The sequence below is a fragment of the Saccoglossus kowalevskii genome, chromosome 7 (genome assembly GCF_978046115.1).
Source record: "Saccoglossus kowalevskii chromosome 7, keSacKowa6.1, whole genome shotgun sequence".
In the NCBI taxonomy this organism is placed as follows: Eukaryota; Metazoa; Hemichordata; class Enteropneusta; family Harrimaniidae; genus Saccoglossus; species Saccoglossus kowalevskii.
Genome location: NC_140647.1, coordinates 13,282,950 through 13,341,361, shown reverse-complemented (window position 1 = coordinate 13,341,361; position 58,412 = coordinate 13,282,950). Strand labels below are relative to the sequence as shown.

Sequence of the window (58,412 nt, the reverse complement as noted above, 5' to 3'; positions counted from 1 at the left end):
GAGAGCACCAACACTGAAGACTTCGCAATTTTATCATCACAAATATCACGATTTATGGGCGCCGCCATTTTATTTAAAATGAAACGCCAAAGAGGGATTTGTAACACGCAAACTCAATAGACAATGATTAGCCGCAACTGACTACTGGGGGCGTTGTTAGAATATGCATATTTCATGGTCGTTCAACTCCGGCTTCTAGCCCTGAGTACAGTCCTGTAGTTTGGCCTTCTTCCGCTGATCATTCGGCCCCACAGTCCTGAGAAGTCACATAGACCGAGGATTTGACACCCGCCTACAAATTTATGGCGGGGAACCGTTCTGCAGTTTTCATAATTGTAACCAGCTAAAACATCTATCAACCAATCTAACGATCACAAATACTAGTTTTACGCAACGAAACAATGTTTTGTTAATAAATACGTCAAGAACAAGATGGCGGCGTATATTTTCGGTTGACGTTGGAAAATGTCGATTTGATCGACCCTAGTGAGAACTTTTATGTAATTTCGCTTCCAGTTAGGGTATTTAGAATAGTTGGACGTATCGACGTGCTTAATTTTTAACTGCAAAGCTGAATGCCTCTTAAATTGCCCGATGCATTCCTTCACAATAGTGTCGAATCCTCGGTCTATGCGACTTCTCAGGACTGTAGGCGCCGAATTATCAGCGGAAGGAAGCCAACCTACATGACTGTACTCAGGGTTACTCCGGCTCCTGATCAATCACTGCGAACAAACAGAAACGAAATCTCTAGTTCTACTACGACTGCTACATCTTTTCGTTGTTTTGAAGATTATCATGACACAAAAAGAAGAACCCAAGAAAAAACTCAAAACGCAGTTCAGAGGAAGCGAAACTTTACCTATAACAGAAACGCATTGCCGACAGTACAATGGGGTTCACACTCCAAGTTTGAGTATTCAAACCAAGAGGGTAAAATTTCGTCAGCAAAACATGATCAATTTCCATCTTCCAAAAAGTCGGGCAGACAATTTAATATCAACCAAAAATCTGTATTGGTCGGACGAGCAGTTGGGAGAGGTCGGCGAGGTTTGAAAAAACTAGTTTCTTATGTGGGATTGCCGCCGGGCCACCCATCGACAAAGATCCGTACAAGAACATCGTTTCCGAAGTTGTGGTGGAAGCCGAGTGTCAGCTAGAACAAGACATAACGTCAGATGTTGTTGAGTTAATTAGCACTTGGGGTTGGCGTTTAGACATGTTACTAGGTTACTAGGCAAACGTTTGTTTTACAGACTACGCTTCGCATGTAAACATGATTTGAATATATAATGAGATGACGCCATTTATCTCTCTAACTGTTCACAGTTATGCGGGGCCGCTGCATACCGAAACAACTTCGCTTCTTTTTGGAGGACAAATACGGGCCCAAAACTTTATAGTTTTCGATTTTAATACTGCAAGGCTATTAGGTGACTCCATGTAATGTGCTTTGTTGTAAAAATCAGTCAATCTGATGCTTCAAATGTCCAAAATTAGCGCAACGTGACAAATGTTTTGTTTTTTGGTGTTTTCAGGCAGAAGAAATCTGACGCCATAGAGGTCATTCAAGTGAGTTGTGGGTCGTCAGAAATTAACCTACTTTCATGAAATTCACACACATTGATAACGTATTGGCACAGAATAAAACCCTTGAACATTTTTTGATAACTCCTTGCAATGAAAAATAAAAGGCTTTTAAATTCCTTGTCTATGGGTGAAATAACAAAAAAAATGTAAATATGCGATCCATTTTCTAACACTCTTGAGGCATTGACGGTGCTGATGCTGCCTTGATTTTTCAGCTTTCTTTTTTTACAAAACCCCTACGGTTTTTATAAAAAACTCATTTTTATTCAAAATAACACCTCTATGTTTACTTAGTAATCACGTGACTAATTCGTGGTACATGTCTCTGATCATTTTTTTCAAAAAGCCAGGAACAAGGGTTTCAAAAAAATATATAATTTGCTATGCTTCAAATTACTTTTCCTTATAAATACAGTTTTTACTTTTTAGAGCATGATAACTCTACCGCATCCTTAAATCAGTCATGTGGTCCTTAATCACAGTTCACATTGGCAATCACAATCACGTAAAACTGTGAAGCAAAATAAAAAAATAACAATCTTAAGTACACAAATACAATAACATATTATTCTGAATGAGATAGTGCGGTAACACGCCATCAACGGCTAATACAAGTGCGAACGAATTGGGGTCATAGGTCAGACCAACACAACACGACCATTTTATATCACTCGGGTTCACGATCAGAAAACTCTCGATTTCTCTTGCAAAAGACTTCAAAATTACACAAAATCATATCGACTGAAATCGTTGTATGTTCAAAAAACTATAAAATCATACCTCGTTTCCGGGTCACAGCTAATAGTCATAAAAAACTAGAGTAAGTGGACGCGCATTACAACTGCGTCATAACTATTTAATCTTCGCTGAAGACCTTTAACCCCAGAGGGCGCTATACACCAGAAAGTAAAACGAATAGACATCACTCCGCAGGAGTTACATACATATTTACTCATGTCCGAATAGATAACGACGTGACATGCCTGATCGATGGTAGCCTCGTGGGAGGTTTCAGCGTTTTAAATGTTAGGTACGGTGGTTCAAGAGAGCAAATGCAGAACAGCGTGAAGTATTTGTGAATTCTGCTTTGGACCCGTTCAATGAGACAATCAGTCCTACAAAAACAAAATCATGACGATCAATATCAAATGCAGTGTGGTTGTGGACTATACCGCATGACGATTAATTTTAGTAGATTGTTTGATTAGGAAAAGATGACTTACAACAAAAGCTGCAGTAAAACTATTATTATTAGTATTGTTTTTTGATTAAGGCAGAAGCTTACTCAGACATTTCGAGAACATGTGTCATAAATTACATAGCAATGTGTACAATATGTACAATCATGTAACTATAGTTCCATGGTAATATGAAAGAGCATTTACTTGTGCTAAAGTACTGTATTTTAGGATTTTTTCTCTCGACAATTGACATTTTTAGAACAAGATAGAGCAAATTGTTTTCACTTTTTATGTATTTGGAATAATTGAGAAATAACACATTCAATTTCTATAATATAATGTAGCTTAGAATGATAATTCATGTCATGTATCTTTATTACATAGTACATTCATCGTGTAATGACGTGCCCTCTTCACGTATTATTACACTTTCATTATATGTTCTTATGACTTCACGTAATGTTGCACAACCACGAAAGCATATACCTTTTTACTCAATGATGTTCTTTATAACGCATTGATTTAGTATTGTTATACCTTCATCACCAATCTGATTAAAATCTGATGTATTGTATGGCGTATATTTTATTTTATATATTTATTTTACTTTTACTATATTTAATTATTTTTTCATGTTTTTGTTATGTACTTGTGATTCGGTGTATCTTTAACTATCGCCACATGCACCTGGACCAATTTATATATATGTAATGAGATTTCAACGAGACCTCCTCTGACTGGTTTGTGTTATATTGACAAACATTGCGTCAATCGTAGCAGGCCCCCACTTCTCACAGACAATCCTGCTGGACAGGGCTTCGGCAATCAACCGCACATTTAGCTCGCCGGAGCAATGGCGATCTGAATGGTACATTTCTGGCTATGATTGTGAAACTTACAAGAAAATATGGTGAAGAACGTTACATTTGTAACACGTCAGTAAAATGAAAAATTAAATAAATTGTCCGTGGCACTAGGCTACAGAACATTAAATGTTAGCCTTCAAAGCCAATTGAAAGATGAAACCAAATTTTGCGGGCATTTTCCCTGGCCAACCTTTGATTGAAATTATTGTTTTCAAAATGAAACCCACACCAATATGTTATATTGTAATTGTTTGTTAATTATCTTCTCGAATAAGTACCCCATCAGCCAATATAAAAGGCTAGCTGTGATTGGCTGTAGCTTATACAAGGTTTGAACGGGATTTATATAGGCATTTGGTCGCTTTCGCGATTATCAAAACTCTTTAAAAATGCCAGCAAATAAATAATAAAATAAAATAAAATAATGTATAATAAAAATAAATAATTAAACAAGAATTAAAAACAATTTAAAAAGAAAAAAAAACAAGCATCTTATTTTAATCAGATTGCCTTCATCGCGCAATGACTGATTGCCTTTAGCAAATAATACATGATATCAATAACTGGATTATGAAAGATCTACAAAAAAAAGAATCCATGGCTTTTCAAACGTGCATTTTGCTACATCGGAAGAATACAAATATTACTTGTCACTAGATATGCTTTTGTAGTGAATATACTTTCACTATTCGTATGCATGGCATAGTATATTCAAGAATTTGCTGATAGCCGGGATTTTTTTTTTAAATAAATAAATAAATGTATGCATTTCAAGTTAACTAATTGATTAATCAATTTTCTTGCACCAACTGTTGGAAAAGTTGCTTTAAAATGTTGAACTGCTGTGTTTCAAAACAAACATAACCTAACTAATTAGAATTGTTAAGGTAAATAGTGAATTTTCTAATTTGTGTGCTGTGTAATACCTACTCCTTAATATGGTATGCATAGATACAGTATCTATCAACACCACTATATATCATGTTATTTACACAGCCACTACGAAGCCGTACTGATTAGTATGGTGCGATATCGTAGAAGTACACAATACTATTAGATAACATTGTATGTATTGAGCTGTAGGGGTCAGTTTAAAGAATTGATACGGTTAGCAACCTGTATATTTTGACGTTGTCTCAAACTTATATAAGTTATTTCAAGATGAGTAGCATAAATGTCCGTTCAGCTCGAGAGCAAGATGATCAAACTCTCGACAATAACCATAATGATAAATCTCGTGAAATACATGGAATATGGGGAGTTGGTGGACCATACCGTATGGAAGGAATGGTTACACTGCATGGCAACCAGTTGAACCGTAAAACTCTGGGCAAATTGTTTGGTTTGGAGCCAAAGTCTGTGTACATCAAGTGTTATGCTGACAACACTATGGTTGGGCCAATCGGTGGTGGTATTTTCCCACTCAGTCGACTTGATCCGAGTAAGAAATGGTATTGTGAGGGAGAACCTCATCAATCGGTATTTATTTATTTATTTATTTATTTATTTATTTATTTATTTATTTATTTATTTATTTATTTATTTATTTATTTATTTATTTATTTATTTATTTATTTATTTATTTAAAGCAATCTGCTGTGAAAACCTATCCATTAGTGAAGACTAGTGCAATTCTTCTCCTTGCATTGTCATTGTTACTAATTCATACGGTGTTACTGATCAGCGCAAGTTCCTTGTATGCTGGAATTGAAGATAGTGTCGGTACTGAGGGTACTACAACTGCACCATACAATAATTTTACATGTAATGATACTGCTGGTGATGAATTTAACGATGCTCCTGTAATAATCACAATATCACTCTTCTCTGTCAGCATCGTTATCGACACCGTATTCATTTACCTTCTCTCTGTCGTGTTCTACATGGATATGACACACGGTTCTGAGGATCTTGACGGACTCGTTGGGATATGTCCATGTTGCTGCAGTAAGCGTTGCACCAAGAATGCACAGTGGTATAATTATGCCATGGCGTCAATGACATTAATGATGTTTGTTGTGTTACTCCCTTCTATTGTGTGTTATTACACAATAGTGAGTAATTGTCCTTTTGAAACACCACCGACCACAGCGCCATGTACACCAGCAACAACGCAAACGCCAGTAACAACAGTTAGTATGCCGTTCACCTTTGTAAATTCAACTATTGAAATAATTCGATCTACCTAACAATTGTTATGTACTAGAATTAGTGAGTTATGTGGTTTTGCCGTTCATGCTGTGATGATGTATATATAAGTTTGTTAAACTTTAACTTTAAATTACCAACCCGAGAGCCCACATTCTTAAAACAATGTGGATGATTGATTTGAATTTGTTTACATAATCATTTGTTGTCCTAGCTTCTTTTATTCATCTTTTGAAACCTTATTTTAAAATAATATCACCAGCAGATAAAATAATAGTATAGTTCTGAGGATCTTAATTGATGGCGCTATGTGGCAATCTGAGTGGATTTAAATATACGATATGGAAATCCTATACAGTTTGGAGAATTTAGGAAATACCGATAACAAACAAATCCCGAAACCTCTACTGATGAAAAAGTCACAACCAGTGCACCTGGTAAATGTATTCTAGCTCGTGTGATTACTCATATTTGTTTAATTTTAATTTTAACTTAAATGTTCATTTGTTTGCGTAGCTTCGGGTTATTATTATTGTTTCAACTCTGAGGTATGCAAATATGTATTGTATGCTGTTATTTCTACTGTGTTTAAATTAATAAACTGCATCCCTGTTTAAAGAGATTGAATTGAATTGTAATTGAATTGAATTAAATTATCCCCAAATTACATTACCACCCAATATAAGGCAGTGTTTTAATTTAGTGTAGATCACTTCTAATAAATTTCAGAAAATAATGTTATGTAAGTAAATTTAAGTGTATTTCCCTGTTTATATGTTTGTATGTGCACATGTCACTGACCAGAGCTTCTGAAAATTATTTTATTTCTCCATCAAAATCAAAACATGTCACCTGCTCTGGTAACTGCTGCCTTCTCCTGTTGGCCCGCAAATACATCGCGGTGATCACCATAATAGGTTTGTAATGCGATAATCTCTTTACAAGACTGATTCATAATCAATGAATTAGGTAAGAATATATCTATGAAGACTAAGTACAAGCTATGACTGTTTCGTAAAATAATTCTATGACTGGAAGCAACGCAACCATGGGAACGTCAACTGAAACACAGCAACTTTTTTGACCCAAATGATAAATCTAATATGCCAAATGTCCCTACTACTGGTACGGTAGTCAAGAAAACTATACAGATTGTCTCTATTTATGAACAATTAACGGTTGGCCCGAACGCACGGCACAGTTGGAGGCTTGGCCTTTTGAGCATTTGTCAACAACCAATCACAAGACTAGTTACTAACCACATCGAGGTTACGACTCGGTTAGCCTTGCTCAACTGGTTCGTACCAGTCTTGTGATTGGTTCTTCGCCTCCAACTTTGCCGTGCGTTCGGGCCAACGGTTAATTATTCATACATGGGGTCAATTTGTGTAGTTTTCTTGATTTATTCTGCAGATATAGGTAAAATATAGGGAAGACTTTGGCGAAATTTGAAAGAGCAACTAATATTCTTCAACCTGGTATTTTTATAGATTGTATTTTTCATTTTGTTCGTCTGTTTGCGCCCGCTTTAGGCAACAACCACTCCCATACACCACCCTAGGCCACGAATTAGCGAACCCATAAAACAACGAATGACACCAACAGAAGTTGCATACACAGCAACCATATGTAACTTGTTTGAGTTGATCACACCCCACTTGAGAGCAAAAAACGGCAGAGAATGCTCGCAATAGGGGGTAGGATGTTCTCAATATATGGCTGCAATACGGGGTGTGTTTTTTCTTCAATATGTCTGCTCTAGGGGGTTACTAAATTTACATTGCGTCCGCAATATGGGGTATGGTTTGCTAACTTGCTGCCAGCTCTAGGGGCCTATTATTTTTTAGCAATAATGCACATGATGTAAGGTTTCAACATAGGGTGTCCCCCTCCCCGAGTACGATTGATGTATGACTTAAATCCCACCGCTTCAAATCATTGACTGAAACATTTTAGTCAAATTGTTGTACCTAAAACGCTATTTATTGAGTCCTACGAATGTGGTAAATGAAGTAAAGGGGGCCATGGAAATCAGTCTCGAACATCGAAAATGTTTCCGAAGATCCGAAAAGTAGTTTACGTGGATTGTAAAATCTTCTCAACATTTATTTATTTATTTATTTAACGACTGTAGCATGGTAAACCACGGGAGGTCTGGGTTTACAACTGTTATATGGCGTAGATAATTGTATTTTTAAAGGTAAACAATACATGTCCTAACTTATATGCTGTGAAATGACAACCCATTACTGTATGTGTTATGCATAGTTACAATTAACGTAGTCTTTATCAACATAATACGTAAGCCATTATTTACACAGACAATTCTAGCGATCAGTACGATGCGATATCATAGGTTTCCATAACACATTGTAGATAACATTGTTTTACACAGTCGTGGTCAGTGTAAAGAATTTGATATAGTTACTGACCCGTATATTTTACGCTGGTCGATGAATGCTGTTTTGCACGTTCGTGACATTTATTTTAAACTTTTTCAAGATGAGTAGTGTAGCTGTTTGTCCTGCTCGGGAGCAAAATGACTACATTGACAATACCCTAAATGACAAATCCCGTGAAATACACGGAATATGGGGAGTTGGTGGACCATACCGCATGGAAGGAATGGTCAGACTGCATGGAAACCAGCTGAATCGTAAAACCCTGGGCAAATTGTTTGGGTTGGAGCCAAAGACTGTGTACATCAAATGTTATGATGACAATACTATGGTTGGACCAATCGGTGGTGGTATTTTCCCACTCAGTCGACTTGATCCGAGTAAGAGATGGTCTTGTGAAGGAGAACCTCATAAATCGGTATGTTTTTATTTATTTATTTATTTATTTATTTATTTATTTATTTATTTATTTATTTATTTATTTATTTATTTATTTATTTATTTATTTATTTATTTATTTATTTATTTATTTATTTATTTATTTATTTATTTAATTATTTATTTATTTATTTAAAGCAATCTGCTGTGAAAACCTATCCATTAGTGAAGACTTGTGCAATCCTTCTCCTTGCATTGTCATTGTTACTGGTTCATACGATGTTACTGATTAGCGCTAGTTCTTTGTATGCTGCAAATCCAGAAGGTATTGTGATAGCCTCAATATCACTTTTCGTCGTCAGCATCGTTGTGGACATTGGATTCATTTATCTTATAGCTGTTGTGTTTTACATGGACTTGTCACCCGGCTCCGAGGATCATGATGAACGTGTGGGGATATGTCCGTGTTGCTGCAGTAAGCGTTGCACCAAGAATGCACAGTGGTATAATTATGCCATGGCATTTGTTGCTGTAATCATGTTTGGTTTGTTATTCCCGTCTATTATATGTTATTATACTGCAGTAGGTGGCTGCATCGATGATCTGTGATATAATTCATTCTGTATATTTAATACATATGATTCAAAGTCTACTTTCATTGAGATGATTGATTAATGGCACAGTGGCATAAGTAAGACGTGGCATCAACCCACTAGCTTTGGAAACTGATCACTATAATGATGTTTTACCATTGTATCACGCTTGTATATGCTTGTTTGTGAGTATACATAAAAATTAGTTCTTATACTTGATAATACAGCAGAAGCATGCTTGCTAGTTGATGTAGATAGATGTATTTGAGAAATGTAAATATCAGGTAAATGCAATTTTAATATTAATGAGCTGACTAGTGTTCTGTTGATGTCCTAATAACACAAGACTTCAGATTACTGGGTGATAGCCATCAAATGTATCGCCATATTTCGAGATGAAAAAATGGTTGGGGTGGGATTGGCGATAAGTATGTGGCCACCAATTGGATTGACTATGACAGTTGTCTGGCTTCGAGCCTTATACTTTTTTACTATGTCTAAGTGCTCAGAATATAGCACAGTAATTGTGAAATCACATTTAGCTAGAGAGGCCATTAGGGGTTGCCCCTATTGGTAGTAGGATTAGGACTCGTTTACTGGTCTGGGCGGCTGCAAAGTAGTTGTATGTTTTTTCATCGATTCGAATGGCTTCTCATGTCGTTTGCATAGCACACTTAAAAATTTTAATCGTGTATTTACCTACCTGTTACTGAACTATTGGAAGGAAACGTTCCACAATAAAGGTATAATGTTGTACTATTATTGCGGTCTCCTAGCGTGTTAATTTCGCCATGTCGTCAGCTGTACGCAATCTGACTGAGAGCTTGTACACATAATAGGACAATTTATTCCGTTGATCGGAGGGTGACACTGGTAAACCAATGGCAGAGTACCAATTGAAAGTCTGTATATTTTGGAGACCCAAAATAATACTGCAAAATTTGTGTAGAAAGAAGCTTGAATGGGACGAGGAGATTCCTGATACAGACGAAAATTGACGTTGGCAAGAATGGCTGTACAACTTTCCCAGGTTAGGAGAATAGTTTGAAGTCAATTGATGTATTGCGCCAAATGACAGTGGAAACGCAATTACATATTTTTTTCCAATGCGAGCAATATAGGCTGCAGTGCGGTTTCGTATATAAGAATGATAAATAAAGAACACCAAATACATTGTTATTTCATCATAGGTAAAAGCAGAGTGACACCCCTTAAGCACGTCTCTAAAAGATGTTTGGAGTTGTTGGCCGCCACAGTTGCTGTTCGCATGGGCAAGCTGATCGAGAAGAAATTGGACGAAAAGCATGGCTGTGTTGTGTTGCCAGCATCCAAGCCATACCAATGGGGCTATGTCAACACTAGTCATAATCCAGCAGATGATGGTTCTAAGAGGCAGTCAATTCAGATGTTTTTTCAAGAGTAATATATGGATTACCAGGCCTGAATTCCTTTGGCAAACACAAAGCCAGTTTCCCCTTAGATCCTGTGATAGCCAACTGAGAGATGGTGAGCCATAGGTCAAACAACATGTGATCGTGAATGCAGTGTCTACTCAGTAGCAGTATTTGTTGTTGTTGTTGAAACGTTGCACGAATGATCAAGTGTGTTAAACAAGAAGCATCTCGTGAAGGAATTCACAGTATAAGAAGTGTGAAGAAAATGGTATAGCAAAATAGCCACATATACAAGCTAGATTTAGTGTTTGGAGATGATGGTTTGTTGCTCAAAGACTCAAAATATCAACTAATTCCGCAAAAGGGAGTACAATTGTCAATGCTTATACTTCGGAAGTGGTTATATTTTGTCCAAGGAGAAATATTGGAGCCCAACTGCCAATTCAGCAACAGGGAAGTTGATTTATGGAAGTATAGAGCCAGAATTGGAGAACAAAAATGGCTGGCTTGCCATCAAATACACTGAAGGCGGATGAACAACCATTCACCCAAGTAGGTTTGGACTATTTTGGTTCTATTGAAGTGAAACAAAAACGTAGTAAGAGCTGTCTTTACTTGTTTGACAGTGAGGGCAGTACATATAGAGAAAGCAGAATTGTTAGCACTGACTCATTCATCAATGCATTGTAAACATTTATTGCAAGAAGAGGTGCTGTGAAACTCATTAGATCTGATAATGGTAGCAACTTTGTGGGGGCACAACAAAAATGCAAAATTTGAACCCGTCAAAGTTTAATACAGAACCGAATAAACTGGAGATCCAATTCTCACTTCTTACTTAATTGGAGTTTGGGAGAGGCAGATTCGCAGGATCAGACAAATCCTGCAAGCCATTATCAAACATCAACAATTGGGTGACGATGGTCTGCGGACATTCTTCTGTGAAGTTGAGCAAATAAGAAACAGTAGGCCGGCATGGAAAGCATGGAAGGCTGAAAACCCATCAAAACTTCAAGATTTGGGATGTGGTGCTGATATGGCCAGAATTGTTGAAGTAATGTCTGAGATAAGGTGTGTGAGTTGTGTGGCGAGTGAAATAAGCCATAATATCATTGAACAGCCATACAACAAACTCTGCATGTTAGTAGCTATAGAAGGCTACAATCAATACGATTGTGAAATTATAGGTATTAATTAATTTTTCGGATTATTGTTGGTATGTACTTTATCAAATTGCCCTTGTTGATATTTACTTTATCAAATTGCGTTGTTGGTATGTACTTTATCGAATTGCGTTGTTGGTATGTACTTTAATCAATTGTCTTTGTTGATGTGTACGTTATCAAATTTTAGGAACTTGGAAGTGTATCCTTGAGATCTTGGGGTGATTAATTGGCGTTTTAATGATAAGTATGTAAAAATTGTGATATGCATCATGCATATTACCAATTTATGAGTTGGTGTGTAGCCACCATTTTGCTTGAATATGAAAGTTGTCGATCTTTGTTTGTTTTTTACTATGTCTAATTGTTCTGAATGTAGCTCAGGTAACGTGAAATCTCATTCAGCTAGGCAGGCCATTAGGGTTGCCCCTATTGGTATTAGACTTAGGACTCTCTGGCCTTGTTTATAGGACTGGACGGCTGCACGGTAGTTTTATAGAGTTTTTCCTCGATTTGAATGGCTTCTCATGTCGTTTGAACAGCACACTTAAATAGTTGAATATTTTATTTACCTACCTGTAAATGAAGTGCTAAATAAATCATTACACAATAAAGTATAAAGATGTTCTGTCATCGCAGTCTTCTTGTGTGTTAATTTTGACACGTCGTCAGTCACTGTGGTACACAATCTGACGAGAGCTTGTACGTATAACAGGACGATTTATTCCAGTAGGTTTAATTTTAGCAACGATTTGGAACTTATGAGACTCATGTGGAATTACGTATAGGAAGTTAGAGTTTCGTCTATCATGGTTAGCATTCACAAAGTATTTGGGTAAGAGTTCTTAGGCCCCCTTCACTCATAACTCTAATCCTAGCCATGCCCTTTCAGTGCATCTCCCTCCTTCAATTGTATATATCTCCCTTCAGGTCACAAAACACACTTTCTGTTTAGACTAATGCCATACAAAATAACTCACCACAAGCTGTATAAACAGAAAAGAGAGTTATTTTAATTCACAAAACCTATACAAATTACACCCAGTAGTGAACACACTTTAAATCGTATATATATAGATGTTTGTATCAGTTTTGCTGTGTTATCTCCCCTCTGTTAAATTTCGTTGAATTAAACTTCAATTACAGTATAGAGTTGCATTTCTATATTTAGTTTAATTAAACTAATGTAATGATTTACTTTCCATTGGAGATATGAGTGTAGGTCTGTGTGCGAGCATGGTGTATGTGTGTTTCTCCAAGACACTACTTATCTGAAAATAAAAAAAATGTGGTTATAAGTGCTTGATTTGATAATGTGTTAATGCTTTGCCAAACAATATATCACATCACAAGCTTTCATCAATCAACGAAAATGTAATCACGCGTGTTCAAACAGGTATGCAAACATATGCTTTGAATACACCTGCAAAAGTCCATGAGGATTTCAGTCCTGGCGATTCCATGTCAAACGAGAATAAATCAAGAATACCGTTGTTTGAAATTTAAAAAAATTGGCAACCGTGATTTAAAATATGAATAAACTGTAATTAAAAATAACTTTATAACTGAAAGCAATGCAACTATGGTAACGTCCACTGAAACAGACTTGTGAAACAAATAAAATGTTTGTGACACTATGCCAAGTGCAGTTTCAACTGGTAGACGATGAAATGGTACAAACTTCTCCCTTAATGTTCTTCTGGTTTTCTTGCTCGTTCTCCTATTCTGGTGAATCGAACTGCGATATGTGTGCACATCAATATAAATCTGGCGGGCATCAATAAAACAGCTAGTCAGGTGAAGGCACTGACCAAGCCCACCTTTTCTTTGTCATCGAGCATGTTGTGTTCCGTCAACTGTCAACTCATTTTCTAGGAGACCAAATAATGTGTCTGTCGGTATTTTTAATCAGAATAACTAAGTTATCACTATCTAATAAAGGAATTAAAAACGAATTGTTGAAAATGCGACTGACATGCACCCTACCCTGTTAATATGATCATTTACACTTTTAAACAAAATTGCAGACATGCACAGCTTACAAGAACAAAATACAGATTAAGCAAATGACATTCAAGCTAGTAAAATACAACTTGAAAGGAAATAAGTTACAATGAACAGATGTATAAGAATCCACGCGGCTAGGGGGGGCAGATGGGATATGTTAGTCCGTAATATATGTATTATGTGAAAACCTTGTTTAAATTTATTTAAGCAGTTATATTTATGTTACTTTTAATCTCACTAATTTATATATTCAATATGTTCTATTTCGTACCAAAGTCTCTCTCGTTTGTTAGGTAAACAGCAAAATTGGTTTGATAGAGCCAACTGTCGCATACAGCCCAAATCAAAAAAAATAGTACTATTTTTGAATAGTTCTACCTTGTGATATTGTAATGGTATTTGATTATATCTTTCGTCGTTAGAGTTCCGAGCGCAATAGACACTTGGCAAAGAATGGGAGGCAAGACCTAACAGTTAAGGTATAGGTTTAGGCAATGATGAAAGTACTTTCGTAAATGATCCTATTTTACATTAGGAAATGTACAAACATCCATGTGGTCCAATGTTACTGGCATTCAAGGTGTGTTGCCAGTTTGCTTTACTGCTCATGTACAGTCCTTCTCCGCACTTTAGGGTTAAAGTACACTGCCAAAGTTTCAACATATCACCTAATACCAGTAGTCATTGGGTACCAGTGCATCAAGCTACACAAAACACACATTCATGCATCCGGTACATTCCAGTTCCAGCTTTTAAATGAAAGATGATGTCATCAGCTACGCTTTAAACGAGGTCACTGCAAATATAGTTGTGGAACCAACCACCTATTGATAAAATCGGTATCCAATAACGTTGGACCTAACAAGACTCCGTTTCAAAATGGGCAATACCGGTACATAGTGGTATATTGATACCACTATTTTTATAGTGACTCCTGTCAACTGTGAATTCAGATACCGTACATGAATATTCAATTAGCAGTTTTTCATTTATTACAATTTAAACGATTCTAACCTATTCTAGCTAGAGGTTAAAATTTGTTTTTAATTTTAGAACGCAGAAAAAACTCTTATCAGTTTTACTTGACGCTTAAATCGGCGTTTGTTCGTTTTATTGCAATTGTCAGGACAAGAAAGAGAAGAATAATATGATCTTACAACGCATTTGGCAACTGTCATCGTTCAGCTCAGTAATCAGATGCAGGATGAGGTATTATACGAAAGACACTTAAATAACATTTTATTTTATTTTTTTATTGAATACAATCTGAAACATAATGGTACAGATCTATGAAACATAATATATGACCCCTACTCATCACCTTCAACGCTGCCGGACCTCCCCATGAATCTTTTACATCTGATTGGAGCGCCCTCGCACGGTGAAACAAATATTGGGTCAAAGGTAATGTATGTATGTACAGTACAAAATGGCCGACGGTGGAGGACACGGAGCAGTTCCCTGGCCGAATAAGAGGGAAGATTATGAATTACTAGAAGTTATCGGTACGTACATATGTATTTATGAACAAGGATATCTTCCATGCTGTTATTATATATATTGTAAAACACATTCTGTTCGAAAGAGTCGCGCAGGGTCAGAAATGTCACTCGCTACTAATCGCACCGGCATGCAATGAATGGCTTTCTAATTTCTGCTGGAGATTTAATATCATGCTGTGTTTACTGCCGTGTCACTGTATTCACGTCTTGTTACGTATGTTTTGCTCTAATATAGACATGAATGTGATCTGAACAGGCGTCACTAGAATTGTAATAATATATTTGTAGATAAGTATTTTAGGTGATATATGGAACCGTGATCAGTAACCATGATGGAACTGTCAATATAATGCAATTATTAATATTAATTAAATATGACTGTAAACGAAAATAACTATGAACATTACGCCCTATATCATATAGGGTATATTTTATATTAATATCTACTCGATCATATTCGTCAGTTCAAGTTCACGTGGATATAACAGTGTTCTCCCCAGACTTCATGTCAAGCATCACGACCAATTTGCATAACAATGCATCTAATTTGTATACTTTTTATTTGCATAATAATCAGTTTTTCCCAACAAATATTGTCAATCTACAATTAATTAAAGACAAGATATTTTTATATCTGATAAATTTTATATCATTTTACTGCATTGTATTTTATGTTTTTGTATCAAGTCAAATAAAGTTTGAAATGGAACATCATAAAAAGGAAAAAAAAATTGAAAAACTTGTGTTATAGCCAGTCAGTGAATATAATGTTATCCATGGATGTAACTGGTTCATCATTGTGTACAAGTTTTAGTGCCCATGTCACTGTCGGTTCATATAAACGTCGGGGAAACATTTTTTGGTTAAATTTATAAAGTCAGCGAGATATCGAAATATGTTGAAATTAATAAATCAATAATTAGAAAAAAATTCTACAATGGCAGTTCGGCGATTTTTCATTGCAATATACCTTGTGAGTACAACGCTACAGTCACCATAACATTGTCAGCTGACGGCATTGTGTTGGACGGGTATTCACTGCTGCTATTGCGATCATTAATGTCACCGGCGATTGAGTGATAACAAATCAGAGTGCAGCAAATTGGGGTTGATCTTCCCGACGTACGTCGTGACTTGTTTTGTCACATTGTTGACGTTGCGTGCAATGGACAAATTATTGCTACTCTAGTTAATTTTTTTTTTGATTTGGAGGCCTTGCACCTTTGAAAGATTACCTACATCGATCAATACATGTTATTGTTTTAAATACGTGCAAGACGAGATTGACACTTGTAAACAAAAACATAAGCATCACGGGTGAGTGACCAAGCGTCACGGACAAAGGGCAAGCTTCACGACCGAGTGTCCAAGTGTCACGGTACCGTGTCGCTTCAGAGGCCTGGGGAGAACACTGATATAATATTCAAATGTGTTTATAAAACCGTAAATTAATTTGGTCGATCACAGGTTTATTAAAACATAGGAAGGGAGGTGTTGTTTAAACTACAGGGTATATCCATGATACAGATTTTCAATTTTAAAAGACCTTTTTGATGATTTTTGCTGCTAAGTGTGATATAAAAATCTGTCTTTCTGACATTTCATTGCTTGGAAATCAGCTGTTATGTCATACTTCATCTTAAAGTTTCATCACCACAATACCTGTATGTACTGTAAAATACTTTATTTTAGCTGGAATTAATTTTTGCAGAAAAGACTTTTGGGGTGTTTTGTATGGAACTTATTTTCACTTATTTTTGATGAGTTGAATGTAAAATATAGGAAAAAAAATAGTATATTCACTGGATTTTATTTTCACTAAATTATTCCTTCAGCGAAAATGAATTCCAAGCGAAAATAAAGTATTTTACAGTATAATATATTACTATAGGTCAGTATAATAAGAAAGGCAATCATAGTTTTTTCTCGAATATAAAATCTTGCTAATTAGAAACAAAATATTTTCTCACATCATACATGTATAGGTTTGAAATTCCATGTGAAAATATGTTGTTTATTTCTATAATAATTTGTGAAGTTAGCTAAAACTGGCTCTGCAGACACAATAAAAAACATATCCATGAGTCTCCTGTATTCCATATTATTTTTAAACTGTATGTGTAATTTATAAAAAGCTCTTATGAATATATTTTCATTTTGTGCTTCCACTTTATTAATGTACATGTTATGATGGACATGTATTTCTGGACAAATGCACACAGAGAAAAAAACACACACACAAATAGGTACAGTGTATACAGTGAAGGGCATAAAGCTGGGGTTGTTATAAATGTACATTTTTATGGATCAAATGGATGTCAGAATTCAAATTAACCAATCCAGAAATGAAATTGTGACGTTATCATTAGTTCTAATACCGTACTCGACCGCATTAGCGCCCAGGGTCCTCAACTCAGAAAATCAGGATTTTTTAGGGGTGGGCGCTAACCCGAGCACCCCCCTCGAAAAATAGTGCAACTGACAATTTGAATTCATCGTGTGACAGATTAGAGGATATTACGTCTTTAAAAATTTGTGGGAAAATAAAATTACGAAATTAGGTGGAAGATGAAGAAACAGAAATGGTCAAATATGCTCATTTTAATACAATATTAATTACCTACGATGCGAATTTACGAGATTAAAAATATTTGAGTCTGTTGGAAAACGGTCAAAGTCAAAATCTTCATCAATATCGCCACTGACGAATGTGGCGGATCGTACGCAAACTCTCGATAAAAAGCACTTTTCGCCATGATGTATTTGCATTTGACCTGTCTGTATCAACGTCCTTTGACCTAATGGGTCAAGTCTGTTATTATCCAATCAAAATGCTGTGTGGTACCGACGCAATTCTTCGGAAATTCCCGAAGACTCTCTGGTAACGCAATGCTGATGTGAGTTGTTGATGTCGAAGTACGATCTGCTGGAATTGATTTCAGCGAATAAACAACATGTTTTTTTGTTAAAAATGGTAACTAGCAATTTTTATCGGTAAACTGAATACGGCATGAAATATTTACTGAAATTTTTACTTTTATTAACAGGTCATTGTCGAAGCGGTTAGCATATTCACGGCATATTACATATTACATATTTACACACGGTTAGCATATTCACGGCGATCGATATCCACGCTGTATCATGATACAAAAACGATTACCAGTATTCGTTAAGCAATGATCAAAGACCAAGTTTTAAATTAGTGTCATTTTGAAGGGGTGGGCGCTTTGCCGAATAAAAAAATTGCGCAAAAGTGAGGGGTGGGCGCTTGACCGGGCATGGGCCCTAACGCGGTCGAGTACGGTAATATTAATGAGCTAGTTCAACATTATCCAATCAGCAAGAGCCGACTGCCGCCTTTTAAGGTACAGCTTTATACCCTTTACTGTAATGCTATTATTACATTTTTTTTTTTTTTTATTACATGTTTTAAACTTGCATGTGAATGAAAATTTGTGATTACAAATAAGGTATTTATTTTTGTCAATGTTTGAGTCATAATGCAGATGTGAGAAATAAATTTAAGCATCATGCTTTGATGTAGAACTTATTATATAGAAAATGATCCAAATGAAGGTTATAAAATGACATGCCCTCCGTATACATGGTTTTTCTCAAAAGTGTACATTGTTCAATTAATTCCATCACCATTGCAGTCACTATTGAGGATGAGGTATCCCTTAACATACAGTATGTATAGTCATATGAATGGATGCTTTCTAGCTGAAATAATAATAAAAAAACACATCTAGTCCAGGAAGGATTTTAAGCTTTTAATCATTAAATGTACAAACATGCAAGAGGAAAATAAATTAGTGCAAGGTAGCAGTAATGATCTAATAGGTCATCCTTATCTTTTTATGTACCAAGCAAATATGATCAGAGCATAATCAATTGGAGTAAATAAACTGTGCATGATTATACATGTAGTACATGTATGAAACCACTGTTCGCTAGTGTGGGTTACATTTTATATGTGCTGTCCAGCCCATGTGTTTGATGCTGGCTATGATGACTAACAATTACATAACATGTAGTGTTTTATTTAGCAGCACAGTTGAAATGCCTTCCTATGGCTCAACAGTTGTCGAATGTTACATAGAGGATATCTAATGAGTGACTCGTGCTATCAAAATTAATGAGTGTAATATTTTCATATTATCTGAGCCTTTGGAAAAGAACATATGAAAATTACAACACAAGATAATGAGTATCAGATATCATGTATCACATATTTAGATATTACAACATGTATGTTCATCACATGTATTTAGTTCGCAACTACTGTATTTTCTCAATAGAAAGAAAAATTACTTTTGTTATTTGTGTGAATGCGACCAAATCTTATTAGCACTTCTGATCTCATTCGCATACTGGAACAGTGCTCGTTGAACACAGTTTTTCTGTCATGACATTGACAGCAATTAAAAAATAATTTGTTAATGAAGTCGTCAATTTATTTCTGGATATAACAATAGCAATTCACTCAATTTTATAGTAGTGCGAAATATCAAATATATCTATGACATTTTGGACTTTGTTACTTGAAAAATTGCCTGGTTATCCAAATTTTTTTTTTAATTCTGGTATCCTCATGACACAAACCGTAATAATGAAAAAATAAACTATATTTTCTCTATTACAGTATTGTTATTATTGTAGTAGCACATGTGCCTAAAGGCCGACATTTACGTCCATCCCGATGGACGGAGTTTAGTATTCTAATTTGACTGATTATTCAACGACAGCAACTGTCAATCGTTCATTAAATGCAGATAGTCAATGTCTGCACTAATCTTTTGTATATGTGTATAGTAACTGATCTGAGCTGTGTAAAGTAAAACAATTAATTTCTGGTGACGAGACAGCTTGTTGGAATCCAAATTCAAATCTGGTATATGCACAGTCTATTATACACTGACATAGTCTATGCTGCAATATTCTATAAATATATTCACAGACATTAAGTACAGTGCCGGCAAATTCGAAACTCAACTGTTTTGAAACCCGTTTTCCTCACAAAAGTAAATGGTCTAGCTGTCAAATTCATGGCATCATTCATGTTTGAAAAATAGGAAATATAATGCAATGAATCACTGTTTCTTGTGTTTTTGTGGAGCTTTTAGTCATCGTTGTTGCTGTGGGTGAGGGCGACTTCAGTTGAATAATAGACTCCGCCTGTGCCTGTTTATATACCATGTCAGTCTTTAAATAAATTACTGGAGATGTCTCTATGGTCAAAATGAGAAATATACAGTATACCGGTACAAAAAAAATGCTATTTTTGTGTTTTACTGGAGATGCGCTTATAATGAAAAAAAATACAATACTTAGTTTGGCCTGTACCTCCTTAGGGGCATAAATTTCATGAAATTTGCTGTGACCTGATGTCCTGAAAAGTTTTTACTGTCAGTAATGTAATCTTCTCTGCTACAAAATTCCAAAGTTTTCCCTAACTTCACTAAGTACTGTAAAATTACTAATATTCACTGGGTTTAAATTTCACTGATTTACCATTTCAGGCATATTCAGTGGGTTTTAAATTCACGGTTTCATCATTTAGATAATGTGTTCTATGCTAAATTTTACATATTCACTGGGTTGTAATTTAGCGCATTTTTCCAGTCAGCGAAATAAGCTAAATTAAAACCCAGTGAATAATTACCCCCTTTACAGTATATAAATTCATACAGCAGTTTACAATAGTTGTGACATTATCATTCATGTGCCTATCAACTACCAGTTTGATGTGATGTGCATACATACAGCAGCTTACAATGTACCCGGTAGTTTTGAGTTCTCTGGTAGTATTTTTAATGCACATTGTCAGTTTTGCAATAGAAAAAAGGTTAATTAACCAGTCATTATATTTTGTAGACACATTAATATTTGGTCCAACTTCACAAGTGTGTATGAAAAAAAATCCATCCATCCACAATTTGTTGTATTATAAAAAATCAACATAATTGGTTTAGCAATGAGACTGAAATCTCTGTATAAAAATATATAGATATTCTCAATGCCTGGATGCATACAGTGTATAATATACTTTGTCCTGAAACTAACAATAAGAAAACCCGAAGGTGAAATATTGTGCCATGCTATATTTTTCATTGTTCTTTTCAATTCGCATGTACTGTTAAATCGGTATTAGATGCTGTGGCTTCTATTAAAATGGTACAATGCAACTGAGGGGATGTGGCTTCTATTAGAACATTTACACGTTCATGTATAAGAAATAGTAAATTTTTGGTTCTCAATTGCTCAAAAAGAATGGGTGTGACTTCTATTAGGGATGCGGTTTCTAATGAAGATTTTACAGTACTGATGATTTATTTGTATTTGCATGAAATCACAGGTTATGGAGCTACTGCTGTGGTTCAGGCTGCAATATGTAAACCACTGAATGAGAAAGTTGCTATCAAGAGGATTAATTTGGAAAGATGTAACACTACTATGGAAGAACTCACAGTAAGTATAGCTGATTATATTGTCTTTTTTCTGTCCAAGTCATTTGAAGGTTCTGTATAAGGTCTACAAAAGTGTGCTCAAGCATATATTGTCTACTTTTCACAATTATACAGCTACATATATGCAGTGACTGAAAAGTGTTACAGTAGTAAACTGTGTTTTTTTCAGCGGAAATATACAGCCTCAGTTAATACATTGTACTGCATGTAGATTTGTCATTCATTTTCTGTGATGTACATTGTTTCCAATGACGTTCATCAATTTGGTATACAGTATCAGAAAAACTTTTAGATTTGTGAGTGCCAGTAATGATGAACTAATAGAATAACAGTCAGTTATTATTCAGAATAATTACAGTTATTATTCAGTATAATAAAACAAACTGTTTACTGTCCTCTCTCACTGGTTATTTATAAACATTTTATAAATATACATTGTTAGTTCTGATGTGCGGTTCATATAGGTGATTGTTTACGTTCTGTTGTCATGTGTCATCAACAATTCTATTTTTGACCTCTTGAAAACTACCAGAACAATTAGTTTGATAACAAATCAGCAAATGTTTAATTTTTTATATGTGGGTGTTCACAGTCACTGTGTCATGTAAAGGTAAGCATGAGCATGGGTGTAGACAATGTTTAGCTCTTGAGTCAGTCACTACTAAATATTTGTTTTTGAATGAATGCTGATCAGTATTTACAATTTTTTTTTATAAACATGTTTATAAATAAAGCCTCTGTCAATATTATTGGCTCATTGTTTTATTACAGTAACTGTAAAACTCTTATCTTCACTGTGTTTTAAGGTCACAAATTTGTCATCTATTGTTATTTTGCATACCGTATAGTGACATTTGAATGAAATCCCAGTAAATAAATTAAATGTGTTTACTGTAGTGGTACATGTACATTAAAACAAAAGTGTGTTCTATAATTGTTGAACATCGAATTTGTCACCCATGGGAGTCACATTATTGCTGTTATAATTGAGTATTTGTGGAACTTTACACTTACATTTTTGTGTCCATGTGACAAAATGTAGAGAAATGTACTAATTTTATCATCTGATTTGACTCAGACTTAAGAAACCCTAGCAGATTATGAGAGGAGATTTTTCTTATTGGTGGTAACATTAAGCATGCATGTACAGAAAACATTTTTGAGTATTATATGTATAAAAAAAGTAATTTCTTTTATCTCAGTAAAATATAGTTATCATTTTTTACAGAAAGAGATCCAAGCCATGAGTCAATGCAACCATGAAAGCATTGTTAATTACTATACCTCATTTGTTGTAAAAGAAGAGTTATGGCTTGTTATGAAACTACTTGCTGTAGGTGAGTAATCAGTATATGAAAGGAGAGAATGCATCCATGCATGCAGTGTAATTAACTGATCATGTAAAGACACTTAATACAACCAAATGTTTGGCTTATAATATATACAGTGCAAAGTGCTTAGAGAGTGATAATGTAATGTACATTATTTTTTAGCTCCGCTGTCAACAAAGTCGACACAGCGGAGCTGTTCATACATGTATTACTGATTGCCCGTCGCCGCCGCCATCAGCGCCAACTTTACAATTTCAACTTCTTCTTCGAAACCGCAAATCAGAATATTTTCAAATTTGATATGCAAGTACCTCGGAAGTTTCTTTCTCAGATTTGTTCGTTTCATGTCAAAATCTTAAATTCTCTATTTTTGGTGAATATTTTTGTCATTTTTGGTAAAAAGTGATATTTTCAACTTCTTGTTAGAAACCTCAAGTCCAATTGCTTTGACATTACATATATAGGTACTATACATGTATGTGGACCTGTCTCATATTTTGTTCATTTCGTGATGATATCTTCAATTCTCTAATTTTGATGGATATTTTTGTAATTTTTGGTGAAAAGTGATATTTTTGAAGTCTGATTGCTTTGATACTATACATAGTTCTGTTCTTTAATTGCAATGTACATTGCTAACAGCGGAGCTATTTCAGCCGACAGGCTGCTTGTTTTGTATCTCATTGAAACTGTTAACCTTGCCTGAGGAAGCATTAATATTATACATCTTTCTTTTCTCGTGATTTTAGGGATTCTTTTAATATCACAAGATACTTGTACTACTGAATATGATTTTTTTTTGTTTTTCGTAATAAAGAATCAATCATTATGATTTTCTGAGTTGACTGTAAATTTGTGGTCTTATCAATTGCAATTGTGAGCAGATCTTGCAAAGCTATCTTGTTGTAATCACTCCATTCTTGTGTATGCATACCAATTTTCTATGCTAACAACGAAAACCCAACTAAAAATTATTTCGCAATTATTCCAGAAATAAGTGTTAATGCATACAAAATTTCTATGCTAAAGCTGACTACCAAAAAGCAACTGAAAATCTTTTTGCAATCACTCCAAAATTTATGAAATAATGCATATAACTTTTTTTTACTAAAGCCGACAACCATTATGTATAGTTAAACATTAAGCAGGTTGAATTTATAACTACATGTATAATTCAGTTCTTTGTTTGTACTCTATCTCATGAGTGACTTGATAATAATGACAATTATATCAGTACGGTGGCACTCAGATTACAATGTACATTATGTGAAAAAAGCCACAGATGTGTGAAAGGAAGTTACGTATGCTGATTACATTGTCTACATTTTTCACTCATTTACAATAATTTGTTAGAGGTGTATATTAATATCAGTTGTCACATCACATGCAACCAGCTGTGTCTGATTTATATCTCACTTTTTGACAGAATGTGTTCAAGGTCGCATTAAAATAGATAGAAGACAAATATTTTAATTACTTTTATTATATGATGTACATGTATGTGTATAATAGAAGTATCTTTATTTATCATCTTAATTTCTGGTTTATTGTTCAGGATATATATAGTTTGGTCTAAGTGTGACTTAATTAACTTTCAAACTGGCTCTCAGCTAGTTTTGAATTTTCATGAAAAAAATAATAATTTTTAAAATGAGAATCATTCAGTTTTGTCGTCATTAATTTCAACCTATTCTTTGTAGTATTCACCTGAATTACTACTATGCAACATGTTTAGCTTGTTTTTTTTCTGCAAAACATGCTAGGTTTGAAAGCAAGCTAAGCTAGATTTCACCCAGCTAAAAGCACAGTCAGCTGACGCACACATGACAATAAAATAAATGCGATATTTACTATATGTGGGGCCGCCATCTTGAATGCGCATAAAACTAAATAAGACGTTTTTCCAGATTCCTACAAATCAGGACAAAAATACCAATCTTTCACAGACATAGGATCCGTTGGGGTTATATTAAGCCAACCAATAGCAAAATTCGGCCGAATTTGTCGTTTTTGTGTGGAAAAATCCCTTGCATACGAACACCTAATTACACAAAGAACCTAGAACACTAAGCCGGGATATTTGAAACCGAAATTGTCATCTAAGTGTAAGGCCGTCGCTGATTGGATGCTGAGCTGGAATGACGATTTTTGATTTCAGATACCCCAGGAAAGTGTTCTATGTTCTTCGTGAAATTAGGTGTTAGTATTTAAAGTGTCTGTGAAATGGCTGCTATTTTCATGCCTAAAATTGTCCATTGATACATAAATATTAATTTTTATGTTTCTAAGCATAAATTATTTTTTTAAGTGAAAAAATGTGTTTTAAACTCAGTCTACGGCAACTTTATTTTTGTGTATTTTAAAACGAGACTCCTCATTAGCTTCTCATTTGCATACAGAAATTCCGCTTGTGACATCAAAAGGGGAAGTCGCTGGGCAGCTTGCATTGCCAATACGTGTAAATAAGGCAAATTTCTTGTGCAGTTTTCTCATCTTTGACTAATTTGTCACTTATGTACTTGTTCATCGAGGAAGAATGGACCATAATGAACACATACATGTATTATCAAGTTTGTTGCATGGGGTTGAGTCAGATGCAAAATATGTCCTTCTGGTGTAGCTGGTCACTGTGATGATCACCGTCACCGGCACACGTTTGTACATTGTCGCTGGACAAAATTAAATTTGACGTCTGAATTGTCTCGTTATTTAGCAGGTTACACTGTTTTATTTCATCGATCGTCTGAGTAAAAAAAAAAAAATTTCAAAATTAAAATAAAAAGAGAACTTATTTTGACATTCTAAACATTAAACTACATTGTATAGTGATCAATTAATAAAATAAAATAATTGAAAAAACAACAAATTACAGTTACTAAATAAATGAAAATTAAATTTGACGTCTGAATTGTCTCGTTATTTAGCAGGTTACACTGTTTTATTTCATCGATCATCTGAGTAAAAAAAAAAACTTTCAAAATTAAAATAAAAAGAGAACTTATTTTGACATTCTAAACATTAAACTACATTGTATAGTGATCAATTAATAAAATAAAATAATTGAAAAAACAACAAATTACAGTTACTAAATAAATGACAGTCGCATGGAAATAAATTCATTTGACATTTTGTTGAAATAGGTGAACGTGTAAGGTCACGGCGAGGGCATTTAATTGGATAACAAATTTAAAATAATCAAGATCGACACACATACAGATACATTCAGAGTTGATTCGGGTTAGTGTGATCCATGGCGTGATTGTCATAATTATGACATATTAAAACTTTATTTGGTGGAAACACATTGACAGCCCAAGCCCGGGTTCTTATTCCATAAATTATTACGCAGATCAAGCAAATTAGCTGCAAGTAAAGGTAACAGAGATGTGAATTCGACATTCAACACCAATCACCAATTCCGAAACTTTTAGCCTTCGAAAATGAAAACAATTAGCAGTGTGTAAGGGCTGTGTAATTTCCTGTTTGTCCGACACGTCGTTTTTGTGTCACTATCAAAATTATTGCTACCTTTACTTAACACGGACTAAATGGTCTATATAAAACGATAATCAGGATCGCAAAAAAAGTCAAATCATTTGAAACACTTGCCGGACGTCTCTCTCTCTTCTGGAATCCACCTCGGTGATCATGGTCCGGAATCTATTTCTTTCAAAAGTGTTGCGCCAGGTTTATGTTGTCGACGTTGTTTTTTCATGGACGACGACAGTTTCTCCCAAAAAAAATGAATCTCAGGTTAAGTGGCTTTCGTCCACTGATGTCGCACCTTCAGGTCGATTAGAAACGTGTGAATACTTACACTATGACTATACGTTTCACTGCAACTGCCCACAACACAACATCTAAAAACTCTCTCTCAAAAAATTAAAATAGTCAAAAAAAAAAAGAAAAAAAAACGCCGACCCAAAAATATATATCGTTTAAAAGTATACTGAATGACCAGTGTTATTACGGCTCAGGGGTATGACTTCCTCTCACATTTTGGCATTTGGTGCGCACTTTCGGCGAGAGTCGGAAATCCGGAAACAGTCGACCGTTTCAGGATAGGTGGGCGTGGCTACAACACAAGAAATATCCCAAATTTACGAGTAATCATTTTCAGCAAAAAAATCAATAATTGTCCATTTCAGTGGGACACAGATCTAAAATGGGAAACGTGAGGGTGGGCATTGCACAGGCACTTTAATATTACTCCAATGAATCGTATTTCTGTGAAAGATTGGTATTTTTGTCCTGATTTGTAGGAATCTGAAAAACACGTTTCACAACTTGTCTCTTATTTAGTTTTATGCCCCATTCAAGATGGCGGCCCCCATATAGTAAATATCGCATTTATTTTATTATCACGTGTGCGCACCAGCTGACTGTGGCTGAAAGCTATTTACATGTACATGCTAATTGACAGACTCGTAAATTGTTTTCAGATTTTTTTTTTCGTTGATATTGATTAGTGATGCTGCAGTTGTTTGGCAGCTGTTTTGCTCAAATTTGTTTTTTTAATATAATAACAGTTTTGAATTGTTTTTCAGAGTGGTGGACTAGCTTGCTATGTATAGCGTTCTATATAAAATCAGCTATTAATAGGGCTTCCTTTCAGGAAAATAAATCAACATAATACAGTAGTCAAATCATTGCTGTTACCAATTATGAACATACAGTAGGCAGTAATTAATGGACTGTTTGTGTGTTAAAGTTTCATAAATTTTACAAGTCTAGGAACATTTGCTGCTGCTGTTTACAATTCACTGTTTTCTTTTATAACTGAATGTAACAGTTACTTATTACCCAATTATGAATGTCCAGTAGCGAAGAAGTTTTTCAGTAATTTTAGAAAGTTATAAATGTTTTGTTACAGGCTCTGTGTTAGATATAATAAAACACCAAATGAAACAAGGTAAAGGCAAAGGAGGTGTACTTGATGAAGTTACTATTGCATCAATCTTGAAAGAAGTCGTTAAGGGTTTAGAGTATCTTCATGAAAACGGGCAGATTCACAGGTAAATCAAGACATTTTAGTTTCTTTAATGTAAAAGCACATGTTCATTTGAAAAGCGCGTGCACATGAAAAAAATTGGATGATTATATGTTCAATAATTATAATATGATTTATTGTGACCATAGACAGACATGTGCTACCAATGGTAAAAAAATACAGTATTACTCACTGGATATGTTTGTTTGCACCTGATCATGAGTGCAGACATTTATTTGCCCTGTGTTAATTAAGAAGGTAAAATTTGCCCTTGCACAAATACCAATATCGAGGCTGGTATATATTTATTTCAAGCCTCTCTGCAAATTTAATCAATGTTCATTCTCCAGACAAATCTCATACATCGAATAGCTGAACTTTAAACATTTAGTCACTTGAATTTAGTGCATACATGTAGTAACTATTTGTGCAAGTGGCAAAGCTCAATTTAATTTGGAGTGCAATATATGTTTCTTTTTCTTGTACACATGTAGATTGGCAATCGTGATGTTTTACAATCCTATTTTGATAAATAATGAAATATACCTAATGCTTGAGGCATGAATGGTAGAAACGGTAGCACTATACACCAGAGATATCAAATGTTTTCAAATATGGTAAAAACTTGAACAACAAGCCATGCTTAATCCATATTTTGGTCATCGTCAAGATTCCATACCTTTGAAAAATAATCTGCAGATGAAACTACTATAGCCAGGTTATTCACAGAGTGTTTATTTCACTGGTTTGTGAAGCAAATTACGCTTTGTTTGGTTAACTTTACATATTCATTGTATTTTATTTTTAATAATGCATTATAATAGTCGATGAGTGGAAATGAAGCCAAGAACTTAAATAAGCACCATATTGATTTAGAGAATATTGATCAAACAACATTTATAGGGCTTGAACTTCAGAATTAGGGGGGTGGGGTGGTAAATTGGTGAAATTGTCTTGGTGTATAGGAGTATATGATTAAAATTGTTAATGAAAGACACCATGGCAAACATTCATGATCAGGGCATAGCGACAATTGCTTTCACTGCTATTGTGAAATGTGATATACTACAAATAACTGTTTTGGCATGAAATACCCACTCATGTAATCAAGCACATGATCATACGTGTGTTAAGTGCATTGCATGTGGTGTTGGTTTCCCCCCTCCTTGATGTTTATCACGATTTCATGTTGAAGTCTACTTACGTTCAGTTGAAATAGGAAGAGATAAAAAAAAGAGCAAATTAACCAAGTTTACCAGTAATACTGTATCATCTCGCATGGGTATCAATTAATTTATTGATGTGATGTTATTTGATATTTCTATCCTTGTTTTATTGATCATTGGCTTTTCAACCTATAAAGCTGCCTGTTTTTAACATTCATTATTTTTATTTGGTCTACTGGTCTCATATTATACATGTATGTGTGCTTATATATTGTATTCAATGTCTAACAAATACACAGAATGATAAAGTCCATCTCTGATGTTGTACATTAGCAGACCAATATAGGTATTTTTTTTCTTTTTTCAACATAATCTATACTGGACATGTGTGGCAATTATATTCATTTAGCTCAAATGTAGAAATAAAAATTAATTTATTGAGTATAATTATCAAATATCAGTCAAAATACCTTCTTTTAACACATAAATGAGTGAAAAGTATGATAATATGAGGTTATTACGAGGATACCTCAAAGTATGCACGAAGACAGTACAGCGGGAGTATCAAGCGACGCGCAGTCGAGGTCGATACGACATTGTATTGTCTGAGTGCATACATCCAAATATACAATGATTACACATGTGTAAGCGTTCTCTAATAACAAAAACAAAAATGGCTGCCACCAGGGTTTGACCAGACTCCACACAAAGAAGTTAGCTGATTCTGCCCTAAACTCTTTGGATTTCAGCATTGCCATGATGTATCCTTGGAAGGAAAAGATGTATAATAATAAGGTTATTATGAGGATACCTCAAAGTATACACTTAGACAGTACGCCATAGCAACGGCCTGCGCTGCGCGTCGCTCAATACTCCCGCTGTACTGTCTTCATGCATACGTTGAGGTACAGTATCCTCGTAATAACCTCATATTACAGCGAGCGCAAGATATTTACATACACCTAACTCGCGCACCCGGTAGGTAATTACCGAGAGACTTTGCAACATCCCCAGACACTTTGCTAGACGCCCCAACGACCGTTGTAGACGCAATAAAGTTACACACACTCTCACGTGACAGTTAATCAAAACACCGGACGCGGTATGCCTTTGATGTGTGGGCACGAGGAACGAGGGGTAGTTTGGATATTCCATTGCTTTGTAGTTATAACAATCTGTGTAACACTTGACATTCAACAGCTCTGGCAACTGCCCCATCGGGAATTAGCCTGTAATGGCCTTTTTTCCCCTCATAAATATGCATGAGGCAGATAATGAGCTGTTCTAACTTTTTCTGGGTCAATAGGTTAAATACATGCGTACTTGCTATATTTTGGTTTTGAGCACGCTCAGATGATTTAGATGGAAAGCACATGTTCATGTTCAATCAAAACAACGGTCCGGGGTTTCAGATAGGTTCAACTATTACAACGTGTAAGCGCCCAGTCAAACATTTATCAAACAATGTTTTATTCATTGTTGTTGTCGGACACTTTATTATGTCATGCATAGATATGCTCGTTTATTTACTAATAAATAAATTCTATTTTGAACGTTTCATTAATATAATAAACCTTATTAATACAAACATGTAATACAACACCCCTAACATATAATGGAATTACCATCGCGAGAACAGTTTAGTTTTTTTCAGTGTAGTTTCTGGATTCAAGTTTGAATTGCTCGCTGACTATAACATTATTGCTATTATGCCAAAGGGTGTAGACGAAAACACTCGGAAGGAGATTATTCGTCTTTTCTTTGATGGAAATAGTTTACGAATGATCGCCAAGGAAGTTGGACTAGCGGGGGCAACGGTCCAGGGGATTGTGAAGCATTTCCGTCGCACCGGTTGGATACGTTCTGACAAGAGTAGCGGCCGTCGTCGACTGAAATCTACACAGGAAATCGTTGAGTTTATGGAATTTCGTCTCTTACAGAAACCATCCCTAACGGCAAAGGAAATACGCATGTCTCTCTTGAGGGAAAATATTTGCGTACAGGAAAATTTGCCTTCGGTGCGTATGGTACATCATATAATGAAAAGTGATTTGAATTATTCGTTCAAAAAAATAAGTCAAACTCCTACTGAGCAAGTTACTGAAAGAAATATGGAACGAATATTACAATATATAGACACTGTTTCTCAGCTTGATCCACAAACTTTGCACTTTTTCGACGAGACTGGTGTGAAGAGAACGACTCCAAATCGCAATCATGATTACGGTCACAGTTTACGCGGTCAAAAGGCTGTCTAGTTTCAACGCTATGCTTATGACGTCAATTTTACAGTGAGTCTCTTACACAACGCCCGAGGTGTAAGTAACTTCAACATGTTAGACAGTCCTTCCAATGGACTCGAAATGCTTAATTTTTTTGAAGAGACCATGGAGTTATTCGACGAGAATGGGCAACATGTATTGTCACCAGACGATACAGTAATAATGGATAATTGTGGTTTTCACCATGGCCGGATAACTGAGCCAGCGCTTCGTGAAATGTTGGCAGCAAGAAATGTTACGCTACTTTTTCAACCACCCTACTCACCTGAATTTAATTCATGTGAAATGTGTTTTTGTCAAGTGAAGAGAAAATTACGAGAAAATTATGTTTGCCGTGTTGTTTACCGAGACTGCTATTATTGACGGACTTGCATCAATAACGCCCTTGATGTCGCGCAATTTCTTTCGTTTTTGTGGAATTGCCATAGTCTAGACTAGATAACATTAAAAAAACATACTAAATTTTGATGGTGGAGCCTTATCACAAAACTTACTGGAAAGTGTAAATTGATAAATAAATAAGTTTTTTCTTCAAAAATGTTGTCGATTTTTTTTTTATATGAGTTGCGTATGGGGTAGGTCTGCCACTAAAATTAACTGTTACAGGGTTAGGGTTGACCAATAGAAACACTGGATGGAGAGATAAAACCGTTGAAATTATTTAAATTCTTTACTTAGTTTGAGGTTAGATCATTGTTGATTATTTTGTTTTCAAAACAATTCGTTTCCCTGGAGTTTAAAATTGCCCCGACAACTCTTCGTCACTGTCATGGGAGGACTTTATTGGAGAGTCTGCAACAACAAAAATACACATTTAATTATACTGTATATTCGACGCTAGTCTCACAGCCTATAACATTAAAATATTGACGAATGTGTTACAGGGTGTAAAAAATAATGAGTATACTCATAAATATAATTATTAAAATATCGGGTGGGCTCGCCTTTTAGCAGTCCATATACAACTTCGCAACTATCAGGTGCGTTCTGCACTCCGGAAAATTCCGCTTCAAATTTCGCCAAAGCCTTACCCACATTTTACCGATATCTGCAGAATAAATCAAGAAAACTACACAAATTGACTCCATTTAGGAATTCCTAACGGTTTGCCCGAACGCACGGTACAGTTGGAGGCGTGGCCTGTTCAGCATTTGTCAACAACCAATCACAAGACTGGTTACGAACCACATTGAGGTCACGACTCGGTTAGTCTTGCTCAACCAGTTGAGCAACTAATATTCTTCAACCTGGTATTTTTTATAGATTTTATTTTTCATTCTTTTCGTCTGTTTTTTCGAGTTTAAAAAATATGAGCTGGCTGGAGCCTTCATCACTTGTCTATTTCTTACACTAGATACCAGCCGACACCCCCCCCCCCTCACAGGGAGTGCATACAGTTGATCATAGTTCCTGGGCTCCCTGTGCATATACTAGTACTAGTATGTAAAACTATATAAGTAGAAGATTTCTGGGAAAGACTGACTGGGCGCTGTATGGCAAACTGGCAATGGGACATGCCATTATGCGCAAACGCGACATTTTTAATAGGACTGTGTATAAACCCATTGACAACATCTCAACAAACTAACAATCGAAGGAATTTACTTTTAACGTTTCTTGTTAATATTTATTTCCAGTTTTATGTTCGTTTTATATTTCTTCCAAGTGTTACACAGCAATGATTGTTATACCTACAAAGCAATGGAATATTCCAACTACCCCTGTTCCTCGTGCCCACACATCAAAGGCATACCGCGTCCGGTGTTTTGATTAACTGTCACGTGAGAGTGTATGTAACTTTATTGCGTCTACAACGGTCGTTGGGGCGTCTAGCAAAGTGTCTGGGGATGTTGCAAAGTCCCTCGGTAATTAGCTAGCGGGTGCGCGAGTTAGGTGTATGTAAATATCTTGCGCTCGCTGTAATAAGTATGAGTGTTGGGAATCAAGAATCGACAGTTGCATAAATATTCATATTATTACTATAGGGGAACCTGTGTATTACTGAAATGAACATATAACTGACACAAACTTGCGACACAATAATGCTATACGAGACTGATGCAAACTGCTCTTTGAAGTGGCGGTACATGTAATATAGGCATATTGTTGAGCACATCCACTATCAAAGTCAATAAATTTGTTTGAATCCATCTGCTTCAATTTCATTTGAATGTTACAGAGATGTTAAAGCTGGAAACATCCTAATTGGCGATGATGGGGAAGTACAATTAGCTGACTTTGGTGTTGCATCATGGATCTCAACGGGAGGTGATGTATCAAGAGACAAAGTGAGGAGGACGTTTGTTGGTACACCATGTTGGATGGCACCAGAAGTTATGGAACAGGTAATAACAAAAATGTATATTGAACTTCTAGTTCAACAAAATAAACTTCATATTTGGTCAGATACATGTAAATGTAGCTTCAATTTCAACAACAAAATTTGGTGAGATTGTTTTCATCAGAAAGATCATGAGAGTAATTATTCAGGAGCTGTATGTGAATATATCATTTATGGGTACTGATATTACATGGTCTTTTTGTCCAAGTACTTCATGAAATCTGTCCCTTGACTCATAGTTTTATTCATAGTTAGCCAGGTAATAATCGTCTAACAACTTGGTGTAACAATGTTTGATTTCAAACACTACAATATACCTAAGTTAGTATTTGTGTATGCAAGAAATGGTAACAGTGTGTGTCATGAACTTTCAATGAGCCTAAAAGTTAAATGTTAAAAGTTAAATATCATGAACATCAGCAACTTATAAATTGTCTATAACCAATCAGTTCATCCTTCATATGGTTTTAATGCAAATATCACCCAAGTTGAACAATTTTTTACCTATCATTAGTTACAGTAAATCCACAACTATAATAAAATATAAAGTAATGAAAGATACAAAAATGTACATGTACCACTGCTAACATTATCTGTTCTGTGTTGTAGTACATAAGACATATATAAGGTTAATATCTGATTACTACGTTAAACCATACTTTAATTCCCTACACCAATCGATATAGATTATTGATTGAACTCTAGCTTGGGTATGGCTTGACCTTGACCCCAATTTTAGAATCTGATCTATTATCTGCCACTTATACCTTTTCTCTTGTAACTTGACAAATATAATGATATGATAAATTATGTTTTTTTAACTACTAGCCAATGTTTTTTTGATTTTTGACTTGGCTATGTGTATGCCTGCCTCTCTTGTATGTTCAAGGGGTATAACAGACGTGAAAGCTCACCTCCTACCTAACTTACCAATAAATACTCCCAGAAAAGTCAGGTGAGTGAGACATGTAGTGTTTATAAGTTAACCGTTTCAAAATATTTTGTTGTTTTGGCAGGTGAAGGGTTATGATTTCAAAGCAGATATATGGAGTCTTGGTATAACTGCTATTGAATTAGCCACAGGTGCAGCACCCTATTCTAAATATCCACCCATGAAGGTATGGTGTAAAGTTGTACTCTGAGATCATTCCTATAGCTTTATTCAACTATTTTAGGATGTATTAAATATTTAATGACATTGTAGTGGGACAAATTTTTGTTCCAAATTATTGCACATGTGTGTACTTAGAATCTTTGTGAATCAACACATGTCAGAACAGATTTTAAAAGTGTTAGCAAATGAAATTCAAACAAACAATCAAATGGGAAGACAAAATGACTGCCAACATTCAGACCGAATTGAACGTCCATTGAATATCGAAGAAAATTTGGTACATACTTCCCACAATTCTCGCAATTTAGTCCATCATAAGTTACCAGTACACATAATAGTTGCTAGATCCTGATAGGAAAATGACCCCAGACTACAACTTTAAGGATATGCTTTATTTACCTGACCTTACACTATAGAGTAATTTTTACAAAATAATATCAACAAATTTGAATATAAACACAAAGTATGGCATCATCAATAAAAAGTATCTCTACATGTAAATGATCAATTTTCTTTACCCATGTACAATGTACATGTACATCAGAATCTTTTCATTTATAAACACAGAATGCATGTATCTTTCATATACAGAAAGTATATGTAACAATACTATATTTTCACTATCATACATTTAGTATCTTACTATAAAATGAGCTTATATTTGGTCTACTTTTAGATTGTTTTATTTTCATATAGTATGCTTTTAATCGATTCTCAAATGAAAATTCAGTTCAGACTGCCAGGAAACCAAAAAGACATTGTTTTACAGTGCCCTTTTAATGTAAAGTAAATCACTTTTTCAGCCTACTGTAAAGCCATTTATTTTCACTAGCAAATTTACAGCCTTTGCAGGAAAACAGCGAGTTTTATTGTTTTGTTACATGTTCATATGTATTTAATTTAAATTAGCAGATTTTACCTTTTTAAAATAGTTCACAACACAAGTGAGCTTTTCTGTTTTCAATATTGAAGCCGTAAGTAAATTCATCACAATGACACTTATGTTTTATATTACATTTATTTACTGAGTGTTCTATTTTAGGTGTTGATGCTTACGCTGCAGAATGACCCACCAAATCTAGAAACTGGTGTTGAACACAAAGATTTTTTAAAGAAATACGGTAAAGACTTGCGAAAAATGATTTCAAAATGTCTTCAAAAAGATCCAGAAAAAAGGTCAGTTTATCAACCTGACTAATATCTTGTGTAGATAGAACTGTACAGAATTATTTACTTTATTTTATTGGCCGCCTATAATTTCATTTAAAAATAATATGTGGAAAATTGCATTCTTGTGTAGGTTTGGTCATCTATTCAGAGAACACTTTACAAGATAAAATTACCTTGCTTTGCATGCCCAGTATGCCACATTTAATATTCTAATTGGTTCTTTAATAAATATTAAGTCTGTCAATACAGTGAATTTCATGAAAGCATTAATTGTTTTTATAAATGGTTAGTTCCAGACATTTTCCTGAGTTTCAAAAAACGTTCAGATTATTTCATAATTGAAAGGGTTATGTTTTACTTTTTCCAAATACATTGTAGTATATTCTCGAACATTTTGTTTGTGTTTTCCTTGTAAAGCAATCTTTAAAGTATCAGCTATTCCCTCGAACTTTCATAAAACTGCATTGACCAACCAACTGCATTGTGCTCCACCAAATTGCTGTTTGTGTTTCAATAGCGCCTTGGCTATCTCTCACAGAGTTTCCCACATACAAGTATGTCAAATCACCCCAAGGGTAAGACCCTAGTAATGCTGTTATTACATGATTAGGGGAAGTATATCTTGTAATTCCCAACCAAAGAGATCATCTTATATATGACTATAAAGTTGCAACCTAGCCTCACTGTTTTTACTGGTTTAATTCTTAGACAAATAATAGATAACTTACATGTTGAACAAAATTGTTTTGTCTTCAGACCACCAGCATCAGAACTATTAAAAAGCCCATTTTTCAAAAAAGCTAAAGGCAAGGATTTTCTAATGCAGACATTGTGTCCGACTCATGAGCATTGGCCTCAAAGATCACAGAAGGTAGGATAGAATCCAGTGACATTAATTCGTTTATTCCATTATTAGCAAGGCAATGTATGCTTTACTGGTAATTGTACACAGAATGTGTGGTGAATTGTACAACCAAATTATCTATGATATGTTTATACTTTAAAATAATATTTTAAAATATTATGATTGCTTGTTGCAATGATCACCACACATTCTAGTCTCCCTTCACTGTATTGCTTGTACATGTTTCAGTGGCATAACAATAATTGTTAGTACACATGGCTGTTTCCCATAATACCTTGCTTGCTGACTTTAATAGCCCTTTGCAATTATCTCGTATGCAACTAACTTTGAGCACCTACCTAATGATGTGAAAGCAGTTATGCTGTACATGTAATTGCTCCACTCATCCTGCTTATAACTTGCTCTGTCAGCAAACACAATTCCCGCTCTTGAACTTGTCTCACTATTAATGTGCTGCAGGATATTCTCTTGATTGATTCTCTCTGCTAATACCCGTCTCCATTGCATCAGGACATTCTCTTGATGATCGATTCCCTCTGCTAATTTTTGTTTTCAATACACCGAGAATGATCTCCCCTAAGCAAACTTGCTTTCTCTAGAGCCATGCAGCATTCATATTCTGACATCCGTTTCATATAAAAAAACAAAGAATAATTCATTCATCTTGCTAAATATTTGGATGGAAATAAAGACGTGCCTAGTCCTAACTATAATGTCTAAGATTTATCTTCTGTCAAGTCATGTTATAATTTCAATTTTATTTCATTATTCTTCATTGGACAACAAATCAAATTACCTTGATTACTTGTCACAGTCTGCTAGAGTAAGTAACGTTTGTAAAATTAGCCAACACTGTCATTTAATCTGTTCTGGGTTTGTCTTGTGTCATACTGTGGTTTCATGTCATGTTGATTGGTAATCCCCGATTTTTATCAATTAATGAGCAATATTGCAGTGATTGATTGGAATGTGTGGTATTGGTTGAAGTAGTAGTGTGTATTAAAGATATGAGGATAAAACTAAGCTATATCAGAAGTAATGATTATGTTAGTAAGCTGAACAAGTGATGTAGGGAGAGGTGCACAATGTAGATGCATAAGTAACTTGTCATGTTGGAATTGGGGAGTGATGCAGGAATATGGTTGTCAGATGTGAGTGAACAACTGAGTGATATCAGAGGTGAGTGGGGTAGCAATGATGTGGGACTAGGGATGTAGGTACAGTAGGATTTCGGTGAAGAAATGAGTGATACCAGAGGTGAGTGAGGTGTTTGAGGTAGCAAGTGATGTGAGAATAAGGATGAAGGTACAGTAGAATGCGAGAGAAAATCTGGGTGATACCAGAGGTGAGTGAGGTGGTTGAGGTAGCAATGATATGGGACTAGGGATGTAGGTATAGTAGAATTTGAGTGAACAAATGGGTGATACCAGAGGTGAGTGAGGTGATAGAGGTAGCAAGTAATGTGAGAATAAGGATGTAGGTACATGTCGCATATGACTTATTTACCACTTCCGTGTCACTGAGAATGTTCTAGAACTGTGCTGTGTCTGGGTGGAATATTCTAGATTTTTTTTTAGAAACTGGTTGAATAGGTAATAGAACACTGTAGGAGGCAATAGAAGGTAATGGAAATTCTAGAAATTTATAGTAAATTCCAGACTCATTATGTATGCTGATGTAATGGTCTATTTATAGATAGTGTGGGTATATATAGGGTTGTTCAGCACTGAGTTCAGATCGGGGATCTCGTTGAATTGTATTGGAGTTTAAGTATCTAGTTATTGGAGTAGTGGAGTTTTACCGCGTTATTGTACTTGATGTTTGCAGAGTATAATAATACCAGTACCAGTTGAAACCTCATTTGTTGGCTCCGTGTTTGCATGTTATCATCGCCGCCAGGGAAGTCTTTCTGTTGCTGTTGCCATTTTGGTATTTGAACCATCACACCTGTACTATACCAATTACGGTAATATTACGTTGCGTGTGACAATACAGTAGAATGTGAGTGAAAAACTAAGTAATATCTGAAGTGAGTGAGGTGGTTGAGGTAGCAAGTGATGTGAGACTAGGGATGTAGGTGCTGTAGAATGTGAGTGAAAAACAGAGTGATATCAGAGGTGAGTGAATTGGTTGAGGTAACAAGTGATGTGGGAATAAGGATGTACAAAATGTAGGTGCTGTAGAATGTGAGTGAACAACTGAGTGATATCAGAGGTGAGTGAATTGGTTGAGGTAGCAAGTGATGGGGGAATAAGGATGTACAAAATGTAGGTGCTGTAGAATGTGAGTGAACAACTGAGTTATACCAGAGGTGAGTGAATTGGTTGAGGTAACAAGTGATGTGGGAATAAGGATGTACAAAATGTAGGTGCTGTAGAATGTGAGTGAACAACTGAGTGATATCAGAGGTGAGTGAATTGGTTGAGGTAACAAGTGATGTGGGAATAAGGATGTACAAAATGTAGGTGCTGTAGAATGTGAGTGAACAACTGAGTGATATCAGAGGTGAGTGAATTGGTTGAGGTAACAAGTGATGTGGGAATAAGGATGTACAAAATGTAGGTGCTGTAGAATGTGAGTGAAAAACTGAGTAATATCAGAGATGAGTGAGGTGGTTGAGGTAGCAAGTGATGTGGGACTAGGGATGTAGGTACAGTAGGATTTTAGTGAACAACTGAGTAATATCTGAAGTGAGTGAGGTGGTTGAGGTAGCAAGCGATGTGGGAATAGGGATGTAGGTACAGTAGGATTTGATTGAACAACTGAGTATAAATCAGAGGTAAGTGAGGTGGTTGAGGTAGCAAGCGATGTGGGAATAAGCATGTATGTACAGTAGGATTTGAGTGAACAACTAAGTGATATTAGAGGTGAGTGGGGTGGTTGAAGTAGAAAGTGATGTGGGAATAAGGATGCAGGTGCTGTAGGATGTGAGTGAACAACTGGGCGATACCAAAAGTGAGTGAGGTGGTTTAGGTAGCAATGATGTGGGACTAGGGATGTAGGTGCTGTAGAATGTGAGTGAACAACTGATTAATATAACAGGTGGGTGGAGTGCTGAGGTAGCAAGTGATGTGGGACTAGGGATGTAGGTACTGTAGAATGTGAGTGAACAACTGATTAATATCACAGGTGGGTGGAGTGCAGAGGTAGCAAGTGGTGTGGGACGAGGGATGTAGGTGCTGTAGAATGTGAGTGAAAAACTGAGTTATACTAGAGGTGGTTGAGGTAGCAAGTGATGTGAGAATAAGGATGTAGGTACAGTAGAATGTGAGTGAAAAACTGAGTGATACCAGAGGTGAGTGAGGTGGTTGAGGTAGCAATGATGTGGGACTAGGTATGTAGGTACAGTAGGATTTGAGTGAACAACTGAGTGATACCAGAGGTGAGTGAGGTGATAGAGGTAGCAAGTAATGTGAGAATAAGGATGTAGGTACATGTCGCATATGACTTATTTACCACTTCCGTGTCACTGAGAATGTTCTAGAACCGTGCTGTGTCTGGGTGGAATATTCTAGATTTTTTTTTAGAAACTGGTTGAATAGGTAATAGAACACTGTAGGAGGCAATAGAAGGTAATGGAAATTCTAGAAATTTATAGTAAATTCCAGACTCATTATGTATGCTGATGTAATGGTCTATTTATAGACAGTGTGGGTATATATAGGGTTGTTCAGCACTGAGTTCAGATCGGGGATCTCGTTGAATTGTATTGGAGTTTAAGTATCTAGTTATTGGAGTAGTGGAGTTTTACCGCGTTATTGTACTTGATGTTTGCAGAGTATAATAATACCAGTACCAGTTGAAACCTCATTTGTTGGCTCCGTGTTTGCATGTTATCATCGCCGCCAGGGAAGTCTTTCTGTTGCTGTTGCCATTTTGGTATTTGAACCATCACACCTGTACTATACCAATTACGGTAATATTACGTTGCGTGTGACAATACAGTAGAATGTGAGTGAAAAACTAAGTAATATCTGAAGTGAGTGAGGTGGTTGAGGTAGCAAGTGATGTGAGACTAGGGATGTAGGTGCTGTAGAATGTGAGTGAAAAACAGAGTGATATCAGAGGTGAGTGAATTGGTTGAGGTAACAAGTGATGTGGGAATAAGGATGTACAAAATGTAGGTGCTGTAGAATGTGAGTGAACAACTGAGTGATATCAGAGGTGAGTGAATTGGTTGAGGTAGCAAGTGATGGGGGAATAAGGATGTACAAAATGTAGGTGCTGTAGAATGTGAGTGAACAACTGAGTTATACCAGAGGTGAGTGAATTGGTTAAGGTAACAAGTGATGTGGGAATAAGGATGTACAAAATGTAGGTGCTGTAGAATGTGAGTGAACAACTGAGTGATATCAGAGGTGAGTGAATTGGTTGAGGTAACAAGTGATGTGGGAATAAGGATGTACAAAATGTAGGTGCTGTAGAATGTGAGTGAACAACTGAGTGATATCAGAGGTGAGTGAATTGGTTGAGGTAACAAGTGATGTGGGAATAAGGATGTACAAAATGTAGGTGCTGTAGAATGTGAGTGAACAACTGAGTGATATCAGAGGTGAGTGATTTGGTTGAGGTAACAAGTGATGTGGGAATAAGGATGTACAAAATGTAGGTGCTGTAGAATGTGAGTGAAAAACTGAGTAATATCAGAGATGAGTGAGGTGGTTGAGGTAGCAAGTGATGTGGGACTAGGGATGTAGGTACAGTAGGATTTTAGTGAACAACTGAGTAATATCTGAAGTGAGTGAGGTGGTTGAGGTAGCAAGCGATGTGGGAATAGGGATGTAGGTACAGTAGGATTTGATTGAACAACTGAGTATAAATCAGAGGTAAGTGAGGTGGTTGAGGTAGCAAGCGATGTGGGAACAAGCATGTATGTACAGTAGGATTTGAGTGAACAACTAAGTGATATTAGAGGTGAGTGGGGTGGTTGAAGTAGAAAGTGATGTGGGAATAAGGATGCAGGTGCTGTAGGATGTGAGTGAACAACTGGGCGATACCAAAAGTGAGTGAGGTGGTTTAGGTAGCAATGATGTGGGACTAGGGATGTAGGTGCTGTAGAATGTGAGTGAACAACTGAGTGATATCAGAGGTGAGTGAATTGGTTGAGGTAACAAGTGATGTGGGAATAAGGATGTACAAAATGTAGGTGCTGTAGAATGTGAGTGAACAACTGAGTGATATCAGAGGTGAGTGAATTGGTTGAGGTAACAAGTGATGTGGGAATAAGGATGTACAAAATGTAGGTGCTGTAGAATGTGAGTGAACAACTGAGTGATATCAGAGGTGAGTGATTTGGTTGAGGTAACAAGTGATGTGGGAATAAGGATGTACAAAATGTAGGTGCTGTAGAATGTGAGTGAAAAACTGAGTAATATCAGAGATGAGTGAGGTGGTTGAGGTAGCAAGTGATGTGGGACTAGGGATGTAGGTACAGTAGGATTTTAGTGAACAACTGAGTAATATCTGAAGTGAGTGAGGTGGTTGAGGTAGCAAGCGATGTGGGAATAGGGATGTAGGTACAGTAGGATTTGATTGAACAACTGAGTATAAATCAGAGGTAAGTGAGGTGGTTGAGGTAGCAAGCGATGTGGGAACAAGCATGTATGTACAGTAGGATTTGAGTGAACAACTAAGTGATATTAGAGGTGAGTGGGGTGGTTGAAGTAGAAAGTGATGTGGGAATAAGGATGCAGGTGCTGTAGGATGTGAGTGAACAACTGGGCGATACCAAAAGTGAGTGAGGTGGTTTAGGTAGCAATGATGTGGGACTAGGGATGTAGGTGCTGTAGAATGTGAGTGAACAACTGATTAATATAACAGGTGGGTGGAGTGCTGAGGTAGCAAGTGATGTGGGACTAGGGATGTAGGTACTGTAGAATGTGAGTGAACAACTGATTAATATCACAGGTGGGTGGAGTGCAGAGGTAGCAAGTGGTGTGGGACGAGGGATGTAGGTGCTGTAGAATGTGAGTGAAAAACTGAGTTATACTAGAGGTGGTTGAGGTAGCAAAAGAGGAGGTATGTAATGGCAATCTTGAGCTTCAACCTGAGCTTGCTCAGAGTCAACCTGAGCTCCACCCTGAGCTTCAACCTGAGCTCCACCCTGAGCTTTCAACTTGAGCTCCACCCTGAGCTTCCTCAGAGTCAACCTGAGCTCCACCCAACTTGAGCTTGGGAAATTATTTAGTATACTGATTAGTTTTTCATGCAAATTTATCTAAATTTATCTAAATATCTTTTTTGTCCAATACGTTTAGGATAGTATATCTAGTTTGGGTGAAAATCTATACAAATTAATACTGCATATTAATTTGGTAGATTTAATTTGGTTTAAATCACATGTGAATATTGCACAATTCTAAAGAACTTTTGGGAAAAACTCTGATCTAGATCTTTATCTGAAATAAAGTCTATTAATACATTCAATTTTAGATATTGTTCATCAATCATTTTTTCATAAGAATGGTTCTAGCCGATATAAATATATTGTTCTAAACTACAATTCCACTTATTTCGTCAAGAATGAAACTAATGCCACCACTTTTTACAGTGAAGAAGACATTGTCCTCATGCTTGAATTTTTGATAGATAATATATTTGTTAAGTTTGGAGGACATATATTTAACTGTGCTCCCTTGCTGACCGACTTGGTTTTATTCTTGTATGAGACTGAGTTTCTTCAGAAACAAACAATTAAAAGAAGCTAAATCTTTTAATTTTACATTTAGATATATTGATGATGTCCTTTTCATCAACAATCCTAACTTTTGTGATTCGCTCCCATTGATATATCCCACAGAACTAGACATTAAAGAAACTACAGAATCAGCATACGCGGCCTCATACCTTGACATTTACCTCGAATTAGACAACAATGGTCATCTTTCTACCAGACTTTATGACAAAAGAGATGATTTGTAATATTGCTTTTTGACATTGATTGGTTGGATTATAGTTGGGTATTGTTGCTTGGATTTACAGCAGAAACTCAAAACGAATTTGGCGCACCGACACTGTGCTCCAACTTGAGCATCTGAGATTGAATCAGCTTGGTTTAAGTCACCCGTTAAAGCAAGCGAAAGAAATGCACTCGCTAGCAAAAACGCACATATCTCTAAATATAGTTTAAACTTGTCATCGAAAATGATTGCACGGTTTGTAAAATGAAGTCTCCCATTGATGGTAGTTTTTTTTATTGAAATCAGCAAATATGGCAACAAAACTGAGCGTTACGACCTGGGCGTAGAAACCAAAACGGGAAATAATTTTACCCCAGTATTAATAGTGGAAGATCATTACAATAACCATAGAAGAACCCCTTACTACCTTCCATGAAAACCTGAGCGCTGCGCCACGCTGAGCTTTAACTTGAGCTTGGCATATTGTTTACAACGGAAGCTCAAACAAAATTTGGGCGCCTACACAGAGCTCCAACCTGAGCGTCCAAGGTCACATCAGCTGTGTTGAAGTTAAATATTATGTTTCCAATTCTGTCATCGCCCAAGACTTTCTGATGGCACAATAAGAGCGAAATAATTTCTTGAAACATTATGTTGAAAATAAATCTCACCTTTCTGTCAAAATATTACTATGATACAGTGTATTTGTAGTTTTGTTGTGCTTTAAGATTTTTTGTCTCTAATATATTTTATATTTTTTCTATTCATGGAGCTTGTTTTTTAGCTCCATGGTCTTTTCGACCAGGGTTGTTTATGTTTGAAAAATCTAAGGTAACAAATCACTAATAATCGGCTTTATCTGTCATTTACTCATCGAATCTTAGGGTACCAGTATAACAAATTAAAGTGCAACAACACAGAATAATTAGCAGCTTGTGTCTATTCACAGTATTGAGCTCCATCCTATATAGAAAGGCTGTGGTATATAGAATGAATAAAACAAATAATAATAATAACTTTGTTGTTATCAAATCTCTATTGAAATATAGATAAAATTACAATAAAGAAAAAAATCATAATAATAAAAAAGTAAAAACAAAAAATTCTGTTGAGACAAGCGTAAAATAAGTACACATCAAAAGTACACGTCAAATACAATACATTTATAAAGAACACATCAAAAGTCTGTTTTGGGGTGGAGAGGTGTTAGACCTAGCTTCGTTTATAATAATAATAATAATATTCATTAGACGCATAAAATCCTTAGGAAAGGATAAAAGGGTCTTACAGAAAGAAATTTAAAAACTATAATCTAAAAAGAAAAAGAAAAACCTATTCTAAAATATAAAAAAAATCAAAAACAAATATGAATAAACAATAAAGACAATTTGCAACCAATGGTGAATACAGAATATAGAATGAACACAAAATGTAACCTAATACACTGATAGTTGTTGCTGTTTTGTTCCATAGCTGTTTTTTAGGAAGACAGCTAAGGCTGGTGCTAGAGTATGGTGGGCTGTACATTTCATTACAAAATGCTACTCATCCTCAATTATATTTTGGCTGCACAAATCACATGTTCTTTTATCCAGTGGCACATTATTATGTCTGCCTTTCTCAATTTTAAGGTCATGGTTGCTTGTCCTGAATTTTGCAATTAACCTCCTAAGACCATGGTTCTGCATATTCATTAAGTAATTTTCAATTTTTAAATCTTGTTTAAAAAGTCTGTATGTTCTTAGTTTGTTTTAGCCAAGGTTTGTTTTCTATTATCATTATGCATGTAAAAAATCCAAATGATTTTTTGATTTTTTTATGAATAAAGTCTAAATTTTTCTTATATATCTTGAGTTTACAATGGTAATAACATCAATATCTTGCATGAGGGTTTCTACACTTGTAAACCATTTACTTTTTACATTCTTATTTACTAAGTAGGCTTCTCTTAATAATATGTTATCAGAGTTTGTTACTCGGTTGAATATATATATACTTAAGTCGTTGTTTCTTGATAAAACAGTCAATTGGATACCTTCCTAGCTCACCATAAACAGCCATTTTTGGTGTGAATTTGGAGAGACCAAGAATGAACCGACAAAATGAAAGATGGACATCCTTGGTTTGGTCTTAATGTAGCTTGTAATCAAACCATAGTACATGTCATCCATGATCAAACAAACCAGGGCATAGTCAAGCCTGGTTTTTACTCATCAAACTTTGCAAATTTTTGTTTTTTAATTCAGGTTAGATAATCAAATTTACTCGAATCCCCCTTCAAATACCAATATATGTACATATATCCCTGTGCTTATAAGTATGCTAATTTTTGTTACGCGGGGTTAAAATGGCTGGACAACAGGAAGTGCTCTACCTGCTGCCAAGCTTCAAATTATGATATCACATATTTAAACAATGTTTTTATCGGTACTTTTAATTTATTTCCAGTTGACGTTTTTGATAGGCAGAAAAAAAAAACAAGCGGGCGACGGAACAATCTTTTCTGTTCTGCAGTTTTACTCAAGGAATTGTACCTAGTGTTTATGTGTATTGTTTATGTGTTAACGATGAAAGTGTTTTGTTCTGCCTATGTTACACCTCAGACTACTATAGAACAGACTAGCAACACCTCTATATGGTATGTGTGAATTGGGGGGAATGTAAGAGAGGAGGTGTGAGCCATGGCTAATCTTGCTGGTAGTTAATTGACACGTCTTTACCCGAAGATCGCATGTTTTCGTAATGTCATTCTAGTGCATCGCACATATTTTCAGATCTAACTGAAATTCGAATCTGAGTTTTGAAATGAACAAATCTGAGAGAGGTCTACCCAAGGTACATATACAATGTACACCAAGTATCAAAGCATTGTAAAATATTGACACGAACGACGACAGACAATCACTCGTATGATAAGCTCCGCTCGACAAAGTGGACAGCGGAGCTAATAAAACTGAAGATGAATTACATAATAAAACTGAAAATAAATTACATTTCTTCATGGATTGTCATCTCTACAACAATTACTTTCAGGTACTTTTGTTTACTATTAATTTTATCTTATTATTAACCAACTCAACTTCCATTTATTACTTCATTGTTGTAGACTGATAGAAAAATAATATTAAATAAACATTATTATTATTTAATTAATTAGTCAATTTTTCCTTTTCAGAATAAAATAAAACTGTAACTGTAGAAATAAAGATTAGAATAAAAAAAGAAAAAATGTTTCATGTGTGTGAAACAACTGCTTTAATGTGTGACTCCAACACAACTGATTTGAATTTAGAGCTTCTGTTGTAAACAATTTCCAGGGTTCAAGTTGGGTGGAGCTCAGGTTGACTCTGAGGAAGCTCAGGTTGAAGCTCAAGTTGAAGCTCAAGTTGAAGCTCAAGTTGAAGCTCAGGGTGGAGCTCAAGTTGAAGCTCAGGGTGGAGCTCAGGTTGACTCTGAGCAAGCTCAGGTTGAAGCTCAAGATTGCCATTACATACCTGAAGAGAGGTGGGAATAAGCATGTAGGTACAGTAGGATTTGAGTGAACAACTGAGTAATATCAGAGGTGAGTGAGGTGGTTGAGGTAGCAAGTGATGTGGGACTAGGGATGTAGGTACAGTAGGATTTTAGTGAACAACTGAGTATAAATCAGAGGTGAGTGAGATGGTTGAGGTAGCAAGTGATGTGGACTAGGGATGTTGGTACAGTAGGATGTGAGTGAACAACTAAGTAATATCAGAGGTGAGTGAGGTATTTAAGGTAGCAATTGATGTGGGAATAAGGATGTAGGTACAGTAGGATGTGAGTGAACAACTGAGTAATACCAGAGGTGAGTGAGGTGGTTGAGGTAGCAAGTGATGTAGGAATAAGGATGTAGGTACAGTAGGATGTGAGTGAATAACTGAGTGATATCAGAGGTGGGTGAGGTGGTTGAGATAGCAAGTGATGTGAGACTAGGGATGTAGGTACAGTAGAATGTGAGTGAACAACTAAGTAATATCAGAGGTGAGTGAGGTGGTTGATGTAGCAAGTGATGTGGGAATAAGGATGTAGATACAGTAGGATTTGAGTGAGCAACTGAGTAATATCAGAGGTGAGTGAGGTGGTTGAGGTAGCAAGTGATGTGGGAACAAGTGATGTGGGAATAAGGATGTAGGTACAGTAGGAGTTGAGTGAACAACTGAGTAATATCAGAGGTGAGTGAGGTGGTTGAGGTAGCAAGTGATGTGGGACTAGGGATGTAGGTACAGTAAAATGTGAGTGAACAACTAAGTAATATCAGAGGTGAGTGAGGTGGTTGAGGTAGCAAGTGATGTGGGAACAAGTGATGAGGGAATAAGGATGTAGGTACAGTAGGAGTTGAGTGAACAACTGAGTAATATCAGAGGTGAGTGAGGTGGTTGAGGTAGCAAGTGATGTGGGAATAAAGATGTAGGTACAGTAGGATGTGAGTGAACAACTGAGTAATATCAGAGGTGAGTGAGGTGGTTGAGGTAGCAAGTGATGTGGGAACAAGTGATGAGGGAATAAGGATGTAGGTACAGTAGGAGTTGAGTGAACAACTGAGTAATATCAGAGGTGAGTGAGGTGGTTGAGGTAGCAAGTGATGTGGGAATAAAGATGTAGGTACAGTAGGATGTGAGTGAACAACTGAGTAATATCAGAGGTGAGTGAGCTGGATAAGGTAGCAAGTGATGTGGGAATAAGGATGTAGGTACAGTAGGAGTTGAGTGAACAACTGAGTAATATCAGAGGTGAGTGAGGTGGTTGAAGTAGCAAGTGATGTGGGAATAAGGATGTAGGTACAGTAGGATTTTAGTGAACAACTGAGTAATATCAGAGGTGAGTGAGGTGGTTGAGGTAGCAAGTGATGTGGGAATAAGGATGTAGGTACAGTAGGAGTTGAGTGAACAACTAAGTAATATCAGAGGTGAGTGAGGTGGTTGAGGTAGCAAGTGATGTGGGAATAAGCATGTATGTACAGTAGGATTTGAGTGAACAACTAAGTAATATCAGAGGTGAGTGAGGTGGTTGAGGTAGCAAGTGATGTGGGACTAGGGATGTAGGTACAGTAGGATTTTAGTGAACAACTGAGTAATATCAGAGGTGAGTGAGGTGGTTGAGGTAGCAAGTGATGTGGGAATAAGCATGTATGTACAGTAGGATTTGAGTGAACAACTAAGTAATATCAGAGGTCAGTGAGGTGGTTGAGGTAGCAAGTGATGTGGGACTAGGGATGTAGGTACAGTAGGATTTTAGTGAACAACTGAGTAATATCAGAGGTGAGTGAGGTGGTTGAGGTAGCAAGTGATGTGGGAATAAACATGTATGTACAGTAGGATTTGAGTGAACAACTAAGTATTATCAGAGGTGAGTGAGGTGGTTGAGGTAGCAAGTGATGTGGGACTAGGGATGTAGGTACAGTAGGATTTTAGTGAACAACTAAGTAATATCAGAGGTGAGTGAGGTGGTTGAAGTAGCAAGTGATGTGGGAATAAGGATGTAGGTACAATAGGATTTTAGTGAACAACTGAGTAATATCAGAGGTGAGTGAGGTGGTTGAGGTAGCAAGTGATGTGGGAATAAGCATGTATGTACAGTAGGATGTGAGTGAACAACTGAGTAATATCAGAGGTGAGTGAGGTGGTTGAGGTAGCAAGTGATGTGGGAATAAGGATGTAGGTACAGTAGGAGTTGAGTGAACAACTAAGTAATATCAGAGGTGAGTGAGGTGGTTGAGGTAGCAAGTGATGTGGGAATAAGGATGTAGGTACAGTAGGATTTTAGTGAACAACTGAGTAATATCAGAGGTGAGTGAGGTGGTTGAGGTAGCAAGTGATGTGGGAATAAGCATGTATGTACAGTAGGATTTGAGCGAACAACTAAGTAATATCAGAGGTGAGTGAGGTGGTTGAGGTAGCAAGTGATGTGGGACTAGGGATGTAGGTACAGTAGGATTTTAGTGAACAACTGAGTAATATCAGAGGTGAGTGAGGTGGTTGAGGTAGCAAGTGATGTGGGAATAAGCATGTATGTACAGTAGGATTTGAGTGAACAACTAAGTAATATCAGAGGTGAGTGAGGTGGTTGAGGTAGCAAGTGATGTGGGAATAAGCATGTATGTACAGTAGGATTTGAGTGAACAACTAAGTAATATCAGAGGTGAGTGAGGTGGTTGAGGTAGCAAGTGATGTGGGACTAGGGATGTAGGTACAGTAGGATTTTAGTGAACAACTAAGTAATATCAGAGGTGAGTGAGGTGGATAAGATAGCAAGTGATGTGGGAATAAGGATGTAGGTGCTGTAGGATGTGAGTGAAAAAAAGTGGTATCAGAGGTGAGTTTGTTACATGTAGCTATTGGGATGCAAGTGAAATGAGTGAATATGATGGTCTTTCACATGTCTGTTTCCATGCAAAATTATTTATCTGTTTATTCAATGTTGACAGTGCATTTGTGTATGAATGAACTGCAGGATGCACACACAAATTGCTTGTGACGCAACATTATTTTTGTTTAATATGTCGTATAAATTATATTTGCTTGTGTCCTACAATTGTTGTAAACTTCATTCATTCATTATTAGACTGAGGAAAATAAGCAATAAGCAAATCGGAAACGGTTACCAAATATACTTTTTTCAATTGCCATGTATATAGTGTCTGTAAATGAGCTGCAAGTATCAATGTTTGCCATCTTTCTGACTCTATCTGTGCATTGTAATATCGCTGCAAGCATGTACATGTAAAATATACTTTCTATGTTAGCAAATATCAGTACAAGTACATTGGTATCATAAGCCTGTGTAGACATGGGCATAAATCTGAAAGTAATTTATCATTTATTGCTTTACAAAATATTTCATATTTCTGCATGTATTGTTATTGTTGCTGAACGTGTTATCATTATTATTGCCATCTGACATAAACAGAGACCAATAGCCATGATGTTAACATCATACAGACTTGATAGTTACATGTACATGTAGATAAGAAATCCAACACAAACAACAGAAATCACTGTCAGGTTAGCTATTAAAATACAAATAGAGTGCATTAAACAACATTTAATCTATCGAGGATTTTACATAAACTCATGAAATTCACTTAATTACTAGCTTGTCAAAAAATAATATTTTGTTGTGAATCAAAGTTTAATCCTATATCGGTTCTGAGAACTTATTGCAAATTACAAATGCATTATATTTTAACAATGATTTAAAAGTGATTTTTCATCCTGATTTGAATTAATGTCAGATCGGCACAAGAATCAAATATCTCAAAATCCTCAAAGGCCCATGGCATTTTGTAGATTAAAAAACAAAGAAATAAACTAATAGGATTCAAAGTGCATTACATAATAAAAAAATAGTCCAATCAATATTACACACAATCAACACAAGAATCAAAATCTTCCTCGAAGCCTCATGGCATTTTGTAGATTAAAAATCAAAGAAATAGACTACCGTAGGATTTAAAGTGCATTACATATAATAACAAAATAGTCCAATCAATAATAACACACCAATTTTTTGGATACCACAAAAATTTGAATTTTACATCATGGACAGAAACTGACAAAATAAGAAAAATATTACATCTATTTGTGCATGTACAGTTAGAGGTTTTATCAGAAGGAATTGTTTTATCACATTAGGTGAAGCGAGTACCAGGTTCTAGTGGACGACTACACAGAACAGAAGATGGTGAGTGGGAATGGTCTGATGAGGAGTTAGATGAAAATAGTGCTGAAGGAAAAGCAGCAAGTTTAGGACGGTCTCCACGAGTCAAGGCAGATTTTTTTGGTCCTCAGCTTGCTGTTAAAGCTGCTCGGGATGCTACTGTAAGTACATGTACATGTATATAATTATGAAACTTTTACAGTGCTTGTGCTGCTGTTGGTGGTGTGTAATAACTATTTGTAATTAGATCATATTGCTGCTGTGCATTGGTTTCTTTTTTGCTCTTGTTTAAGTATTTAAATACCTTACTTGACTGTGTTTATACCACTGTTGTGCGTGAGTGTTTATTAGTCCCTGTTCGGACATTATTAAATGTAATTTGTTTCTGTTGATGTTATTTCAGTCATTTGCCATTCGAACGCAGTCCAAAAACAGGGACTTATGTTTTGACCTCCAGGCGTCCGTGGTTCCGGACCTGTGTCTTAGAAGTGCCTGGACCAATCACAATCAAACTTCACACATACATCATACATGATATTATACATATGAACATCAATTTGTTTCACGATCTGATTCAAGATGGCCGAATGGCGGTCATTTTTGTTTTAAAAATCATCAAAATCAAGCATTTCTCGGCTGTTTACAAATGGATTTTGTTCAAACTTGGTATATATGTTGGACCTTGATGCACATTTTGTTTTTCAGATAAGATTCAAATGGCTGACTGGCGGCCATTTTGTTTTAATGAATGTGGTTCTAGTGCCATATCTGACTTGCTGTGACTGATTATGTTCAAATTTGAAATATTCATTATACATCAAGTCATAGATATATTAGTTTGACAATCCTATTAAAAATGGCTGACTGGTGGCCATTTTTGTGCTAAAAAATCATCAAATATCAAGCATTTCTGGCATTTATGAATGAATTTCGTTCAAACTTGGTACATACATTAGACATTACAGGTTCCTGATGCACGTTATTTTATTTTTTAGATCGGATTCAGTATGGCTGACTAGTGGCCATTTTGTTTTAATGAATGGGCTTCTAGAGCCATATCTCTGACATGCTTTGACTGACTATGTATTCAAAATGGCTGATTTTGTTTTAATTAATGCTGTTCCAGAGCAATATCTGTCTATACTCGTTTGACGATCAGATACAAATGTCAATCATTTTAATGTTAAACAATCATCATAATCTTATTCCTGACATGTTTATATTCCAGCTATATTACTATAAACAAAACTATATATCTTAAATTCGATAACTAACGGGGACTGTGCCATGCATGGCTTGTTTTGACTGTGTTTATACCACTGTTGTGAGTGAGTTTTTATTTTGACTGTGTTCATAATACTGTTCTAAGTTTACATGTATATACTTTTTCTGGCATTAACAGCAAACTAGTCATGAAAATGAAGTTGGTGCACAACCTGTTCAAGGGCAGAATATGCAACCTTCTCTAGTGACAGCAGGTCAAATCACAATAAATGTTCCTGTGTCACCACTACACTTAGTTATAAGACTTAGGTAAGTGTACTGCAAAAAACTTATCTACACCACATCCTGTGTAACCCAAAAATCGGGCAAAACTTATCAGTGCCTACTCTGGAGATTTACTTATTTCTGTTTTTTGTTGGTTTATTTGTCATGTTTACATATCAGACTTGACTGACTATAAAACTAGTACATGTATTATATTCTCAAATATTACATTCTCATAACAGATCATAACTGACTGAGAACTGTTATCTTGCATTTTCTTGTCCCAAGGAATTCTAGAAAAGAACTGAATGATATACGTTTTGATTTCACACCTGGGAAAGATACGGCAGATGGCATATCACAAGAGCTTGTAGCTGCCGGACTGGTAGATGGTAAAGATGTGATAGTTGGTATGTGAATATGTTAAAACTATACAATAATCATTTGATGTTTGCACATCTACTAGTAAACAGTATTAACTACTGCTAGATGAGTGCTTTTTCTGCTATTAGAGAAGGGAGATTGTCAGTAGTATACGTGTAATAAAAGTTCAGTTTCTTGAGGAACATGAAATGAGAACATGATAACTATATTGTTGGTTCTATTCACAGTTGCTGCCAATCTACAAAAGATCTTAGATACACCCCCACCCTCAAAGTGTATCACATTTGCCCTGGTAAGTTATCCATACATGTACCTTATCAGTATTATTCTCATGGACAGTATTTTATCACATCATCAATAATAAATCAATGTATGTTTAGCTGCGCTGTTGACTTTTCAAGCAGAGCTTATCATACAAATGTATGAGTGATTGTCTGTTGTACAGTGTCCGTCGTTGTTCGTGTAAACTTTTTACTTTTTTGACTTCTTGTTGAAAACCACAAGTCCAATTGCTTTGATATTATATATATGGATACTACATAATTATGTACATGTACCTCAATCAAATTTTGGGATGACATCTTCAATTCTCTAATTTTGATATTGTTGATATTTTGGTCATTTTTGGTAAAAAGTGATATTTTTGAATTCTTTTTAAAAACAGCGTCTGATTGCTTTGATACTATACATATAGGTACCTCAGGTAGACCTCTCTCAGATTTGTTCATTTTCTAATAATATCTTCAGTTCTTTAATCGAAGTGTGCATTGCTAACAGCGAAGCTATCTCAGTCGATAGGCTGCTTGAATGTAAAGCCGGTGGTTGTGCAGTGCTAGTTTGAATTTCATGTAAACAAAACATGTATACAATGTTACTTGTCCCATATCACAGCGCGACGACCACTGCCCTATGAGTGTGCCATTATCTGACTGTCATTCCACATCTATTAGTAAGTTGTTTTAAAAATAAACTGACTTTTATTTTTGTTATTAACAGAACTCTGGCTGTGAACCTAACGAAGTACCCGATGACAAGGCATTAATAGGTTTTGCACAACTTACAATCAGCTAGTTTTGGTTTTTTAGTTATTTTTAATTTTTCAGTCACAAATATGGTAGTTTGCATATTTGCTTGTATTATCGTAATATTACATAGTATACCTTACTGGACCATGTTAGAGCCCAGGGTCCTCAACTCAGAAAATCATGATTTTTTTTTAGGGGTGGGCGCTTACTCGACCACGCTCCTCAGAAAAGAGTGAAAATGACAATTGAGGGGGATATTATGTGTTTGAGGGAAAATAAAATTACAAAATTAGTTGCGTTGTCATTGACTTTTACAATGAATGATCACAAAAAATAGGCACATTTTATTACAATATTAGTTACATACCACCCAAATTTACAAGATTAACAATAGTCAAAGTCAAAATCTTCATTATCCCCACTGACAAATATGTTGGATCAAACGCAAACTCTTGATGAAAATCACTTTCCACCATAATGTATTTGCATGATTTGACCTGCAAAATGCTGTGTTATACCAACGCAATTCTTCGGAAATTCTCGAAGACTTTCTGGTAACACAATGTATATGAGAATTGTTGCTGTCGAAGTACAATCTTTTGGAATTGATTTCATATAAATGACATGGTTTTTCAAAAAATTCGTAACCAGCAATTTTTGATAGGTAAACTGAATATGGCATGAAATATTTATCGCATTTACTTTTATTAACATGTCATTGTCAAAGCGTAGTTTATCAGGGTTACTGTGGTCTACGCTGTATCATATAAAAACGATTACCAGTATTCGTTTAGCCATGACTAAAGACCAAGTTTTCAATTAGTGGCATAAGTGGGGGAGCACTTTACCGCTGGGCGCTTACAAGGTCCAGTACGGTATTATCTCAATGCTGCTTATGCTATGTTATTTTTAAATAAAAAAAAATACATACGAGTTTTCAGCAAAAACAACGTGGTGCAGTATATACAAATGTTCATTATGAATTATAAAATTTCATGGAAAATAAGTTAACTGGTTTTCCAAAAAAGTGGGTGGTGGACATCATGCACATAAGATGTACTGTTAAGATCTACATCAATCAGCTACCACCACAACCCAACAACAAACTTATAAGCCAGACGTGGCTGTGAATGTAACAATTGGCATTTTAAACTACATTCGTGCATCCAGTTCTGTGACCTTTTGTAGCCCACTATTATTGTGGGAGATATACTGGCACTGCCTCAAGTGAAATAATAATTCTAAATAATCCTGTCATTTCAACATATGCTCTGTTACTTCACCACTTTATTCTTTAGAGTAATTCATGAGACTACACCTCAAATTGATTTATAGTACAATCACAAAGTTATGTGAAATTGTCTTGTATGTGACTTGTTTTTGTTCAATCTGTATTTTTTTATATATTTTTCTAAGCAGCTTACTTTTTGTGATAATATTTAAAGTACTTAAAAGTGGTCATGGTTTTTTTACTTATCTGAAATATGCTCTAACGTACCTGTTTAACAATATGTTTCTGGTATTAAAGGTTGATTGATTGAACATACATGTACATGTATATGTTTTAAAACAGCTTAATATTTAAGGTAACATGCACTGTATTTTTTCTCAGATCAACAATTGCATATCTCAGGGTAGATTAGGTACATTCTTCATGGAATGTGAACATTTTGCTACTTTCAAAAATATCCCCTTTATTGGTAACTGCTGTTTCAAGAGAGGTAGAGCTGGTATATAAAATGTTCAGGTACATTATAGGACCATTATGGCTCTATTGGTAGATGCAAATTATGCACCATTGCTCTATTGGTAGATGCGAATTATGCACCATGGCTCTATTGGTAGATGCAAATTATGCACCACGGCTCTATTGGTAGATGCAAATTATGCACCACGGCTCTATTGGTAGATGCAAATTATGCACCATGGCTCTATTGGTAGGTGCACATCATGCACCATGGCTCTATTGGTAGATGCAAATTATGCACCATGGCTCTATTGGTAGGTGCAAATTATGCACCATGGCTCTATTGGTAGATGCAAATTATGCACCATGGCTCTATTGGTACATGCAAATTATGCACCATGGCTCTATTGGTAGGTGCAAATTATGTACCATGGCTCTATTGGTAGATGCAAATCTCATGCACCATGGCTCTATTGGTAGGTGCAAATTATGTACCATGGCTCTATTGGTAGATGCAAATTATGCACCATGGCTCTATTGGTAGATGCAAATTATGCACCATGGCTCTATTGGTAGATGCAAATCATGCACCATGGCTCTATTGGTAGATGCATGTCTCATGCACCATGGCTCTATTGGTAGATGCAAATCATGCACCATGGCTCTATTGGTAGATGCATGTCTCATGTACCATGGCTCTATTGGTAGGTGCAAATTATGCACCATGGCTCTATTGGTAGGTGCAAATTATGCACCATGGCTCTATTGGTAGATGCATGTCTCATATACCATGGCTCTATTGGTAGATGCATGTCTCATGCACCATGGCTCTATTGGTAGATGCATGTCTCATGTACTATGGCTCTATTGGTAGATGCAAATCATGCACCATTGCTCTATTGGTAGATGCAAATCATGCACCATGGCTCTATTGGTAGATGCATGTCTCATGTACTATGGCTCTATTGGTAGGTGCAAATTATGCACCATGGCTCTATTGGTAGGTGCAAATTATGCACCATGGCTCTATTGGTAGGTGCACATCATGCACCATGGCTCTATTGGTAGATGCATGTCTCATGCACCATGGCTCTATTGGTAGATGCATGTCTCATGCACCATGGCTCTATTGGTAGATGCAAATCATGCACCATGGCTCTATTGGTAGATGCATGTCTCATGTACCATGGCTCTATTGGTAGATGCATGTCTCATGTACTATGGCTCTATTGGTAGATGCAAATCATGCACCATGGCTCTATTGGTAGATGCAAATCATGCACCATGGCTCTATTGGTAGATGCATGTCTCATGTACTATGGCTCTATTGGTAGATGCATGTCTCATGTACTATGGCTCTATTGGTAGGTGCAAATTATGCACCATGGCTCTATTGGTAGATGCAAATTATGCACCATGGCTCTATTGGTAGATGCAAATCATGCACCATGGCTCTATTGGTAGATGCATGTCTCATGTACCATGGCTCTATTGGTAGATGCATGTCTCATGTATCATGGCTCTATTGGTAGATGCATGTCTCATGTACTATGGCTCTATTGGTAGGTGCAAATTATGCACCATGGCTCTATTGGTAGATGCAAATTATGCACCATGGCTCTATTGGTAGATGCAAATCATGCACCATGGCTCTATTGGTAGATGCAAATTATGCACCATGGCTCTATTGGTAGGTGCAAATTATGCACCATGGCTCTATTGGTAGGTGCAAATTATGTACCATGGCTCTATTGGTAGATGCAAATTATGCACTATGGCTCTCTTGGTAGATGCAAATCATGCACCATGGCTCTATTGGTAGATGCATATCTCATGCACCATGGCTCTATTGGTAGGTGCAAATTATGCACCATGGCTCTATTGGTAGATGCAAATTATGCACCATGGCTCTATTGGTAGATGTAAATTATGCACCATGGCTCTATTGGTAGATGCAAATCATGCACCATGGCTCTATTGGTAGATGCATATCTCATGCACCATGGCTCTATTGGTAGATGCAAATCATGCACCATGGCTCTATTGGTAGATGCAAATCATGCACCATGGCTCTATTGGTAGATGCATGTCTCATGCACCATGGCTCTATTGGTAGATGCAAATCATGCACCATGGCTCTATTGGTAGATGCATGTCTCATGCACCATGGCTTTATTGGTAGATGCAAATCATGCACCATGGATCTATTGGTAGATGCAAGTCTCATGTACCATGGCTCTATTGGTAGATGCAAGTCTCATGTACCATGGCTCTATTGGTAGATGCAAGTCTCATGTAC

General features: G+C 35.9%; 1 protein-coding gene and 1 long non-coding RNA gene across 2 annotated transcripts; one reads left to right on the top strand and one right to left on the bottom strand.

The window, feature by feature from the left end:
* Positions 1–1,949: 1,949 nt before the first annotated feature.
* LOC144364526 (uncharacterized) lies at positions 1,950–2,468 on the bottom strand. Its single transcript, XR_013422855.2, has 2 exons — positions 2,371–2,468; positions 1,950–2,101 (listed from the first exon to the last, which is right to left on the bottom strand). It is a non-coding gene; the product is annotated as an uncharacterized LOC144364526 (long non-coding RNA).
* A 12,553-nt stretch (positions 2,469–15,021) lies between these two features.
* LOC144353503 (serine/threonine-protein kinase OSR1-like) lies at positions 15,022–55,968 on the top strand. Its single transcript, XM_085501120.1, has 13 exons — positions 15,022–15,224; positions 21,583–21,695; positions 22,923–23,031; positions 27,899–28,040; positions 33,643–33,808; positions 34,821–34,922; positions 35,961–36,094; positions 36,845–36,959; positions 51,505–51,690; positions 52,932–53,062; positions 53,306–53,427; positions 53,629–53,693; positions 54,398–55,968. Exons 1-13 carry the CDS (start codon positions 15,131–15,133, stop codon positions 54,470–54,472), a joined length of 1,554 nt encoding a protein of 517 aa, XP_085357246.1. The 5' UTR covers positions 15,022–15,130; the 3' UTR covers positions 54,473–55,968.
* Positions 55,969–58,412: the final 2,444 nt, after the last annotated feature.

Bases quoted from the DNA above. Each gene is read 5' to 3' on its own strand.
- LOC144353503 (XM_085501120.1), top strand. From the start codon at position 15,131: ATGTATGTACAGTACAAAATGGCCGACGGTGGAGGACACGGAGCAGTT. The intron at 33,809-34,820 runs GTAATAACAAAA...TTGTTTTGGCAG, and splicing joins CACCAGAAGTTATGGAACAG to GTGAAGGGTTATGATTTCAA. The intron at 36,095-36,844 runs GTCAGTTTATCA...TTTTGTCTTCAG, and splicing joins CAAAAAGATCCAGAAAAAAG to ACCACCAGCATCAGAACTAT.